The sequence below is a fragment of the Cajanus cajan genome, chromosome 4, assembly GCF_000230855.2.
Source record: "Cajanus cajan strain Asha chromosome 4, NIPB_CcT2T_4, whole genome shotgun sequence".
Taxonomy (NCBI): domain Eukaryota; kingdom Viridiplantae; phylum Streptophyta; class Magnoliopsida; order Fabales; family Fabaceae; genus Cajanus; species Cajanus cajan.
Genome location: NC_138520.1, coordinates 21,619,343 through 21,691,431, shown reverse-complemented (window position 1 = coordinate 21,691,431; position 72,089 = coordinate 21,619,343). Strand labels below are relative to the sequence as shown.

Below are 72,089 nucleotides of genomic sequence, written 5' to 3'. Positions count from 1 at the left end.
ATGTGGAAAATGCCAAAACTCCTCAATCTCATGGCTATTTTCTAGAGATGGATTTCTGATTAAGTCATAATTTTCTATCTATCATCCAGTTCTTCGTTTTTGAAACAAATAATTTTTCTTGTATTGTATTGACAATAGGGAGAATGCCTTAATTGTAAAAGTGTCATAGAACTGGATTGCAATTTAGGCATTTCACTATACTCTTATTGAGTAGGATGATCATGTAATTGAAGTAAATTAAGAAAAATCTGGCAGAGCTAAGTAGTAATTATCTTTCAAGCTTCTACTTGCAAGTATATGAAGTAGAAACCGTAGGTTAAAGCTTGCATCTAGGTGTTAGTTCTAATGTGTATTAAAGATTGAAATCATAATAGTTGGAAAGGAATTTATTCATCAACTTGACTTGGTATTGCTATAGACATAAATTTAAGCTGATTTTGGGAGTAGTAGGAGACAAACCCAATCCTTAAGACACTTCTAATTTGTTGTGTCTAGAATAAAGAGTCACAAAAAAATACTATTAAAAAACAACTTAAAATTTATGAATTCAGTTACGAGGATGATTTGGCACAAATTGTGCAATTAAAGAAGTCAAGAGATGCATATTTAATTAGACTTCTATCCATCCAAGGATTCAAAGACATTGTAGATGGCAAGATTGAGAGCTAAATATTGTGATAAGCATCCATCTAATAAAGAGATACACTTATGGTACAGTGCAAGTGCCAAAGTGTGCTAATAAAAATAAGGGTAATCGGTGCATCGATCCAAAACAAGAACAAGCAATTTCATGGAAACATAATTAACCAAAAAATATTAGTTGTACGTAACATATAACTAAGGCAAGAGGCGTCCACTTTAACCCCATCCCCCCAAATGAGTCTAAGATATGAACTTAAATAGAAATCAGTTTAGGTAATTACTGTTCTAAATGAATAGGAATCATTGAATTGACATACAAGTGTCTATGAAGATAAATATTAATTACTAAGGATTCAACTTTGATATTACTAATTTTACACTATGGGTAATGCGCCATATAGAAACTATTGATATGATTTTGTGCTAGATTGCTAGTGTAAAAGTTTGGTTACTTACTACAAACCATACGTGGCACTCTCTTGTATGATGTCTGCACATAATGTAAAAATACTAATAATGGTTCAAAATTTAAATTTAAATTTAAACACAATGTTCATTAGCAAAGGAGTTAGGTGACAGTAACATGTGTCATCCCCTTTTGTGCCTTTATATATTTATGAAATGCACACTTGATACAGAAATATAAAGAAACATTTTCAAGTCACACTCTGTTATTCGACATATGAAAATGTTAACATTAAGCATATTGATTATGGGAAGTGTACGGTGTACAACTTAAAATGACATTTTTTTACTGTATCATGGTTTGTTGGTCTTTCTCCATGGAATTCCTCAGTAAGGATATTACTTGAGCTGGCTTAGGAGCTCCAAACACTGAACTTCCAGCAACAATGCAATTTGCCCCAACTAATGCGACCATGTCTACGGTTGAAGGCCCTAAACCACCATCAACTTGAAATTGAGCTTGTTTTAGTTGTTGCAAAAATAATATAAGCACGCTAACAAAAACATTTAGGAACGGTTTGGATTAATTTATTTATTGCACATGAGCTTATGAAAATAATTAAGGACTTATTGAATAACAAGGTTGTCAAAAAGGTTATACGGCGAACGGCGGCAAGGACCTTAAAGTGTCATATTGCCATAACAGTCTATGGCGGACACAATATATATATATATATATATATATATATATATATATATATATATGTATATAATATGATGCAAAAATAGAAAAATAACAAACACATATTAAAACCAACAATATAACAATTTAAAATTCATGACATTCATAATCTAGTGATAGTCATCATAAAAAGACATAAATTCCTAGCCAAAAAAAGGATTAAATGGTAATCAAAATAAAGAAACAATGTTAAAAAATAGCAAAAGACGGAGGGAGAAGGTGAAGAATTGCGCGCGGAGGGAGAAAGAGAGAATAGCATGCGGAGGGAGAAGGAGCGAAGCAGAATCTCACGGAGGGAGAAGAAGCGGACTAGATTCGCACACGAGGTGGTGGTCGCGTTAGAGGCAAATACAGCGGCAGAACTCATCGAAGGAGACACGCCGTTGAAGTTGCACGGAGGAGATGATGTCTAAGAACTATAGGGTTAGGGTTTTGCTACGAACCTATTCGGGAAAATGAAAAAAATGGAATGCTCAAACCTGGAAAAAAAAAATAGGCCCAAACCCAGAAAAATGGGGGAAAGAAGCCCAAAATGGGCGTCATGACCATTGTAAATTGCCACGTCGTTACCGCTGTAACGGTCGCCATATGCAAAATGGTGAACCCGTGCCATACAAAAGCCAAATAGCCATATCGAAACGCGACGACTGCTGCCATAACCACCATTTAACAACATTGTTGAATAAATGCTTATTATATAAGAACTTATGTATAGGTTATTTTATAATCAAGGAAGAAATAGAGTTAAACATATTCTATATAACCTATAAGCTATTTTCATCTGAAGAACCTTGTTGAGATAAGCTGAAAATAATTTACGAACATATCGTAACTTTATTTCATAAGTTCTCCCAAACACTTACACAGATGCTTTTGTTATAAAATAAGTCTAAATAAACTATGAATAAGCTTTTCCAATAAGAACCTTAATCACCTCTTATCTCCGTGAATACAAAAATTGAGCACTTAGAAATAATATTGAATAGGAAGTTTCGGTCATAAACCATTATATAAAAGAAGTTAAAAGTGCAAAGGAAAAAAATAAATAAAAGATCATTTGTTCTTTTTTTTTTTAAATAAATGAAGAGAACATAAATAAGTAAAACATGAAAGATTTAGCAAGTTCAAGAATCAAGCAAGCAGAAAATATCAATACTCTACTATGTCTATAACCAGGAAGAAAATATGCATCTAACTTGAAAGGAAAGAAGTTAGAAACAAAAGAATGTGTTGAGGTACCTCTATGTCAAGTGATGGATACTTCTTCCTAAGTATACATACCTGGTTTGAAATTTCAAAATGGAAGACAAAAATTAACAAAAGGATATATACAACTTGCATAATTGACAAGAAATTTCAGTCACAAAGCATAATACAAGAAAGAGTGACAATACTTTATCCATCCTCTCGGGCATGAATTTTTGTTCTCCAAATCCAGGCTCTATAGTCATCACAAGAACCATTTCCACAGGATTTTCAGCTTCCACCTGTCAGTGAAAAGAATAAAAATGATGACACATAAGAAAAAGAATTGAAAAAAAAACACACATGCACATAAGACTAAGGGCTTCCTGTCATTGATATTGTATCTATTCTCAAGTTTATGCACAAGGACTCACGACACTCACAGATGATAAAGGCAGATAATAAAATTCAAATATATGGTACATTTTGTGTGGTTGGCCAATATCAAGGACTCACAATTTAATGACTAAAGTGCACCATATAGCTGGATTTTATTATCTGCCTTTATCATCTATGAGGGTCGTGAGTCCTTATGCATAAACTTGAGAATAGATACAATATCAATGTCTGGAAGCCCTTAGTCTCATGTGCATGTGTGTATTTTTTCCTTTTCTTTTTCTTATGTCTCATAATCTTTATTCTTTTCACTGACAGGTGGAGGCTGAAAATCCTGTGGAAATGGTTCTTGTGATGACTGTAGAGGCTGGATTTGGAGGACAAAAATTTATGCCCGAGATGATGGAAAAAGTATCGTCACTCTTTCTTTTATTATGCTTTGTGACTGAAATTTCTTGTCAATTATGCAAGTTGTATATATCTTTTTGTTAATTTTTTTTCTTCCATTTTGAAATTTCAAACCAGGTACGTATACTTAGGAAGAAGAATCCATCACTTGACATAGAGGTACCTCAGCACATTCTTTTTTGTTTCTAACTTCTTTCCTTTCAAGTTAGATGCATATTTTCTTCCTGGTTTTAGACATAGTAGAGTATTGATATTTTTTGCTTGCTTGATTCTTGAACTTGTTAAATCTTTTATGTTTTACTTATTTATGTTCTCTTCATTTATTTTTTTATAAAGAAGAATAAATGATCTTTAATTTATTTTTTGCCATTGCACTTTTAACATCTTTTATATAATGGTTTCTCACCAAAACTTCCAATTCAATATTATTTCTAAGTGCTCAATTATTGTATTCAGGAATATTGGAGGTGATTAAGGTTCTTATTGGAAGAGCTTATTCATAGCTTATTTAGAATTATCTTATAACAAAGGCATCGGTGTAAGTGTTTGGGAGAACTTATGAAATAAATTTATAATATGTTTGTAAATTATTTTCAGCTTATCTCAACAAGGTTCTTCAAATGAAAATAGCTTATAGCTTATATAGAATCAGTTTAACCCTATTTCCTCCTTGATTATAAAATAACCTATACATAAGGGTTTATATAATAAGCACTTATTCAACAGTGTTGTTAAATGGCGGTTATGGCAGCGGTCGCTGCGCTCTGTTATGGCTGTTTGGCCTTTGTATGGCATGGGTCTGCCATTTTGCATATGGCAACCGTTACAGCGATAATGGCATGGCAGTTTACGGCGGTGATGGTGCCCATTTTGCGCTTTCATTTTTCTAGGTTTGGGCCTAGGTTGTTTTTCCAAGTTTGGGCATTCCACTTTTTTCATTTACCTGAATAGGTTCGCAACAAAACCCTAACCCTATAGTTATGCAACATTATCTTCTCCGTGCAACGTCAACGACGTGCCTCCTCCAATGAGTTTTGTCGTTGCAGCTGCCTTTAACGCGACCACCACCTCGTGTGCTATTTTACTCCACTTCTTCTCCCTCTGCAGGAAATTATCTTCTTCTCCCTTTGTGCGATTCCGCTCCACTCCTTCTCCCTCCGCATGCAATTCTCTCTTTCTCCCTCTGTGCACAATTTTGCACCTTCTCCCTCTGTGTTTTGCTATTTTTTAACATTTTTTTCTTTGTTTTGATGGCCATTTAATCCTTTTGTTGGCTAGGAATTTGTCTTTTTATGATGACTATCACTAGACTATGAATGTCATGAATTTTAGTTTGTTATATTTTTTGTTTTAATATATGTGTTTGTTATTTTTCTATTGTTGCATCATATTATATTTATATATATATATATATATATATATATATATTGTGTCCTCCATAGACTGCTATGGAAATATGGCACTTAAAGGTCTTTGCCCCCATCTGCCGTATAATCTTATTGACAACCTTGTTATTCAATAAGTCCTTAATTATTTTCATAAGCTCATGTACACTAAATAAATTAATCCAAACCATCCCTAAATGCTTGTGTTAGCATGCTCATATTATTTTTGCAACAATTGAAACAAGCTCAATTTCAGGTTGATGGTGGTTTAGGGCCTTCAATCATAGATATGGCCGCATCATCTGGGGCCAATTGCATTGTTGCTGGAAGTTCAGTGTTTGGAGCCCCTAAGCCAGCTCAAGCAATATCCTTACTGAGAAATTCCATGGAGAAAGCCCAACAAACCTTGATACAGTAAAAAATGTCATTTTAAGTTGTACATCGTACACTTCCCATTAATCAATATGCTTAATGTTAACATTTTCATAAGTCGAATAAAAGAATGTGACTTGAAAATGTCTCTTTATATTTCTGTATCAAGTGTGCATTTCATAAATATATAAAGGCACAAAAGCGGATGACACATGCTGTTGTCACCTAACTCCTTTGCTAAAGAACATTGTGTTTAAGTTTAAATTTAAATTTTGAACCATTGTTAGTATTTTGACATTATATGTAGACATCAGACAACATCGTGCCACGTATGGTTTATAGTAAGTAACCAAGCTTTTACACTAGTAGTCTAGCACAAAATCATATCAATAGTTTCCTATTTAAATGGCACTATATGATATTACCCATAGTTTAAAATTAGTAATATCAAAGTTGAATCCTTAGTAATTAATATTTATCTTCATAGACACTTGTATGTCAATTCAATGATTCCTATTCATTTAGAACAATAATTACCTAATCTGATTTCTATTTAAGTTCATATCTTAGACTCATTTGGGGGGATGAGGTTAAAGTGGACGACTCTTGCCTTAGTTATATGTTACGTACCGCTAATAGGTTTGGTTAATTATGTTTCTATGAAAGTGCTTGTTCTTGTTTCGAATTGATGCACCGACTACCCTTATTTTTAACAGCACACTTTGGCACATGCACTGTACCATAAGTGTATCTCTTGATTAGGTGGATGCTTATCACAACATTCAGCTCTCAATCTTCCCACCTACAATGTCTTTGAATCCTTGGATGGATAGAAGTCTAATTAAATCTACATCTCTTGACTTCTTTAATTGCACAATTTGTGCCAAATCATCCTCGTAACTGAATTCATAAATTTTAAGTTGTTCTTTAATAGTATATTTTTTGTGACTCTTTATTCTGGACACAACAAATTAGAAATGTCTTAAGGATTGGGTTTATCTCCTACTACTCCCAAAATCAGCTTAAATTTATGTCTACAGAAATACCAAGTCAAGTTGATGAATAAATTCATTTCCAACTATTATGATTTGAATCTTGAATGCATAATAGAACTAGCACCCAGATGCAAGCTTTAACCTACAGTTTTTACTTTATATATTTGCAAGAAGAAGCTTGAAAGATAATTACTGCTAAGCTCTCCCAGATTTTTCTTAATTTACTTCATTTACATGATCATCCTACTCAATAAGAGTATAGTGAAATGCCTAAATTGCAGTCCAGTTCTATGACAATTTTACAATTAAGGCATTCTCCCTAATGTCAATACAATACAAGAGAAATTATTTGTTTCAAAAACAAAGAACTGGATGATAGGTAGAAAAGTATAACTTAATCAGAAATCCATCACCAGAAAATAGCCATGAGATTGAGGAGTTTTGGCGTTTGCCACATGTTTATATGATTAATGGCCAAAACTGATTATTGGGTTACAAGCAAATATGCAACATAGGAATGTAGAATATATCAAAATACTTGGCTAAAAACATTAAATTAAGATACTATAAACAACAAGGTAAGGTGAAAAAAAATCCAGTAATTGCATCTGTCATGCTAATCAATGTTGTCAAAAAATTGTTATAACAACATTATAACAGAATGGCAGGGCAGTTTTGGGGCTCTCTGCAATTCGCCATCTGCCATATGGCATTTTGTGGCGCTGTCTGCCATTTCCACCGTGGCGAGCGCCATGGTCGTTTTGACCTGTTAAGATATGAAGGATATGGCAGATGTAACGGGTCTAGGGTTTCTGGGCTAGTTTTGGGCTGCGACCCAGACCCAATTTGAGTGTCTTAATGGCTTTGGGGTTAGAGTGTGAACAGAGCCGTTGCAATAGCCTAATGGAGGACCACCCTTTGAACTTCATGTGGGACCCATTACTTGGTCCATGGTTAGGAGAATGGAGGAAGATGAAGGAGACACCATGCTTAGAGTCATACTCATCATGAGTGTGAAGCATTGATCCATCTCCTAGGCCCATTTTGAGTAGTATAGGATTTTATTGCTTTATTTTCTTTTTGACCCTTGTATTTTGGGGTACTTTAGATGATAAGATTTTATTATGTATTTTTATTTAGCCTTTGTATTATGGGTCAAATTAGCTTAGCATTTAATTTAGGACTTAAATCTTGACTTGTGAGGTCAAAGTCCACTTTTTTCTATTATTTTGTCAAAGGCTATTTTAGTCTTTTAGGAGAAAGGAACCCACACATCATCTAAGGTTCATTTAGGTTGCATTTGGGCTTGCATTACACAGCCATGCAACCCTAAATGCAACCCTAGATGTCTTCCTACTCCTATATATACCCTTAGCCTAACACCTTGTACACACTTTGGAATATATGACTTTGAGTGAACATTTTGGCCTCAAATCCTCGCCTTAGTCACCTAGGTCTAAAGGGCCTAACCCTCCCTTCTCCTCCTTGAATGAGTTTAGGGTTTATTTGAGTGGCCTTCACCCTTGCCTACTGAAGTGAGCCAACTTTGAACCTTCCAAACACCTTCCTCCTTCATTTTTCCCTATTTGCCCACCTTTCACCCCTCACGCATATACTCTCTTTTGCTCCACCCTTGAAGGAAAGTCCACCCCTTAAGGTCATCATCTTGGTTGTGGAAAGGAGTCCATCACAGCCAAACATCCAAATGCACTCCTGTGACCTTCAACCTATCTCCGGTGACATTCCTCTACTTTCGCCAACCACTTGCCAGTCACCCTTCCTACCTATCTTTTTTTTTCTCCTAAAGATATTTTCTCATGTTAGTTTATTAATTTCTCCATAAAGATACTCGTGCATGAGCTAGTTTTATCTAAACTTTTGTCCATTTTTCCTACTTACTTTTTTCTCCTAGAGAGGTATTTCCAGACTAACCAAACAAAACAAGAAATGGGAATAAACATAAATGCAACATAAAAACCCATTAAATTTGGAAGTAATGGCAACAATCTGAGTTCAATTACAGTAGAAGCAAAGCAAGAGGCGAGGTCGTTACCCATCCTGCAAATGAAAGAAAAATGAAAAATATGAGCAAGTATGCATGGATATGGAAAAAAAATGGTGAATTGGAGACATTGGTTACCATGATGTCCATGTGGAGCCAATCGGCGCGGCGGTTGAGCATGCGATGGGCCTTGGAAGCTAAATGATGGGCCTTGGAAGCCAAATTGGCGAAGTCGGAAGAGAGCATCGAAGAAGCAATTTTTTTGGGTGCCACTCCCATCGTTAGCAAAAAGTTCGTCGATGGTGGTTGGTGACGGAGCAGAAAATGAAAGGTGCTTCTCTTCTCTTATTCCGAATTGGGGTTCCGGTGGGTTGGTACTACTTACCAGTAATGATACTGTTGATGCCACCTTTGACTTCAACTATTTTTAGGGTGCAATTTTTGACACCGCATTGCAACTTGGATTCGATTCCATCCATACACAAGGTTCACTCGAAAGACTTGAGTTATGCTTAAAAGATCAATTCGGCAAAAAAAAAACCAACAACAACAACTTTTTCTTATACATCAAAACTATAATGATTACACTTTGAACATAAGAATATGTGTATACTTCTTTAAATGTGTGATTACGTGTATTTCATCTTCACCATTACTACGTTGATCGTACATAAGAATAAGACAACATTTTATTTTGTATTTATAATCGTAGTTTTTAAATTTAAATATATTTTTTCTCTTTAATTTTAAGGTATTTTTATTCATTCATGCGTATTTAATGATAGAGATAAAATAAAGGATTCATAATTTTACTAATAATATTTTAAAAAATTAGTGGTTGACTTTGACCATAGATCAATCGTTCTAATTTAAATCTTTGTTAAAAAAAACCATAAAGGGATCTTTTTGTCTCTAAAATTAAAATTTTTATTTTTAATTTAAATAATAAAAAGGTAACTAACTAAGTTAAGTGATGGAGGGGTTGTGTGATGGAGGAGGGGAGAAAAAATAAACTACACTGCCACGCAAACCACCTGATGGTGGTGGTTCCTTTACAACCTCGAAGATCTAGTTTCATGATAAGATGATGGGGTTCAAAAACCTGCCACAACGAGCGAAGAAGGACTTCATTGGTCTTAATGTGTTTAGGGTTGAATTGGAGGAGAGCGATTGACTTCGTCCCAAGTGTTTTATTGATGATACAATTTTGCATGAGTTGTAGGTACCATGGAAGGATGTAAAGATTATTAAACTCTTGGGAAAAATAGTTGGTTACCCAATAATGAAGGATCGTCTTCAGACTACTTGGAAGCCCTCTTGTGGATTTGATATGGTGGACATGAGACATGGATTCTTGATGGTCAACTTTAACTCTGCTATGATAGAGATAAAGTGATGGATGGTGGTCAATGAATGATTTTTTTATCATCACTTGACAGTTTGATAGGCTCTGAACTTCGTGGCTTCTAAGGAAAAGATTGATTGTACTCTTGTGTGGATTAGGTTCCCCTATTTGGGACTGGAATTCTATGATGAAAGTGTCTTGATGGCCTTGGCAACTGTGGTAGGTAAGCCTATTCGTATGGACTTGACAACTTTGATGGCGTCTCAAGGTAAATTTGTCAGGATTTGTGTTGAGATTCATCTTACGTAGCTAGTGGTAGATCAAGTTTGGTTCCAAAACCACTGGTTTCATGTTGAGTATGAGGATTTGCATTTAATTTGCAAGCATTGTGGGTTGTATGGTCATACAATAGGGTCTTGTCAGGTCAAAGGGCCAAAGGCTAGTTCGATGCCAAGAGGAGAATTGGAGATGACAAAATCTGTTATACCAATGAATCCCACTAACCCTCAATTAGTTGTGTAAGATGACAGAGGTCTTGGTAGAAATCAAGGTGAAAAGAATATGTATGGGGATTGGTTGGTTTTGAAAAAAAGGAAACATAACACGAAAAAAGGTTATAATCGTTTGGTAGATTCTCAATTTGATAAACGTAACCCTAAGACTATGAGGTTTCAAGAGGCCAAATTACAACCTAAAATAAAAGAAACAAGGCCCAAATACAAGTGGCCTAAAAGAAATTGAACAAGAAATAAGCAAAAATAAGGTTAAGTCTTCAACTCCTCCAATTCGGCTACACTTCACAAGGAACAAACTAGGTTAGTCCTCTCCTTTGGTGTTTTTACTCTTTTTATGGTATACTTTTCCAAAGCACTTGGGATCTCCATGGATTTAATATCCATTCAATCCCCCAAAGAAATTGGCTAAGGGGTTTTGGAGGTAGAATTTCACCTACACCCAAAGATAACAAACCAATCAAGAACAAGAAGGAGACCAAAGGAAATAAAAATTAAAAATACTCAATTAAAAAGGCTAAACTCAATGAGAGATTAATGAGACAAACATAAGAGTTCCAAAAAAGACAAGCAAAAATTAAGACACATTAAAAGGGCTAGCACTCAAAGGGAAAGTCCTATCAAAGGGAAATTCCTAGAATGACACTAGAATGGAGTCAAAACTTAATGGTTTTGCACTTGTAATTTTTTTAAGTCCTTTTTGTAAGGTCCAACCACAGTTTTGAGTCTCAAATAAGGTCCAAAAATTTAGTCTAAGTCCAACACCAATGTGCAAGGGGTAATTAGGTCAAATGTCTACAAGTCTAGCAACAAGTCCTTTTGTTTTCCTTTTCTTTTCTTTTGTATTTTTGGATTTCTTTTCCCAATTTTTCTGTCTAGATTTTGTGTCTATTTTCTTTTAAAATGTTGCTTGGTTTTTACACTTGTGGGTGATTAAAAATTCAGCACATATAAGGAGTCAAAAAGAGAGAGACAAGTGGCAACACATGAGTGGGTGAGGAGGCATATTGTCAGTGGAGTATGTCTTGTACTATTTTTTCTTTTTGTGCATATTTTTGTCAAAGATTCCATCACTCATACACAATATTTTATCACACACACATTTGCACAAAGGACAAAGGAATAATCATGCAATGATGATCATGAAAAGATGGCCAATCATGTATGTGTAAGAAGCAAATCACACACAGAATTTAACACAAATTTGGAGCATGCCAAGGACTAGTTAACATGCATGAATGACCTCTAAATGGTGCAGGGATCTTCGGCCAGCTCATGGAAAAAATGCATACATCATATATTTTTCAGTTTTCATACATCAAATGGGTGCATCATACATGTAGATATTTTTCTTTTTAAGGTGAGTGAGAGAAACACAACTTTTGACAAAAACTTGAAAGGTAAATGATCAAAAAGAGATGCAAGAGATGTTCTTCATGTTCTTGATGTATTTTTCCAGCACTCAAGAATAAAAGCAAAAATGGCACACAAGAACCTAAGACTCAAGAAAAATCCTAAAGCACCAAAGGAGGCTCATGAACAAGTAATGAACCATAGAACAACATAAGAAGACACTTATTGATGGAAATCTAATCCCCAAGGATCCATTTGGAAGAGGTAAGACCAAGAAAGGTGAAGGTTGATCCAAGGAGGCTCACCCATAAAGACCATTGGGCCTTTAATTAGGTCCATGGTTAGGAAGCTAGAGGAGACTTCTAAAGAGGAGGTGCTTCAAAGACCTTTCTCATCATGAGCATTGATTATAGTTCCTCTTATTAGTCTCTTAAGTTTCCATTGTACATACTTGTATAGTTGTTTTCTTGTACCTTGTATATAGTAGATACTTGTATAGGTGTATTTTTGCCTTTGTATTTGTGAGGCACTTTATTTCCTTTTTAGTAGCTATTGTATATTGTTTCTAGGGTAGGTTATTTGGACACTTTGACTCCATTTAACCTAACCTAGAAATACATTCTTTTCTTAGTTTTTCTAGTAGGAGTGGCATTAGCAAAATAGAGAGTGTCCTTAGTAAGCTAGAGAGTGCTCCTAGCAATTTAGCCAAAGGTGGTCCTAGGCTAAAATTTACATATTGGACTCATTTTACTCCTAATTTTTCATAGATTTGATTTAGCTAGGTTCCATTCACATTGAATGAACCTAACTAAACCAAATTAACCATTTTCAAACGTGATTGGAGTAAAATAAGTCCAAAAGGCCGCCCACCTAGATGTGTTCACACTTGTGTTCACACTTGGCCAAATTGCTTGGTTCTTCTCAAGCTTGGAAGCTTGAAGCACAAGCTTCTCCTTAGCTTGCTTACCAAGCAAGCTAAGTGAGTAGCTTGCACTCCAAGCCTCTAGACCATGGGTGGTTAGCTAGACCTTACCATGGTTCTTAGTGAACCATGGTTAAGACTAGCTTACTCTCCAAGCTTCCTACTCCTATATTTTCATTTTTCCCTCTTTGTAAAACACTTTTGATGTAATTGAGATTGTATATTCTGAATACAGTTCAGATTTCTCTCTTCCAAAAGTCCCTAAACCTCTTTGAGTTCATCCAATTCTCTTATCCCTTCATAGAAGAGTGTGGTGAGAATTGAAGGGGCTTATCTCTTCAACAAGGAGTGGCGCCTCTTGGGAGAGTTTCTCCACCAACCGTGGTGGTCTTAAGGCCTCCTCCTCCATAGGAGACCTTAACCAAGCATAGGAAGAATCAAGGAGCCAAAGATCTAGGGAGAAGCTTGAAGGGGAATCAACATCAATCTGGTTTCTCAACGAGTCTTCCATCACTTATAACAAGGTTTTCATGGATGACAATAAGACACAAAGGAAGACGCAAATAATGACCAAAAATATAGGGACTCAAAGAAATGAAAAGAAGACTAGTTACCCTTGAAGACAACCAAAGCTTTGATACCAAATGATGAACTCCTTCCACCATGGGAGAAACAAAGACGTCCAAGGTGAGGAGGAGCTCCTTGCCACAACCAAGACGATGACCTTAAAGGGTGGACTTTCCTTCAAGGGTGGAGCAAAAGAGAGTATCGGCGTGAGGGGTGAAAGGTGGGCGAATAGGGAAAAATGAAGGAGGAAGGTGTTTGGAAAGTTCAAGGTTGGCTCACTTCATTAGGCAAGGGTGAAGGCCACTCAAATAAACCGTAAACTCACTCAAGGAGGAGAAGGGAGGGTTAGGTCGTGTAGACCTAGGTGACTAAGGAGAGGATTTGAGGTAAAAATGCTCACTCAAATTCATGTATTTCAAAGTGTGTACAAGGTGCTAGGCTACGGGTATATATAGGAGTAAGAAGGCATCTAGGGTTCCATTTAGGTTTGCATGGCCGTGTAATGCAAACCAAAATGCAACCTAAATGATTCCTAGATGATGTGTAGGTTCCTTCCTCCTAAAAGACTAAAATACCCTTTGACCTAAAAATTGAAAAAAGTGGACTTTGACCTCACAAGTCAAGGTTTAAGTCTTAAAATAAATCCTAAGCTAATTTGCCCCATAATAAAAAGACTAAATGAAAATACATAATAAAATCCTATCATCTAAAGTACCCCAAAATACAAGAGTAAAAAAGGAAATAAAGCAATAAAGTCCTATACTACTCAAAATGGGCCTAGGAGATGCATCAATACTCCACACTCATGATGAGTATAGCTCTAGGCATGATGTATCCTTCATCTTCCTCCATTCTTCTAATCATGGACCTAGTAATGGGTCCCACATGAAGCTCCAAGGGTGGTCCTCCATCAGGCTGTCGCGGCGGCTCTATTCACACTCTAACCCCAAAGCAATTAGGGCACTCTAATTGGGCCTGGATCGCAACCAAAAACTGGCCCTGAAACCCTAGCTCTATTACGTCCGCCATATCGTTTATATTATAACAGGTCAAAATGGCCATGGCGCCCGCCACGGCAGAAATGGTGGACGACGTCACAAATTGCCATACGGCGGATGGCGAATTGCGGAGAGCCCCAAAACTGCCTTGCCATTCCGTTGTAACGCCATTATAAGAATTTTTTCACATTGATTAGCATGACAGATGCAATGACTGGATTTTTTTTTTCACCTTACCATGTTGTTTATAGTATTTTAATTTAATGCTTTTAGCCAAGTATTTTGATCTATGCTACATTCCTATGTTGCATATTTGCTTGTAACCCATTAATCATTTTTGGCCATTAATCATATAAACATGTGCCAAATGCCAAAACTCCTCAATCTCATGGCTATTTTCTGGTGATGGATTTCTGATTAAGTCATAATTCTCTACCTATCATCCAGTTCTTTGTTTTTGAAACAAATAATTTCTCTTGTATTGTATTGACATTAGGGAGAATGCTTTAATTGTAAAAGTGTCATACAACTGGATTGCAATTTAGGCATTTCACTATACTCTTATTGAGTAGGATGATCATGTAATTGAAGTAAATTAAGAAAAATCTGGCAGAGCTTAGCAGTAATTATCTTTCAAGCTTCTGCTTGCAAGTATATGAAGTAGAAACCGTAGGTTAAAGCTTGCATCTGGGTGTTAGTTCTATTCTGCATATTAGCTGTACGTAACATAGAACTAAGGTAAGAGGCATCCACTTTAATCCCATCCCCCCAAATGAGTCTAAGATATGAACTTAAATAGAAATCAGTTTAGGTAATTATTGTTCTAAATGAATAGGAACCATTGAATTGACATTCAAGTGTCTATGAAGATAAATATTAATTACTAAGGATTCAACTTTGATATTACTAATTTTACACTATGGGTAATGCGCCATATTGAAACTATTGATATGATTTTGTGCTAGCAGTTTATGGCGGACACAATATATATATATATATATATATATATATATATATATATATATATATATATATATGTATGTATGTATGTATGTATGTATGTATGTATATAATATGATGCAAAAATAGAAAAATAACAAACACATTAAAACCAATAATATAACAATCTAAAATTCATGACATTCATAATCCAGTGATAGTCATCAAAAAAGACATAAATTCCTAGCCAACAAAAGGATTAAATGGTCATCAAAATAAAGAAACAATGTTAAAAAATAGCAAAAGACGGAGGGAGAAGGTGTAGAATTTCGCGCGGAGGGAGAAAGAGAGAATCACATGCAGAGGGAGAAGGAGCAAAGCAGAATCTCACGGAGGGAGAAGGAGAGAATCGCGTGCAGAGGGAGAAGAAGCGGAGTAGAATCGCACACGAGGTGGTGGTCGTGTTAGAGTCAAATACAGCAACAGAACTCATCGGAGGAGACATGCCGTTGACGATGCACGGAGGATATAATGTTTCAAAACTATAGGGTTAGGGTTTTGCTACGAACCTATTCGGGAAAATGAAAAAAATGGAATGCCCAAACCTGAAAAAAAAAATAAAAAAAAGGCCCAAACCCAGAAAAATGGGGGAAAAAAAAGCCCCAAATGGGTGCCATGACCGCTATAAATTTCCACGCCGTTACCGCAGTAATGGTCGCCAGATGGAAAATGGCGGAGCCGTGCCATACAAAAGCCAAACAGCCATATCGAAACGCGGTGACCGCCGCCATAACCACCATTTAACAACATTGTTGAATAAGTGCTTCTTATATAAGAACTTATGTATATGTTATTTTATAATCAAGGAGGAAAAACGTTTAAACAAATTCTATATAAGCTATAAGTTATTTTCATCTGAAGAACCTTGTTGAGATAAGCTGAAAATAATTTACGAACATATCATAACTTTATTTCATAAGTTCTCCCAAACACTTACACACATGCTTTTTTTATAAAATAAGTCTAAATAAGCTATGAATAAGCTTTTCCATTAAGAACCTTAATCACCTCCTATCTCCGTGAATAGAATAATTGAGCACTTAGAAATAATATTCAATAGGATGTTTTGGTGAGAAACAATTATATAAAAGAAGTTAAAAATGCAAAGGCAAAAAATAAATAAAATACCATTTGTTCTTTTTTGTAAAAAAAATAAATGAAGAGAACATAAATAAGTAAACATGAAAGATTTAACAAGTTCAAGAATCAAGCAAGTAGAAAATATCAATACTCTACTGTGTTTACAACCAGGAAGAAAATATGCATCTAACTTGAAAGGAAAGAAGTTAGAAAGAAAATAATGTGCTAAGGTACCTCTACGTCAAGTGATGGATACTTTTTCCTAAGTATATGTACCTGGTTTGAAATTTCAAAATAGAAGAAAAAAATTAACAAAAAGATTTATACAACTTGCATAATTGATAAGAAATTTCAGTCACAAAGCATAACACAAGAAAGAGTGACAATACTTTATCCATCATCTCGGGCATAAATTTTTTTCTTCCAAATCCAGGCTTTATAGTCATCACAAGAACCATTTCCACAGGATTTTCAGCTTCCACATGTTAGTGAAAAGAATAAAAATTATGACACATAAGAAAAAGAAAAGAAAAAAAAACACACATGCACAGGAGACTAAGGGCTTCCTGTCATTGATATTGTATCTATTCTCAAGTTTATGCACAAGGACTCACAACACTAGCAGATGATAATGGCAGATAATAAAATCCAGCTATATGGTGCATTTTGTGTGGTTGGCCAATATCAAGGACTCACAATATAATGACTAAAATTCATGACACTCATAATTTAGTGATAGTCATCATAAAAGGACATAAATTCCTAGCCAACAAAAGGACTAAATGGTCATCAAAACAAAGAAACAATGTTAAAAAATAGCAAAACACAGAGGGAGAAGTTGCAGAATCGTGCGGGGAGGGAGAAAGAAAGAATCACATGCGAAGGGAGAAGGAGAGAATCGCGTGCGGAGGGAGAAGAAGTGGAGTAGAATCGCAAAAGAGGTGGTGGTCGCGTTACAGGCAACTGCAGCGGCAGAACTCATCGGAGGAGGCACACCATTGACGTTGCACATAGGAGACAATGTTTCAAAATTATAGGGTTAGGGTCTTATTGCTAACCTATTCAGGAAAATGAAAAAAATGAATGCCCAAACCTAGAAAAAAACCTAGGCACAAACCCGGAAAAATGGAAATAAAAAGCCGAAAATGGGAGTCATGAATGTCGTAAATTGCCACGTCGTTACCGCTATAATGGCCTATGGCGAACCCGTGCCATACAGAGGCCAAACAACCATAACGGAACGCGACGGCCACCGCCATAACTGCCATTTAGCAACACTGTTGAATAAGTGCTTATTATATAAGCAGTTATGCATAGATTATTTTATAATCAAGGAGGAAATAGGGTTAAACTTATTCTATATAAGCTATAAGCTATTTTCATCTGAAGAACCTTGTTTAGATAAACTGAAAATAATTTACGAACATATCATAACTTTATTTCATAAGTTCTCCCAAACACTTACACAGATGCCTTTGTGATAAGATAGGCCTAAATAAGCTATGAATAAGCTCTTCCAATAAGAACCTTAATCACCTCCAATATCCATGAATACAATAATTGGGCACTTAAAAATAATATTGAATGGGAAGTTTTGATGAGAAACCATTATATAAAAGAAGTGAAAAGTGCAAAGGCAAAAATTAAATAAAAGACCATTTGTTCTTTTCTCTAAAAAAAATAAATAAATAAAGAGAACATAAATAAGTGAAACATGAAAGATTTAACAAGTTCATGAATCAAGCAAGCAAAAAATATCAATACTCTACTGTGTCTACAACCAGGAAGAAAATATGCATCTAACTTGAAAGGAAAGAAGTTAGAAACAAAAGAATGTGTTGAGGTACCTCTATGTCAACTGATGGATACTTTTTCCTAAGTATACGTACATGGTTTGAAATTTCAAAATGGAAAAAAAAATTAACAGAAAGATATCTACAACTTGCATAATTGACAAGAAATTTCAGTCACAAAGCATAACACAAGAAAGAGTGACAATACTTTACCCATCATCTCGGGCATAAATTTTTGTCTTCCAAATCCAGGCTCTATACTCATCACAAGAACCATTTTCACAGGATTTTCAGCTTCCACCTGTCAGTGAAAAGAATAAAAATTATGACACATAAGAAAAAGAAAAGGAAAAAAAAACACATGCACATGAGGCTAAGGACTTCCTGTTATTGATATTGTATCTATTCTTATGTTTATGCATAAGGACTCACGACACTCACAGATGATAAAGGCAGATAATAAAATCCAGCTAAATGGTGCATTTTGTGTGGTTGGCCAATATCAAGGACTCACAATTTAATGACTAAAGTGCACCATATAGCTAGATTTTATTATCTGCCTTTATCATCTATGAGTGTCGTGAGTCCTAGTGCATAAACTTGAGAATAGATACAATATCAATGACTGGAAGCCCTTAGTCTCATGTGCATGTGTATATTTTTTCCTTTTCTTTTTCTTGTTTCATAATCTTTATTCTTTTCACTGATAGGTGGAAGCTGAAAATCCTGTGGAAATGGTTCTTGTGATGACTGTAGAGCCTGGATTTGGAGGATAAAAATTTATGCCCGAGATGATGGATAAAGTATCGTCACTCTTTCTTGTGTTATGCTTTGTGACTGAAATTTCTTGTCAATTATGCAAGTTGTATATATCTTTTTGTTAGTTTCTTTTTCTTCCATTTTGAAATTTCAAACCAGGTACGTATACTTAGGAAAAAGTATCTATCACTTGACATAGAGGTACCTCAACGCAATTTTTTTGTTTCTAATTTCTTTTTTTTCAAGTTAGATGCATATTTTCTTCCTGGTTTTAGACCCAGTAGAGTATTGATATTTTTTGCTTGCTTGATTCTTAAACTTGTTAAATCTTTCATGTTTTACTTATTTATGTTCTCTTCATTTATTTTTTTTAAAAGAAGAACAAATGATCTTTTATTTATTTTTTGTTGTTGTACTTTTAACTTCTTTTATATAATGGTTTCTCACCAAAACTTTCAATTCATTATTATTTCTAAGTGTTCATTGTAAATTATTTTCAGCTTATCTCAACAAGGTTCTTCAAATGAAAATAGCTTATAGCTTATATAGAATCAGTTTAACCCTATTTCCTCCTTGATTATAAAATAACCTATACATAAGGGTTTATATAATAAGCACTTATTCAACAGTGTTGTTAAATGGCGGCTATGGCGGCGGTCGCCACATTCTATTATGATTGTTTGGCCTTTGTATGGCATGGGTCGGCCATTTTGCATATGGCGACCATTATAGCGGTAACGGCTTGGCAGTTTACGGCGGTGATGGCGCCCATTTTGGGCTTCTTTTTTTTTTCCATTTTTCTAGGTTTGGGCCTAGGTTTTTTTCCAGGTTTGGGCACTCCATTCTTTTCATTTACCTGAATAGGTTCGCGGCAAAACCCTAACCCTATAGTTATGAAACATTGTCTCCTTTTTGCAACATCAACGGCGTGCCTCCTCTGATGAGTTCTGTCGTTGCAGCCGCCTCTAACACGACCACCACCTCGTGTGCGATTCTACTCCACTTCTTCTCCCTTTGCAGGCAATTCTCTCCTTCTCCCTTTGTGCGATTCTGCTCCGCTCCTTCTCCCTCCACATGAGATTGTTTCTTTGATGGAAATTTAATCCCCAAGGATCCCTTTAGAAGAGGTAAGACCAAGAAGGGTGAAGGTTGATCCAAGGAGGCTCACCTATGAAGGCCATTGAACCTTTGACTAGGTCCATGGTTAGGAAGCTAGAGCAGGCTTCTACAGAGGAGGTGCTTCTTAGACCTTTGCTCTTTATGAGCATTGAGTATGATTCCTCTTATTAGCCTCTTGAGCTTCCATTGTACATACATTGTATAGTTTGTTTTTCTTGTACCTTGTATATAGTAGATACTTGTATAGGTGTATTTTTGTCTTTGTATTTGAGAGGCACTTTATTTCCTTTTAGTAGCTATTGTATATTGTTTCTAGGTTAGGTTACTTGAACACTTTGACTCCATTTAACCTAATCTATAAATACACTCTTTTCTAAGTTTTCTAGTAGTAGGATTGGGAGTGGCATTAGCAAGCTAGAGAGTGTCACTAGCAAGCTAGAGAGTGTAACTAGCAATTGGGCCTAGAGGTGGGCCTAGGCAAAATTTTACATATTGGACTCATTTACTCCTAATTTTTTATATATTTGATTTAGCTACGTTCCATTCACATTGGATGAACCTAACTAAACCAAATCAACATTTTCAAAACCAGTTGGAGTAAAATAAAGTCCAAAGAGCCGCCCACCTTGGCTTGTGTTCAGTTTGGCCAAATTGCTTGTCTCCTCCAAGCTTAGAAGCTTCAAGCACAAGCTTCTCCTTAGCTTGCTTACCAAGCAAGCTAAGTGAGTAGCTTGCTCTCCAAGCCACTAGACCATGGACGGTTAGCTAGACCTTACCATGGTTCCTAGTGAACCATGGTTAAGGCTAGCTTGCTCTCCAAGCTTCCTACTCCTATATATTTGTTTTTCCTTCTTTGTAAAACACTTTTGGCATATATTTAAGAGATAATTCAGAGATTGTTCAGATTTCTCTCTTCTAAAAGTCCCTAAACCTCTTTGATATTCATCCAATTCTCTTATCCCTTCCCTAGAAGAGTGTGGTGAGAATTAAAGAGACTTATCTCTTCATCAAGGAGTGGCATCTCTTGGGAGAGTTCTCCACCAAAACGTGGTGGTTCTAAGGTCTCTACCTCCATTAGAGACCTTAGGAAAGCTTAAGAAGAATCAAGTAGCAAAAGATCTAGGAGGGGCTTGAAGAGGAATCAACATCAATCCGATTTCTCAACAAGTTTTCCATCATTTGGTATCAAGAGCTAGGCCTTCTTGGTAAATTTGTTCTTGAGCTTTGTCTTCCATTTTTGTTCGGTCAAAAACATATAAAAATGTATCTAAATTGTTCCTCCATGTATTTCCTTTTATTGTCTTGTGTTTGTGTGCCTTGAGTTGTTCTTGTGTCACATATATAAATCTATACAACACATTCACTTTGTCTTGCTTGTTCTTGATTCATGTTCTAAATTCTTGTGAATCAATCTTTTTGTGTGCCTTAGGTATTCTTTATATGTCTTTTTAAATGTTTTAGGATTGCTTTTATCTTTCGTTGGACTCCTTAATATTCGGTCTAAAAAGAAATTCCAAAAAAGAAACAAGAATACAAGCATTTTACATTTCTTAATCTACTAGTTTTGTCTTAGAGTCATGTGTAGTTGTTTTGCTTGTCATTAAATCCTTGTTGTGCCTTTTTATTTTTGAATCTATATGAATTGATATCTGTTCTTGTATGGTGTCACTGCTGGCTGAACATTAAAAAATCTTAGAGTGCTCATAAAATGTTTCCAATGCATGTTATTAGTCCTAACATGTTCTAGAGTCAATTTTTTTGTGAACTTCATTTGCTATTAGTTTCTTAGCAATTTGTGGCCAGCAATTCCTTGTGTGTCTTGTGCTTGTTTTGAAAAAAGAAAACAGAGTTAGAAGTGTATTAAAAACGAAAATCAAAGTGTACAAAAGATAAGAACAAACTAGTATCAAAACTAGTAACATTTTGTGGTTGAAATTTTTGACTAGTACACTTACACTTCTTACTCTTCTTACTTCTCTTTTCTCCACCACTTGGAAACCTCTTTATTAATTGTTTGGCCTCTGTTTTAAGTGCTTACTCTCTGTATTCAAAGAAAAGAAAGAAAAGAAAGAGACAAAAATACAAGAAAAAGAAAAGAAAACAAAAGAGAAAAACCTAGAAAAAGAAAAGTGAAAACAAAACTCTAATAGTAGCACTTGGCCTTGAATTTTTGTGTGATTTTTCTTGAGGTTTGTTTTCTGTCCGGTGGTTGGAAAAATACTTTTAAACCATCAAAACATTAGCACAAATTTTTTTTTTGTTTTTTGTAATCAATTCTAGAGTCATTCCTAGGATTATTCTTTTGTGTGCTAGCTTTTGAAATTAGCCTTTAATTGTTGTTTTGTGTCTTCTTGGCTCTCTTTGTTTTGTCACATTAATTCCTATAAGAGTGTAGCCTATTCTAATTGTGCATTTTCAGTTTTAATTTCTTGGCCTCTACTCTCTCTTGTTGATTGTTAAGCCTTGGTGGGATATAACTCTTTTTCAAGCCATTACACTTGGAAGGAAGAGTTAATTGAGACACATTGGATTAATCTCAAAGGGGTCAACACTTGAAGAAGATTGAGGTACAGATTACTTGAGTGAAACACCTTGGGAAAGCTCACTTGTTTGTTCCTTTTTGCAGCCAAGACTTGTTTTAATTTTTAGGTCAAAGTTAGAGACGGATTTTGGAAGCAATTTAGAGACGGATTTGAAGAACTTAGTGATGGATTTGGACACTTAGAGACGGATTGGTGGAGACAAATTTGGGACGTTTCACTTGACTCCAAGGCTGTCCAAGCTTGCTTCCAAGCACCCTTGGTGGAAGTTCTTCAAGTATTCTTGAATTGATTGTTTCCTTGTTTGTAACTTTCTAACCCTACCTTGGGTTAACTATTAGTTTCCTTTTGTTAAACTCACATTTAGGAGTGGTTGTTTGGGAAAACTTTTGATTAAATCCCACCACTTCCTAAATAGTTCCAAATAAAGATTCCTAGATACGTTTAGTACTTGTGGAAGGGTCCCCAAAGGCTTCAAGTGTCATTTGGGCTGTCACTAGGAGACGCCTAGTTTACTTGCTTTCATAATACGTTTAGGACTTGTGGAAGTGTCCCAAAAGGCTTCAAGTGCCACTTGGACTTCCACCCTAGGACCATACGACTAGTGTATGTTTTACTTGCTTTCCTTTAACTTGTTTTAATTCTAAGCTCGTTTAGAAGGCTTCCTTTGCCTAATAGGGGTTGTGTGCACACACACACAACTACTTGACTTGTTTGTGTGAAAAATTATTTTGTGAGAAAAGTATAAGGGGGTTTAGTAATTTCCACTTGAAAAGGCTTGGTTATTAAGTGGCTCCTTGTAGCTCACCTCCCTTGATAGTGCAACTTGTATACTTAGACCTCCAAGTACTTAGTCTCACACCTAAAAGAGAAAACCTTTTGTGAAAATATTTATCACTCAATTTGCAAAATTCTTTAAGATTTGTGAAAACCTTTCCCTTGCAAAAATGAGTGATCATTATCATCAAAGTAGTGTGCATGGTCATCATGCTCCTAAGAGTCATAGAAGTACTAAAAATGAGCTTAGAGAACTTAGGGAATATATTAGAAGAAAAGGCAGAGAAAATGAAAAAAATAATGAGACAATAAGAGAGTTATTGAGTAAGCTTGTGGTGGGGGGTGAGACTAGCAAACCCCATTCCAATGAGGGTCACGGGCCTACTAGGCCCAAAAGACATGATGGTGAAGGGCCTTCTAAGCCTCATAGAGGCAAACATGATGAAGAGCAATCACGACCTAAAAGCCACCATTCACACACTCACTCATCTTCAAGTGAAGGGTTTTATAGTAGTCACCATGATGATGGCTACTATCAAAGACCCCCTAGGCAACATAGGCCTAGGCATGAAACAACTTCTCTTAGAGAACCTAGAGTTGACCTTCCTCCCTTTCATGGAAAGGATAATGTTGATGATTACTTGGATTGGGAGATGAATGTTGAACAACACTTCACTTGCCACAATGTGAGTGAAGAGAAAAGAGTTCCTATAGTCACCCTTAGTTTTCAAGGGAGTGTCATGCATTGGTGGACTTCCCTAATGAAAGAAAAACAAATTATGAGAGAGCCCTCCACTAAATATTGGAATGAACTTAGGAGTGCCTTAAGGAGAAGGCACATTCCTCCTTATTTTGAGAGGGAGTTAATGGACAAGCTCCAAAGACTCCAACAAAGGAACCTTAGTGTAGAGGAATATAGACAACAAATGGAGTTGCTTATGCTAAGGGCTGGAATTAGGGAAGAAGAGAGAACCACCATTGCTAGGTTCCAAAGTGGTCTTAACCTAGAAATTAGGGACAAGGTTGAACTACTATCCTATAGAGACCTTAATGAATTAGTTCAACTTTGTGTGAGGGTAGAACAACAACTTAGGAGAAATCCTAGCCTTAGGAAGGAATCTACCTCATACCCTAGGAAGAACTTCAAGAAGGAGGGTCAACCCTCCTATTCAAAAGAAAGGCCACTAAAAGAAAAAGAAAAAGAAAAACCTTCCAATGAAACTAGGACTAGTTCTATAAAGTTCTTTAAATGCTTAGGGAGGGGACACACAACTTCCCAATGCCCCACAAAAAAGATCATGATCATTAAGGGCAATAAGATCCTAAGTGAGGAAAGCACTTCATCTTCTTCATCCTCCTCAAATGAAGAAGATTAAAGCCTTAGTTCTAGTGAGGAAGCACCATGTGAAGGTGACCTATTCATTACTCAAAGGTTACTTACCAACCAACCCAATGATCAAGACCAATCACAAAGAGAGAACCTTTTCCATTCTAGATGCAAAATTTTTAAGAAAACTTGTTCTCTCATTGTTGATAGTGGTTCTTGTAATAACTTTGTAAGTCAAACGTTGGTTCTTTAAATGCTTAGGGAGGGGACACACAACTTCCCAATGCCCCACAAAAAAGATCATGATCATTAAGGGCAATAAGATCCTAAGTGAGGAAAGCACTTCATCTTCTTCATCCTCCTCAAATGAAGAAGATTAAAGCCTTAGTTCTAGTGAGGAAGCACCATGTGAAGGTGACCTATTCATTACTCAAAGGTTACTTACCAACCAACCCAATGATCAAGACCAATCACAAAGAGAGAACCTTTTCCATTCTAGATGCAAAATTTTTAAGAAAACTTGTTCTCTCATTGTTGATAGTGGTTCTTGTAATAACTTTGTAAGTCAAACGTTGGTTGATAAGCTTAATCTAACTACTATAGCCCATCCTAAATCTTATAAACTTCAAAGGCTTAATGAGGATGGACCTATAGAAGTTAAGGATCAAGTAAATGTTCTTTTCTCCATTGGAAAATATAAAGATGAAATTTTATGTGATATAATTCTAATGGATGCAAGCCACATTTACTTGGAAGACCTTGGCAACATGATAGGAAGGTCATTCATGATGGTGTTACAAACAAAATTCGCCTAGTCCACCTAGCCAAGAAAAACACCTTGACTCCTCTTTCACCTTCACAAGTTTTGGAGGATCAAGTATTTATGAAATCAAAAAAAAGAAAAGAGGAGAAAAAGAAGGTTCTAGAGTTGAAGGGTAGTGTCTCCTCCAAGAAAGTTTTTCCTAGAAGTCAATTTTTAATAGGACATTCTATTAAAAAATGTCTTCTAGTTGAACAACCTCTTTACCTTCTCAATGCTAAAAAGACACTACTCTTGGAAAATAGTAAGGAGGATAGTGTCTCCTCCAAAAATCTTGTGATAAAGAAAAGTCACTTTTCTATTAAAAATGATTGCAAGAAGACTTTTTTTCTTCACAAAGATTTTAGCTCTTTTTCTATTGCTGCCACGGACTTAGAGCTTAAGATCCACAACCTAAATAATTTTGAAAAGAAAGGATCTCAAGTTCTTAGTCTAGTGAAGAAGAAATGGACTTCACCTAGTTCTACTTCTTATGCTACTTCTTTGGTGGTGCCCAAAGTAGAAAGCCATTGTCTATTTAGGACTTCTCTTACTGTAGTTGTTCTAATAAAGCACCCAACCTTTGGTTTATATTGTTTATTAGATACATCTCATAGTATCTTATTTTCTATTTTTGATCTTAAGGGAAGTTTAATCTTCTTTGAACTTAACTTGACTACTTCCCTTCAAGACCAAATTAGATTCTATGACTTTTCTAAACTCTTTACACCCTCTTCCATGATGTATCTAACATATAATATGATCAAGGGTTGTCTAGGTAGTTTCCTTATTATATTCACTTTGTTTTCTTATAGAAGCCTAGGTTACTACATAGGGTACTTTAGGCAACATATCTTAGTATGTAGGACTACTTCATTAGTTTCTTATAGTTTTAGCACTTTCACATTTTTAGGATTTAGTTTTACAATTAGAATAAACTATAGTGAGGATTCTATTCTTATGCTTAGAGAACCCATCTTTCCTAGTCTAAGGACCCTTGCTAGGACTATAGAAGGAATTCCTCATAGGGTGCACTTTCCACATATGTTATATGAATATGTCATCCCTAATGCTTTGTTTCTTGTTTTCATTGTAGGTGATGCTATCTTTGTGGAAGGACCACTGGATTTGAGGACAAATCCTTTCGAAAGGGGAGGGTATGATGGAAATCTAATCCCCAAGGATCCCTTTGGAAGAGGTAAGACCAAGAAGGGTGAAGGTTGATCCAAGGAGGCTCACTCATGAAGGCCATTGGACCTTTGACTAGGTCCATGGTTAGGAAGCTAGAGGAGGCTTCTACAGAGGAGGTGCTTATTAGACCTTTGCTCTTCATGAGCATTGAGTATGATTCCTCTTATTAGCCTCTTGAGCTTCCATTGTACATACATTGTATAGTTTGTTTTTCTTGTACCTTGTATATAGTAGATACTTGTATAGGTATATTTTTGCTTTTGTATTTGAGAGGCACTTTATTTCCTTTTAGTAGCTGTTGTATATTATTTCTAGGGTAGGTTACTTGGACACTTTGACTCCATTTAACTTAATCTAGAAATACACTCTTTTCATAGTTTTCTATTAGTAGGATTGGGAGTGGCATTAGCAAGCTAGAGAGTGTCACTAGCAAGTTAGAGAGTGTTACTAGCAATTGGGCCTAGAGGTGGGCCTAGGCAAAATTTTACATATTTTACTCATTTTACTCCTAATTTTTCATATATTTGATTTAGCTAGGACCATTCACATTGGATGAACCTAACTAAACCAAATCAACATTTTCAAAACCGGTTGGAGTAAAATAAAGTCCAAAGAGCCGCCCACCTTGGCTTGTGTTCACATTGGCCGAATTGCTTGTCTCCTCTCAAGCTTAGAAGCTTGAAGCACAAGCTTCTCCTTAGCTTGCTTACCAAGCAAGCTAAGTTAGTAGCTTGCTCTCCAAGCCTCTAGACCATGGACGGTTAGCTAGACCTTACCATGGTTCCGTGTGAACCATGGTTAAGGCTAGCTTGCTCTCCAAGCTTCCTACTCCTATATATTTGTTTTTCCTTCTTTGTAAAACACTTTTCGCATATATTTGAGAGATAATTCAGAGATTGTTCTGATTTCTCTCTTCTAAAAGTGCCTAAACCTATTTGATATTCATCCAATTCTCTTATCCCTTCCCTAGAAGAGTGTGGTGAGAATTGAAGAGACTTATCTCTTCATCAAGGAGTGGCGTCTCTTAGGAGAGTTCTCCACCAAACCGTGGTGGTTCTAAGGTCTCTACCTTCATTAGAGACCTTAGGAAAGCTTAAGAAGAATCAAGGAGCAAAAGATCTAGGAGGAGCTTGAAGAGGAATCAACATCAATTCGATTTCTCAACAAGTTTTTCATCACTCTTTCTCCCTCTATGCACGATTCTGCACCTTCTCCCTCCATGTTTTGCTATTTTTTAACATTGTTTCTTTGTTTTGATGACCATTTAATCCTTTTGTTGTCTAGGAATTTGTCTTTTTATGATGACTATCACTAGATTATGAATGTCATGAATTTTAGATTGTTATATTTTTTGTTTTAATATATGTGTTTGTTATTTTTCTATTGTTGCATCATATTATATATATATAATATATATATATATATATTATACATATATATGTGTTTGTTATATATATATATATATATATATATATATATATATATATATATATATATATATATATATATTGTGTCCGCCATAGATCGCTATGGCAATATGACACTTAAAGGTCTTTGCCGCCATCTGCCATATAATCTTATTGACAACCTTATTATTCAATAAGTCCTTAATTATTTTCATAAGCTCATGTACACTAAATAAATTAATCCAAACCGTCCCTAAATGCTTGTGTTAACATGCTCATATTATTTTTGCAACAATTGAAACAAGCTCAATTTCAAGTTGATGGTGGTTTAGGGCCTTCAACCATAGACATGGTCGCATAGGCATGAGGGGTGAAAGGTGGGTGAATAGGGAAAATGAAGGAGGCAGGTGTTTGGAAGGTTCAAGGTTGGCTAACTTTACTAGGCAAGGGTGAAGGCCACTCAAATAAACCCTAAACTCACTCAAGAAGGACAAAGGAGGGTTAGTCCGTGTAGACCTAGGGGACTAAGGAGAGGATTTGAGAAAAAAATGTCCACCCAAATTCATATATTCCAAAGTGTGTAGAAGGTGCTAGGCTAAGGGTATATACAGGAGTACGAAGGCATCTAGGGTTGCATGGTCGTGTAATGCAAGCCCAAATGCAAGCTAAATGCAACCTAAATGAACCCTAGATGATGTGTAGGTTCCTTCCTCCTAAAAGACTAAAATATCCCTTGACCTAAAAATAGAAAAAAGTGGACTTTAACCTCACAAGTCAAGGTTTAAGTCCTAAAATAAATCCTAAGCTAATTTGCCCCATAATACAAAGACTAAATGAAAATACACAATAAAATCCTATCATCAAAGTACCCCAAAATACAAGAGTAAAAAAGGAAATAAAGTAATAAAATCTTATACTACTCAAAATGAGCCTAGGAGATGGATCAATACTCCAGACTCATGATGAGTATGGCTCTAAGCAGGATGTATCTTTCATCTTCCTCCATTCTCCTAGTCATGGACCTAGTAATGGGTCCCACATAAAGCTCTAAGGGTGGTCCTCCATTAGGTTGTCGCGACGGCTCTATTCACACTCTAACCCCAAAGACATTAGGGCACTCAAATTGGGCCTGGATTGCAGCCCAAAACTAGCCCAGAAACCCTAGCCTCGTTACATCCTCCATATCCTTCATATCATAACAGGACAAAACGGCCATGGCGCCTGCCACGGCAAAAATGGCGAACGACGTCACAAAATGCCATATGGCAGATGGCGAATTGCGGAGAGCCCCAAAACTGCCCCGCCATTCCGTTGTAACGCCATTATAACAATTTTTTGACAACATTGATTAGCATGACAGATGCAATGACTGGATTTTTTTCACAATACCATGTTGTTTATAGTATTTTAATTTAATGCTTTTAGCCAAGTATTTTGATTTATGCTACATTCCTATGTTGCATATTTGCTTGTAACCTAATAATCGATTTTGGCCATTAATCATATAGACATGTAGCAAATGCCAAAACTCCTCAATCTCATGGCTATATTTTGGTGATGGATTTCTGATTAAGTCATAATTTTCTACCTATCATCCAGTTCTTTGTTTTTGAAACAAATAATTTCTCTAGTATTGTATCATAAAACTGGACTGCAATTTAGGCATTCCACTATACTCTTATTTAGTAGGATGATCATGCAATTGAAGAAAATTAAGAAAAATCTGGGAGAGCTTAGCAGTAATTATCTTTCAAGCTTCTGCTTACAAGTATATGAAGTAGAAATCGTAGGTTAAAGCTTGCATTTGGGTGCTAGTTCTATTATGCATTAAAGATTCAAATCATAATAGTTGGAAAGGAATTTATTCATTAACTTGACTTGGTATTGCTATAGACATAAATTTAAGTTGATTTTGGGAGTAGTAAGAGACAAACTCAATCCTTAAGAAACTTCTAATTTGTTGTGTCCAGAATAAAGAGTCACAAAAAATATACTATTAAAAAAACCTTAAAATTTATGAATTCAGTTACGAGGATGATTTGGCACAAATTCTGCAATTAAAGAAGTCAATAGATGCAGATTTAATTAGACTTCTATCCATCCAAGGATTCAAAGACATTGTAGGTGGGAAGATTGAGATAAGCATCCATCTAATCAAGAGATACACTTATGGTACAGTGCATCTACCAAAGTGTGCTGATAAAAATAAGGGTAATCGGTGCATTGATCCGAAACAAGAACAAGCACTTTCATGGAAACATAATTAACCAAACATATTAACTGTACATAACATATAACTAAGGAAAGAGTCGTCCACTTTAATCCCATCCCCCCAAATGAGTCTAAGATATGAACTAAAATACAAATCAGATTAGGTAATTATTGTTCTAAATGAATATGAATCATTGAATTGACATACAAGTGTCAATGAAGATAAATATTAATTACTAAGGATTCAACTTTGATATTGCTATTTTTACACTATGGGTAATATAATATAGCGCCGGCTAAACAGGAAACTATTAATATGATTTTGTGCTAGAATGCTAGTGTAAAAGCTTGGTTACTTACTACTAACCATACGTGGCACTCTCTTTTTATGATGTCTACACATAATGTAAAAATACTAACAATGGTTCAAAATTTAAATTTAAACACAATGTTCTTTAGCAAAGGAGTTAGGTGACAATAACATGTGTCATCCCCTTTTGTGCCTTTATATATTTATGAAATGCACACTTGATACAGAAATATAAAGAAACATTTTCAAGTCACATTCTTTTATTCGACTTATGAAAATGTTAACATTAAGCATATTGATTATAGGAAGTGTACGGTATATAACTTAAAACAACATTTTTTACTATATCATGGTGTGTTGGGCTTTCTCCACGGAATTCCTCAGTAAGGATATTACTTGAGCTGGCTCAGGGGCTCCAAACACTGAACTTCCAGCAACAATGCAATTTGCCCCAGCTGATGCGGCCATGTCTATGGTTGAAGGCCCTAAACCACCATCAACCTGAAATTGAGCTTGTTTTAGTTGTTGCAAAATTAATATGAGCATGCTAACACAAGCATTTAGGGACAGTTTGGATTAATTTATTTAGTGTACATGAGCTTATGAAAATAATTAAGGACTTATTGAATAATAAGGTTGTCAGTAAAATTATACGGCCGATGGCAATAAGGACCTTTAAGTGCCATATTGTCATAGCAATCTATTGCGGACACAATGTGTATATATATATATATATATATATATATATATATATATATATATATATATATATATATATAATATGATGCAAAAACACAAAACTAACACATATATTAAAACCAATAATATAACAATCTAAAATTCATGGCATTCATAATTTAGTGAAAGTCATCATAAAAAGACATAAATTCCTAACCAACAAAAGGATTAAATGGTCATCAAAACAAAGAAACAATGTTAAAAAATAGCAAAACACGGAGGGAGAAGTTGCAGAATCGCGAGCGGAGGGAGAAAGAGAGATTCGCGTGCGGAGGGAGAAAGAGAGATTCGCGTGCGGAGGGAGAAAGAGAGATTCGCGTGCGGAGGGAGAAAGAGAGATTCGCATGTGGAAGGAGAAGTGGAGTAGAATCGCACACGAGGTGGTGGTCACGTTAGAGGCAACTGCAGCTGCAGAACTCATCGGAGGAGGCACACCGTTGACGTTGCACATAGGAGACAATGTTTCAGAACTATAGGGTTAGGGTCTTATTGCGAACCTATTAAGGAAAATGAAAAAAATGGAATGCCCAAACCTAGAAAAAAAAAACCTAGGCCCAAACCCGGAAAAATGGAAATCAAAAGCCCAAAATGGGAGCCATGAACGTCGTAAATTGCCACGTCGTTACTGCTATAATGGCCTATGACAAACCCGTGCCATACAGAGGCCAAACAACCATAACGGAACGCAGCAGTCGCCGCCATAATTGCCATTTAGCAACACTGTTGAATAAGTGCTTATGTATTATGTATAGGTTATTTTATAATCAAGGAGGAAATAGGGTTAAACTGATTCTATATAAGCTATAAGCTATTTTCATCTGAAGAACCTTGTTGAGATAAACTGAAAATAATTTACGAATATATCATAACTTTATTTCATAAGTTCTCCCAAACACTTACACAGATGCCTTTGTTATAAGATAAGTCTAAATAAGCTATGAATAAGCTCTTCCAATAAGAACCTTAATCACCTCCAATATTCGTGAATACAATAATTGGGCACTTAGAAATAATATTGAATGGGAAGTTTTGGTGAAAAACCATTATATAAAAGAAGTTAAAAGTGCAAAGGCAACAATTAAATAAAAGACCATTTGTTCTTTATTCAAAAAAATAAATAAATAAATGAAGAGAACATAAATAAGTAAAACATGAAAGATTTAACAAGTTCAAGAATCAAGCAAGCAAAAAATATCAATACTCTACTATGTATATAACCAGGAAGAAAATATGCATCTAACTTGAAAGGAAAGAAGTTAGAAACAAAAAATGTGCTGAGGTACCTCTATGTCAAGTGATGGATACTTCTTCCTAAGTATACGTACCTGATTTGAAATTTCAAAATGGAAGAAAAAAAATTAACAAAAAAATAGATACAACTTGCATAATTGACAAGAAATTTCAGTCACAAAGCATAACACAAGAAAGAGTGACGATACTTTATCCATCATCTCGGGCATAAATTTTTGTCCTCCAAATCCAGGCTCTACAGTCATCACAAGAACCATTTCTACAGGATTTTCAGCTTCCACCTGTTAGTGAAAAGAATAAAGATTATGACACATAAGAAAAAGAAAAGGAAAAAAAAAGCACACATGCATATGACATTAAGGGCTTCCAGTCATTGATATTATATCTATTCTCAAGTTTATGCACAAGGACTCATGCCACTCATAGATGATAAAGGCAGATAATAAAATCATGCTATACAGGTATGACCATATGAGAACCAGAGCTAGAAAACTACATACCAGAGGATAAACATCTCCAATGGGGGTCCTAGGCTTTAATGCTACACCAGGCCTCATGCCATGTGACTTGATTTTTTGGATAAGTTCTTTCCAGTTATCTATCCACAAAAATCACTTTTAAGAGGCTGAAGACAAAATATTATATAAAGGTGGGCATAAGAAAATGGTGTAAAAGGAAGACAAACCAAAAGAAGAAAGTATAGGGACCAACTTTTTGATGTCTCTACATGAAATGTAAAACCAGAAGCACCAGCTTTTGCCAAGGGTTCAACATAATCAAGAGGGTTTGTAACCATAAGGTGACAATCCAAATATCCCCTACAAGGGTTAATGGTTAATGACTAAAGTGCACCATATATCGTGCTAATAGGCAACAAAAAAAATCTGCATAAAATCATCTAGACCAGTGAAAAATGAAGATCGTTACATTGTGTGCTTTCTCAGACTTTCAATAACTGGAGCACCAATAGTTAAATTGGGGACAAAATGCCTGTACAAAATAGAGGCAAAGGGGAGAAAGGAAAGGAAACATGTTCAGTAATTTATTGGCCAACCACACAAAAAAATAGTAAAGTATAATAATAAACAAAATTAAGCACCCATGAGGTGACTACAAATAATCTATAGCAATACCAAGTCAGGTTGATGAATAAAATCCTTTCCAACTATTATGATTTCAATCTTTCATGTAGAATAGAACTAGCACCTAGATGCAAGCTTTAACCTACGGTTTTTACTTCATATACTCCAAGAGTAAGACTACCTGGACTTACTTCGTTCAATAACTCATGTTTTACATCAAATTTCAATGATTCAACCGTTCAATTTAAAGTTCTTAATGCATAGATTAAATCTGTAAATTTTTTAAAATTTGAAAATTATTTGATACTTCAATTCATTAATTTAAATTGACGAATAATCATAAAATTATTTTATACATTGATTCAAATTAATGAAACGAAGTATCAAATGAGTTTCAAAATGTTTTAAAAATTTACAAATTTGATCTATACATTAAAAACTTTAAATTAAACGGCTAGATCGTTGAAATTTGATATAGAACATGAGTTATTGAATGGAATCTAGACTTACTTTTGGAGTAAAAGGATCATTCCTTTATATATATATATATATATATATATATATATATATATATATATATTATCCTCCATGACATCTGCCATAAGTTATAAAGGATTTTTAGCCTCACCGCCATATACCGTTATCCACTATTAGTAACCTTAATGCTAATGTTCTAGTCAGGAAAGTTGTGAATATAAAATTTGGGGCAACTAAAAAAATAATAATAGCAAAAAAGGTTATTAAATCAAGATTCAAATCGTGAAGCGCCAAGCTAATTTTTGAATCATAAATCATAATTTGCATCAAATATAAGATTCAAAGACATGAGAAATTATTTCTAATATATCATATAGATGATATATATAGAGTTCATTGTAATAATTTTAAATTATGAATAGATAAAAGAAATTAACAATAAGTCTTATGAAATGAAATAAATGAAATAGCCAAATGGAAACAATGCAATGAAATAGACAAATGGAATGCAGCACTGAATGAGTGAGTGAAAAATAAAGTATTGGAATAATCAAATAGCATAAATGCTTCTCCAATTCATTTTTTAAAAAAAAATTAAGCTCATGCAACTTTTCAATTTTTTCATGAAAATTGATGAAAAAAAAAAGTAAACAAATAATTAATGAATCTTTGAATCATCTAATTTATATGTATGATACAAAATTGCAAAGATTCGTTTATGTATCATAAGATACAAAACTATTTAGATCATCTTATGATACAAATTCAAAGATAGTTGAATCATATTGACTTGCAAGGTTCTAATAACCATGTACAACACAATACAGACAATTTATATTAGAGAAATTTATAGAAGAGAATGAAGCACCGACTAGAAATGAATACTATAGCAGAACCTACACTTAAGGTATGAGATTACCAAATTCTTGCAATTGTTATTATTGAACATGAGTACATGATAGAAGATTGGCATCCTCCATCTGCTAACAAATCAATCCTATTGATAAGCTTGATTCAGAATGTAGTATTCACTAATATTCATGAATAACTATACCCCAATACATTCAACAAATGATTCACCATTGAACATTCTTATCCCTACTACATGAGAATACATATTCAAATAAACTAAAGAGTATATTATTCAATGTTAACCCAACCCAAAGCACCAAACAAACTTGTTACACCTCACTCAAATTCATTGTTACAAGCATAGAAGCAAAATAGACACTAAAGTCTGCCACAAAAATATTCTTACAGGTAAAAGAACTATCCCCGTTATCCTTGTAGAAAGATAATATTAAGAGTCATTTTGGTTAAACTTTAGAAACACTTTTAGAAAAAGGAAATGAAATAAGTTTTTCAGAAGTTAAAATTAACTTTAACATTTTGGAAAGTCTCACATCACATGTCTCAATTCTCCAGGTGCGGTTTATATATCTATTGAGCAGTTTCACTTAATTTCAATTAGCTTTAAGCTAAAATCTAATATGGAATCAGAGCCTAAAGTCTATCTTCTTGGTTTGCCTATTATGATAGGCATTGCCTAGTTCTAGAGAGGGGAAGGGCAATTTATATATCAATTGGACAACTTCACTTAATTTTAATTGATTGTAAGATGAAATCTATCAAATGAGCTACTTTATAGAAGCTCTCTCATATTAGTTTCTCCAAAAAGATATTTTTAACTCACGTATGAACTAGTAGTTTTAACTTGAAGTGAAACTTTTTTCCATTTTTCCTAAATATCTTTTTTTTTCTCCTAAAGATATTTTCTCATGTTAGTTTATTAACTTCTCCATAAAGATACTCATGCATGAGCTAGTTTTACCTAAACTTTTGTCCATTTTTCCTACTTACTTTTTTTTTTCTCCTAAAGAGATATTTCTAGATTAACCAAACAAAACAAGAAAAGGGAATACACAGAAATGCAACATAACCCATTAAATTTGGAGGTAATGGCAAAAATTTGAGGACAATTACAGCAGAAGCAAAGCAAGAGGCAAGGTCGTTACCCATCCTACAAATGAAGGAAAAAAGAAAAATATGAGCAAGTATGCATGAATATGAAAAAAAAAATGGTGAATCGGAGACATTGGTTACCATGATGTCCATGTGGAGCCAATCGGCGCCGAGGTTAAGCATGCGATGGGCCTCGGAAGCCAAATTGGCAAAGTCAGAAGAGAGCATCGAAGGAGCGATTTTGGGTGCCACTTCCATCTTTAACGAAAAGTTCGTCGACAGTAGTTGGTGACAGAGCAGAAAACGAAAGGAGCTTCTCTTCTCTTACCGGTAACAATACTATTGATGTCATCCATACACAAGTTTCACACCAAAAACTTGCATTATGCTTAAAAGATCAATTAGCCAAAAAAAAAAAACCAACAACTTTTTCTTATACATCAAAACTATAATGATTACACTTTGAACATAAGAATATGTGTATACTTTTTTAAATATGTGATTAGGTATATTTTATCTTCACCATTACTATGTTGATCATACATAAGAATAATACAACATTTTATTTTTTATTTATAATCATAATTTTTAAATTTAAATATATTTTTCTCTTTAATTTTAAGGTATTTTTATTCATTCATGCATATTTAATGATAGAGATAAAATAAAGGATTCATAATTTTACTAATAATATTTTAAAAAATTAGTGGTTGACTTTGATCTTATATCAATTGTCCTAATTTAAATCTTTGTTACAAAAAAAAATATTAAGGGATCTTTTAGTCTTTAAAATTAAAATTTGTATTTTTCAATTTAAATAATAAAAAGGCAAGTAACTAAGTTAAGTGATGGAAGGGTTACATGATGGAGGAGGGGAGAAAAACTAAACTACGCTGCCACGCAAACCACCTGATGGTGGTGGTTCCTTTACAACCTCGAAGATCTAGTTTCATGATAAGATGATGGGGTTCAAAAACCTGCCACAACGAGCGAAGAAGGACTTCATTGGTCTTAATGTGTTTAGGGTTGAATTGGAGGAGAGCGATTGACTTCGTCCCAAGTGTTTTATTGATGATACAATTTTGCATGAGTTGTAGGCACCATGAAAGGATGTAATGATAATTAAACTCTTGGGAAAAACAGTTGGTTACCCAATTATGAAGGATCGTCTTCAGACTACTTGGAAGCCTTCTCGTGGATTTGATATGGTGGACATGAGACATGGATTCTTGATGGTCAAGTTTAACTCTGCTATGATAGAGGTAAAGTGATGGATGGTGGTCAATGAATGATTTTTTATCATCACTTGACAGTTCGATAGGCTCCGGACTTCGTGGCTTCTAAAGAAATGATTGATCATACTCTTATGTGAATTAGGTTCCCTTATTTGGGACTGGAATTCTATGATGAAAGTGTCTTAATGGCCTTGGCAACTGTGGTAGGTAAGCCTATTCGTATGGACTTGACTACTTTGATGGCGTCTCGAGTAGGGATGGCAAAAATACCCGCACCCGCGAGTATCTGTGGGTGAAATTCGCTACGAATAATAAATGAATAGACTAATTGGATATTCATGGATAATGGGGACGGATAATTTTTTACCAATTTATAAATGGGACAGGGGCAGGTATGATAATATCCATACCCGCAGGTATTCATTTAATAATATTTATTAAATATCCTAATTATCCTTGTATCACATAACCCTAAAACTACACTCTCATTATTTTCTTTCCATAGAATTATGTTGAATGTAATTTGATTAATTTTTTAACTTTGATTGGACCAATAAGATTTATGTATTTTAAGTTGTTTACTTTCGTTTGGAATTATGAGATTGAATTATTGTAGCTTTGTGATATGAGACTTTCACTTAATTGTGTGAGATTGATGTATTTTAAGTTATTGATTATCTTGAATTTTTATTATTATTTCGACAAAATTAATGTTAAATAGAAGTTCAAAATTAACATTGAATTTTTATTTTTAACATTTCAATGATATTAAATATAAACTTAAAATTATTTGTAATATAATTTTTTTAATTTCTTAAAAAATTTATAAATATCCATGGATATCCGTGAATATTCAAGAAATTCATGGATACTCGTTTAATGGATACCCGCGCGGATATGGGATGGGTATGGGACCAATTTTCATCCAGCAGGGTGAGGGTGGGTTTACTATTACCCGCCCCCAAGGGGCTCCATTGCCATCCCTAGTCTCGAGGTAAATTTGCCAAGGTTTGTGTTGAGATTGATCTTACGTAGCTAGTGATAGGTCCATTTTGGTTTCAAAACCACTGGTTTCATGTTGAGTATGAGGATTTGCATTCAATTTGCAAGCATTGTGGGTTATATGGCCATACAATAGGGTCTTGTCAGGTCAAGGGGCCAAAGGCTAGTTCGATGCCAAGAGGAAAATCGGAGATGACAAAGTCTGTTACACCAATGAATCCTACTAACCCTTAGTTAGTTGTGCAAGATGAGAGGGTTCTTGGAGAAATCAAGGTGAAAAGAATATGTATGGGGATTGGTTGGTTTTGAAAAAAACGAATCATAACACAAATAAAGGTTATAATCCTTTGGTATATTCTCAATTTGATAATGTTGAAGGTAAAAGCCCATGTGGAATCAAATTGAGCCATAATAAATTTTTTGTATTAGGCAAAATGGCACCTAATTCTTCGAAGGTGCTATAATTCTAATAGAATTCATGTGGGCAAGAGGGAGCAAATGCCACACACATTAATGCTCATGCTAATAAAAATAAAAGACCACATGGTGGTAAAGGCTCAAGAACTTTTCATGTTGCAAAGTGCACCTAATAAGATCAAAATGGTGAGACCCTCAACGTCTAATAATATTATTTATGAGTCACATCGACAAATTGATTCAAATCAAAATCAAAAACTTGGCCCATTCTTTAAGGAGTTGGTCTTAGTACATAGCAAGGAACAAAGCTTGTTGCACAACTAGGGGCATGGCTTCCGCGCCATGCATATGGAAGCCTTAGCCCTGAACAAGTTGCACTTTTTGGAAGAGCCAGATCCACCAGACTTAATGTTGAATATGGGTAACCTTGATACTATCCAAAAGGAACAAGAAAAGCTACCAATTGAATTAGCCCACTGTCACAACCTATAAAATTTCGATCTTGTGATTAAATGATTTAAGTTTCTTTTAAAAATCTCATCAATTAAGAAATGTTCAGAGATCAAACTAATTCTTAATTAATAATTATGAAAATAAGATTTTGGAGTCGTCACTAATATTTTCTTCAAAACATTAAAAAAAGAAAAGGTTTTGAAAATTCAATGATGGCCTTAATAACCAAAAATTGGGTTCAGAGATCAGTTACGTGTGAGAAAGATATTAAGCACCCTTATAACGCCTTCAATAATATTCTATGATGAAGTTAAAGTGATAAGAATTAAAAAATTAAATATTGGAACCCTTTTATTAATATTTATTTACATGCTTAAAACAAGGAAATAAAAGAAAGAGTAAAGAGTTGACTGAAATACCTCTTTAACGAGCTTTATCAAATCTTCAACTAAGAAACTCTTAGGTGCTTTTTGACAACTCAGCACACTACATAAACATCACAAAATCTCAAAATATACAATAGGAAGAAGAGAGAAAAATTTTGAGCTATAAGGGATTCTGAAGTAATTTTTTCGACCTCCAAAACAATGCATGAGACTCCTATTCATAGACACCAGATACGGCCAGAACGGCCCATTTCGGTTACGGAATGGTCCGTTCTGGTACACGTTGCTATATGTTAAATTTTAAACTGCAACAGGCTATTCCGGATTCAAAACGGCCCGTTTTGGATATGCGTTTTACTCATAATAAACTACATCGGAACTGCCTGTTCTAGACCAATCTGTAATGAGTTATATTTCAACCTGAAACGGGCCGTTCCGGATTCAGAACGACCCGTTCTGGATATGCATTTTACTCATAATAAACTACATCAAAACTGCCTGTTCTAGACCAATCTGTAATGAGTTAGATTTCAATTTGAAACGGGACGCTCCAGACTGGGAACGGCCCGTTCCAATGTTGAAATTTAGTCATAACAAATTTAATTGGAATTGTCCGTTCCAGACTAGGATTAAAGGGCCTTTTTAGTAGTTTGGAACGGCCCGTTCTAGACTACTAAACCAGCGTTGTTGGACTTTGGGCCTTCTAATATCATATCATGTTTTTTCTAGTCCTTTGGGAGCTCCTTTTCTTCATGCTGCACTAAAACCCTTGCTAATTTTTATCTTGATTGATTTCTGAATAGTTGGTAATATAAAATATCTAATTAAGATTCTATTTTTATTTTGTACTCAAAAATAATCTTTTATTATTTATGATTTTTAGACAGAATAATGTGTAAACAAAAATTATTAAAGACTAATGCGAGTTTCCTAAATTACGAGGTTTCACTTTACATAGTTCAAGTTTTATTTAGGAATTAGAGCGGATACACTTTGTTATAGTATTAGAAAATTAATATTTAATTTTTACCATATATATGAATTATGTTAAGTCAAGTTTTGTCAGTGGTCAATTTTCTTTTTTTGGGTTTTACTATCAATATTCTTTGGTCTAGCGATTCAAAAACAAATTTTATTTGTAATAGTGTAATTGTCATGAATTTGAAAGATCGTTGCATCAAACTAAAAAAAATATTTACAAAATATTTAAACCATTGTACTTTTTTATTATCAAACCTAATTTGACTTCGTGATTTTCTTTCTCAAATTTGATTGTTGATTTATTATAAAAAACTAATTCAACTTTTATACACTACAAGAAAAATGACAATTTCCGACGGAAATTTCTGACAGAAACAAATAAATTTCCGACGGAATTTGGTATTTACTATGCAATTACAATGAAGAGAATGATTCAGAAGATTGATCAATACTATTAGGTTCATTAGGAGTGTGGATCGATTCTAAATATGAAAAATAGATTTTAAGGGGTGAGTAGTGTAGAGGTTCTATAAATGGGTTATAAACAATGTTAACTACAGATAAATATTATACAAATATTTAATTTTGTATATTTTATTTTTATTAGGACAAATTACATCCCATGTGATTTGTTGAAATTTCACACCATATCCTATGTTTTTAATGCCTACAATGTAATGTGTGTCGTGTGTCGTGTGTAATAGAGATATACCATGTATATGTAACGTGTTTCAAATAATGAAGGGGACTACCGTAAATATTAAAAAGACAAGAAGGGTACGTGTCAAGTCACAAGGAATATCAGTGTAATTTGCATTTTTTTTTTAATTAGGGTGTGTTTAGAAGAACTTATTCAAGTCTTTGAAAGTAACTTGAGATTAAAGTCTTTAAGAGTTGCGTGGCATCCACAAGCCCAAAACTTCACATTTGTCTACAAGCAAGAAATCTCACATATCAATATCCAAATTTGACTATTGCCTGGTATAAAAAACATCGATGATTTAATTTCACAACTTCACGTGGTCCTGGGCACATGGTATCCACGCAGCAGTTTCAAACTTACTAAAGCCATGAGGCTCGTCCCAGCATTAGCCAATTGCATTGAAATGACAATGAGCTGATTTGATATTTCACAAGAAAGAAGAACTACATACGAAAGAAATAGATACCAAATTTTAACGTCACTAATCATGTAGATAGATTGACCCATTTGCACGTGATTGGTTTAATTAAGCAAGCAGTGTACGATACTATAACTTCTTCATCTCAAGTTCTCAAGTTCCATGACTAACCAAACAGTTTACAAGGGAATGCTACAGAGGTAACTAACTAACTAAACCCAATTACAAACAACAAAATTGCATTGCCTTTTATGCAGATTTAACTTTCCAAAAATATTAATAACACACTTATCTCATAAATGAACACATTACAAAATGCATCAAAAGATTTATCACAGAAATGAACACACTTAGTTCATTCAAGAATTAACAAGTCTAAAATAGAAATGCTACCCCCTCTATAATATGTTACTTGACATTCAAAGTTTGTTCTTGTTGAGACTCACAAAACAGAACAAGTTTCTGTAACCTTATTTGGCTGGAAACAAAATGTGAAGGGGGAATTTCCATGAGCAAATTGCACAATGTTTATCTCTTAGCTCACATGAAAATTTCACCCTTGGGTTTTGGGCCCCCGTCATAGGCCCAGATCAAGGTTTTCCATTTAATCTCATATAACATTTGATTTTCCTTTATATTTAGTAATTTTGAGAATTGGTTCCAATTCCAATTCAATATACCCTATAAGAGTGGATAACCAAATCATTATTTAATTATTACTGGCATACATACTAAACTATAATAGCAATTGACAATAAAACAAATGAAAAACAATCAACGCAACATAAGCAAGTGTTGTTTCGAAAAAACAATCACGGCAAGAAATATTAGTGTATGCCCCATTCTCCTAGCATATCTTTCAGCTGATCTAGTTCATCCCTTGGCAAAGAAACCGTAAAATCCTCTTTCCCTTCATCACCCTCCACAAACGTCAATTTCGCCCCATAAACTATAAAATCCTCTTTCCCTTCATCACCCTCCACCAATTTTTCCACCACATGATTCTCAACCATCTTGTTCTCATCAATCAGTTTCACCAATTCCGATATTTCACACTTCCCAATTGAGAATTCGGCTTCAATTTCGCTAAGCACTATCAAGCCATTGGTGGGGGATTCATTTTCTGGGCGATTAGGTTTACTGGTGCACATTGTCACAGCTTTTGGTCCAAAATTTTGGTCCCTTAACAAATGCGCGAGTAACCTAAAAGACTTATTTCGAACTCAAGGCACCAAAAACAGCTTCAAAAGAGGCATAACCTAAAAGCTTTACACATTCAATTATTCATGCACCAAAACCTAGCCGTTCGCTAATTTCAATTCCTAGTAAACAACAACACCAACAATCCTCGTGTAAAACGAAATAAATAGAATTTCCAAATTCATAAGCGAAACGCATAACTAGGAGGTGTCATGGCCGGCGAAGAATGAAAGTAAAATACCTAACAGAGCGAGAAAGTGGGGAAGAATGAAATACCTAACAGGGAAGGAGGTGTCCTGGCCGGCGAGGGAGTCTGGAATGTGTGCTAGGGCAAGAGCCGGAAGGAGTGGAAAGCTGTGTTGTTAAATTTCAGAGGAAAGAATAAATGAAACTTAATTGTTAAATTTGAGAGGAAAGTAAATGGGTTGGCTTGGTTTCTAATAATGGGTTTAGGAGCCCATAAGTCCAATTCATGACAACTTTATTCAGTCAATATTAAATTAAAATATTATAAAATAAAAAATAAAAATAAAAAGCTATTTTAGTGAGTTGGTTTTTCATGATATGTATCTTGTTTAATCCTCTTAAGTCCTAACGTATGGACACTCTTCGTCATTATTTAGTAACGAATATAAATTAATTGTTTATATCATTGCACTATTTTAAAAGTTTAATTATTACAACAAATATTTTAACCAATGCAATGCTAGGACAAAGATTTATTTTATATCGTTACAATTTATAATAAAAAAAGAATTTTTTTTAAAGTGAATAAATAAATTACTACTTTTAAATATAATATTATAATAAAAAATTTTAATAAATAAATATTTTTAAATATATAAATTATATTTTAAATTTATAAAAAATTATATTATAATATAAGATTATTTCAATTATTAATAATTTTTTTAAATATTGAAATTTAATATAAAATTAAAAATTTATAACAGATAAGAGCTTGAGAAATATACTTAAAAAATCTCTAAGTGAAACAAACCAATTAAAAATACCATTGTCAAAAAAAAAAGTTTTCAAAAAGGAATAGTTCTATGTATTAAACGCGAATAATTATTTTATAAAAGAATATTTTTAAGAGTTATTCTTTCATATAAATATTTTGAAATATTTTTTTAACTTACCATTTAATTAAATTTTTTATTTATCATATTTATTTATAAATTAAATTTAATATTTTAAAATAAGTAATTAATAATTAAAATAATTATTTTTGGTAAATATAAAAAATTACTAAAAAAATGTTTATTTATCTTAAATTTAAAATATAATTCATATATTTAAAAATATCTATTTATACTAATTTTAAATATGATTTATATATTTAAATATTATATTTATATATATATATAATTTATTATAAATTTTAATATATATTATAAATATTCATAGATCCTAATTAAAATACTAGTTATGTGCCTAAAATATTATTATAAGAAAAAATTAATAGAATCATTTGATTTCCCTCTTGTTAAATATTTTGATAACGTGCAATTGCAGGGGCAGAAGGGTATAAATAGGTTTAGGTTTTAACTTGGATTTAGGGTTTAGTGTGCTACTTACATTTGTTTTAAAAGAAATATTTTTTTTTTATTCACTTCCCAAAATTGTTTAAAAATCTGTTATTTGTTAAAAACAATCATGGAGTTGTATAATAGGTAATAGTGTGCAAGTTGTAACTGAGAAGTGACACACTCAGATATTTTTGAAGACATCGAATGGATTGAACACGTGTTTTATCACGAAAGAACTAAAAACTAGTGGCTGATTTGCATGCCGACGACTCTCCTTGGCAAACAAGTGATAGTTACACATTATCACTTATTTCTTAAAAAAGGACTAGAGATAGTATATAACATAATATTCAAAATATGAATTGCATTACTAACTTGTACTATATTAAATCATGATAAACTTTGAACTAATACTTTTATCACTTTAATAATCAATTCGATTTTCAAAACATTGGATTACACCTGCATAATAATATAGTATATAAATTATTATAGTATTATGATTTTATTATGTTAGGAGCCTTATTGTGCTAGTAGGCTGTAGATAAGTTTGAACTAATTATCCTAAGCTAGTACTTGACCTAAATTGATAGTAGAAATATATACATGCATGTCTGTATCTAATGTTATTCAATTTTTCCCCTCTTTTCCTTCTTTTTCATTAGCCAAATTAAGCATGTAAAATATGTTAATCTAAGTGGGATGCAGAAGTAAGCAAAATTTTAGAATATTATTGAGTGACTAAGCACGGGCTTTTGAGTATTCTCTTATGATAATCAAAAGAGTGTTTTTATAATTTTTTTTAAAGTATTCTATAATTTTTCTTTAAAACAATGCAAATTTAAGTATTCTAGATTTTAAAGCTATTTTTTTTTAGAATGAGGAACTATATGAGAATAATAAAGAATCTGATATTTTATTTGAAAATAGTAAAAATAAAGATGATTATTGTAATAAAATTGATCATTTTAATGATAAAAATTAATATATTCACATTAGACAATCAAGTTAGTATTGTTCGTTAGACATTTACAATCTAATAACATGAAATAATCTTAGAAATGATTTACAAAATGAATTACTAAAAATTGTACTAAATGAAATATGTCTATTATCAATTGTTTTAAGAATATTTTTGATATTCTAATAATTTTACAATAAAAAAATAGGAGGACAACACTTAAATAATTTAGGGAATCATGCTTTTGGTTCGTCTAGGGCATTAAAAAACTCAGGTTACCATTTTAATTAAATTTTCTTCATATATGATATATAATTATAAATCAAAATTTAATAATTCAAAATTCCTCTATCTACAAATTATGTTGAACTTTATTATAAAGTTTCATGATTTTACAAAATACTCAAGTTTAAATGATGATAAATATATTTTATTTGTTTCCCACTTATATGCAAGATGTTGGAGAGAATGTACTTGTGACACCCTCTACCACAGATGTAACAATGTTCAATATAAATTACTTATTAACTTAATTAAAATTAGATTCATGCATAAAAGTTAATTAAGTAAAGTCAAGGTTTGTAGAAGATACCACATAACAAACTCCCATCAATACAAAAATAAGACTTCAAAATAAAAGTTGACCAAATAATCTAACATTATGTCCTAGACAATAAATAACAATAAAATGAACAAATTCTAAACTGTCTCAATGTCACATTCACATATTCTAGCAGAGCACTTCCTAAACAAAGACTAAGCCTCGTCATCAGTATCATCAATGCCCTAATGAGTCTCACCTGCAACAACATACATAATATAGACAACATAGAAATAAGGAGAGTGAGAAATATCTCACTCTAGCTCATGGCGTGAAATAAAGTTGAATAAGCAACTCATAAAACATAATAGATATATCATTAACAACATATGCAACCACATTACTAAACACCAAGTACAAGATACCAATAAGTCAATCACAATTTATCACATCATTAATCTCAAACACTCCATACACAAATGCATTCACACATGATATGCAATAGACATGGACTATGATTTATATGCATGTGGCACTAGTCAAAATATAAGTACAAACATATGTATTGATTTGTCGATTTGCCAATTTGCATGACCCTCACAAGATTCACACACAATGATTTTTAAATATACACATGATGTATCTCACACATAATACAATATCATATTATTAATATACATACTCAACGATTTTCCAATCACATTACACTTACATCATTCATGTCTTGCCAACACCAATACCAATTCATAAAGTTTACATCAATCATGTATCACATTAACATAAATACATACTTGATATATAATGCTCAGTTATCCACATCAATAAGAGTCACATATATTCGTAATTCAAACACAATAATTACACAACATCATTTAATACACCTCAAGATAGAATCATTATGAAGTATTCTAATCATATGTTAATATATCAACCATAGTCACTAAGAGAACAACATTACTAAGCATTTAAATCAATAACTTAACTAGTATAACAAGGTTATCAATATCACACATTAAGACCTCAGACTTCGCTATACTCAAAAAACCTCAAATCATTAACAATCAACTTACATCTTAACTTATTCACAATTGTTTTCTCCCATGATTTATCTTTCCTAGACATTAATATAGGTACATCAAACCATTCATATGATCAAGCACTTAAAGGGTAAAATTATTCATCATCATTATTGACAAACTACATTTTCATTACTTAATCTTCTAAGAAATCATGTAGTCCAAACAAACACCTTAGCTAAAGCTATATATATGCTATCAAGTTGATCTTAATTTTATTAGAAAGTTAAAATAATTATCTACAATTCTATATTGACCTCAAAAGTTAATTCTTCCATCCACTATTTTTTAAAAATACAAAATCGCAATATTTCAACCTAAACCTAATGACTTGGCTTTTGCTTACTAATGTAATCATAACCTCCTTTTTAAGTGATTCCAATGACATTTGAAAACTAACATCTAAGGTTACAATTCTTATGAAGACATTGAAAGCAAATTCGGTCATTTAGGACACTTTCACATGTGTGTAAGTGTGTGTAAGCACATGCTAGTTGTTGTTCAGTATAGACACTTTCAACTCCAGTTGCACAAACATGCTTGTTTCTACCTTGGGTAGAAATTCACTACAACGAAGTGCGAAAATTACACAACTCACATGCCTGTTTATGTAATTAATATTAATCTTCACTTTACTCTATCCAAGGGTTTCTTATAGTAATTATAGACACTCAAATTCTCAAATAATTCAAATTACATAAAATTAACTATACATATAATTCAAATATCACATATAGTGCACATAAGAGGAGTATGGAACACAAATTCACATATTACAAGTCTCAATTATCCAAATTACGATTACAAACAATATAAACATTCTAAGGGCAATAATACACTCCAAAAGGTACAATTTACATGTACAATTATCAATTCTTCATACAACCACCAAGGCATTCCCTTGGGATTTCCACAAGAACCTAGGGTACACCAAAATTCACAATTATAGGCCCAATTTGTGACACCTTCTACTTTGTATGCCATAATACATAATATAATATAAAATTGAAATACCTTGTATAAATAGAAGGACTTAAAATCCATATAGGCAGAAAGGGTTACATTTTAACATAAACTAAACTTAGTGAAATAACAAATTACAAAGGAAATAAAATCAACTATTCAATTTAAAATAACATGAATAAAATATTAACTAATCATCGGTGTCACATGACCTATCAGAGCAAAACCCAACATTGAGAATTAGGCTTCATCACAATATCCTCAACACCATATTGATAATTACCCGCAAAAGCCACAAGAAAACAATACAAAGGAAAAGGAAGCGAGAAACACCTTACTTTTTCTCACGGTGCATGAATGCAAATCGATTAATCAAACACAAACAACACATATAATAAGATATAACATACACAATTATACATTATCATCATACTTAATTCATTCATAACATAACAAACAACAAGTAGATTATAATGATATGCAATGGACACTGACTATATTTTATCATGCATGTGGCACTAATAAAAACATCACACTTGTGCATTACTGCTAGCAACACACTACAGTAGTCTAAGAGTACATGTCTGGTCACACTCCCTGTTCATTCTCACTAGAAGGACATACTACCAGGATCTAGTCGGGATAGTTAAGCTATGCAATATGCATCTCATGCTCATAAAGGTAAGATTGAGATTTCCAAATTAAGTTATCCCTAAGGTTGGTTCCCAAGCTTTTACATAAGGGACCTTCCCTGGTGGTGTATTTCATATCTTACTCTTAAAAAAATCATCTTTATGCATATGATGCATGCCAATCAAACTCAATGCATTACATTCACATGAAGGTCATCCCATGCTTGGTGTGAGAGACCCTTAGAGCTTCCACACACGACGAAGGTCATCCCACGCTTGGTGTGAGAGACCCTGAGAGAAAACCTTAATCTCATCCTCGACGACGCCCGACACGTCCCAAGTGGTGCCCGATGATGTATCAAATATGACACGCAATAGAAAATATAGAAGTTAGAGTCACACTCCAATTCACTAAAACACAAAATTTAATATGTAAAAGGGTTCTATATCATGTAATTAACATTCAATATCCCTCAATTTACACATAGAACTACTATCCCTTCACTATCATCACAACAAGTTCCCTTAGGATTTACCACGGGAATTCACAGGGACCTCAAACCATACAATTACCATCCAAAACATAAAATTAATCATACATTTAAACAATTCATATCATTAATCATGCACAAGAAGAACAAGAAGTAAAACAAACACATTTTGGAAGAAATCCGTTATACATGAACACACAACATACACAAGATTGGAAGTTAATCCCACTACCCGACATACAAACCCACGTCCAGCGATGTTTCTCAACCTCCCCTTACGTAGATAAACTCTAAATGATGAGTGCACAACTCTCGAGTGAATTTAAAATAATCTCTAAATAAGCTCTCATTAAAAAAAAAAAGTCTCCTAAAAACACTCTAATTAAAAAGAAATTCCTAAAAACACTCACTCTAGATAACTATTTTTATTTATAATTTATATAGTGAGTGATATGAGATTAAGCTTGCCCCAAACTCTTTATGAGATAATGAGTCACTTGAAGCAATCGTGAGCAGAAATCATACGGAAGCAAAAAGAATAGCAGTATCCCAAATCATTAATTATAAAATGTATTTTCTTAGTTTAATAAAATATATTAATAATTTTTTTTTAAGAACGTATACTTTAATTAATTTCGAAAAATAATATTAATTATAAAAAAATAGTACAAGATATATATTCTAATTCATTAAAGAATATATGAGTATTAATTAAAAAATATTATTAAGTTAATTTTGGAAAAAATATATAAATAAAATAAATTTATTATTATTAACTAAATTAACTATTTTTCTTAATTTTAATAAATTAAATAATTGAATCTTATATATAAGAAGGGAATAAATATTATATTATCTCTTTTTTATTTTTGATTTTAAATACATATGAATTACATAATAATAATAATTATTTAAATACTAATATATAATAAAAAATAATATTATCACTGGCATATGCATCTCTAAAACGTGCTCACACGTATATTGTCATGTGTCAATATCATCTTCAAAACAGAAAAGCACCACTCACACTTCATGATCGTGCTCACACAAATCTTGGGCGTCAATATCAACTTCAAAACAGATAAACACCACACACATTCCCTGATCTCGTAACTACCTCTCCTTCGGGAAGCTATATCAGTGTAATATAATGCAGTTTGTGTTTGCAAAAGTGGCAGGTGTGTAAGAAGAAAGCAAGGGAACAGGGTAAAATATAAGGAGAGGCTGGGAACAGGAAATGAGAAAAAAAATTTTGGTATAGGATTGAAGGTAGCTAGCCTAGTTACTGTTCTTTTGTGTCGGTAATTTCTTGGATACATTCTCATTTCTCTGTAAATGAAAAGGAGTTTCCAAATTCCAATTGCAAAGATAAACTCTACTTTTTGAGAAAGAAAAAAAAAGTATTAGAAGATGCATTTCATTTCAATTAGGAAGAGAATAAGAAATTGTCTGAAAATTACTCAGACTAAATGTTTGATACCTAAATTTTATTATATACAAATAATACTATATTTTGCTATATAAATTATATTTTATTTAAGATTCATATAAATAAATATTTTTAAATATGTAAATTATAATTTACATTTATATTAAATAATTGATATGATAACTTAAGATTATTTTTAATTATTAATAAATTATTTTAAAAATATCAAATTTTAATTTAAAAATAAATATGATAAATACAATGTAAGAAGTTAAAATAATTCAATAAGTTCTTATTAAAGAGAAATTTTTGAAACAATCATAACTTAGAATCTGAGTTATGAGTCTAACTTAATTTTATAAAATTAACTTGTTCTAAACTCTTTATGACATAGCAAATCACTTACAAAATTGACTTTTAAGGGTTATTTTCCACTTATAATGTGAGAGTTAAATTTCTCTCTAATTGATCTAGATAGCTTTAATATAAACTTAGAATGTAAATTATGAGTTTAACTCAACCGTCCAGTCAAGCCTTACTTAATAACATTCCAAACAAAATAACACCTTAATATAATGGTGCAATATCGATCTTAGATAGGTGCAAAGTGGCTAACTCCAAGAAAATAGATAGAATGCAAATAATTTATACTTCACAAATACAGATTCTCAAAAAATAAAAAACATACTTCCGTCAAATTACGGAGCATCACTAATTTGGATAATTACATCCTACAACAATGTCAATGAACAAAAAAGAAACAGCAAAGGACAGAACTGACCTGCAAAGTGAGAAAACAGATGCAAGTTCTGACAGAGGAAGGATAGAATAGGGACTGTGAATTGAAGTGCTGGCCTTGGCCAGACAATGCATGGATAGTCAGAACAACGACAGAAAAATTGTCTAAATATTGAGGGAGACAATTCTGAAGTATAGGAAATAAAAAAGGAAAATCATAAAAGTAACTGCAAAAAGAGAGTTTACTAATCAAAGAAAGTAGTTCTATTTGGTTACTATTTACATGAAGTTGAGTTACCGTCAAGTCAGTCACCAATTTATTTGGGTTATTGTTGACTTTAATAAAAAAAAGGTCAAAATGCTAATTATATTAATATTAAGTGTAGTAACTCTTGGTATGTAAGATCAACCTTTCAAAAGGAAGAGAAATCAGAGAGAAGTGTGTCCATTGTGTCTTTTTGTGAAATAGAGAGAAGAAATGAGAAAGAATGGAGTAACCAACTTTGGAGAAGAAGTGTTTGGTACCAATTTTTGTATATTTTGATTATCTCTGTTGTTTGGTCAGATTCACATTTGAGAGTTTTCTTGTATTGTTATCCACCATATTAGTCATGAACTACTTCTAGTGATTTTTTATGGTTTTACAAGGACTTGTGGTATACCCAATGATTATTATTAGTGAAATTTTTATTAGACTAGGTCTCATGGGTTTCACCTTATATTGAGGGTTTTCTTACAATTAAATTTGGTGTCTATTGATTTCTGTTTTTCTGTTTTATACATCCTGCTGAAATAACTTATTGTTTCCAGAATCTATTATTATTTATACAGGAAAAAAGGAGATTTGTTTTTGCTTCAACTTAATTGTTAATATTTGTTATCTTTCCCAACAGTTGTCTCTAGCATCCTGCAACTGCATGCTCCACCAAAGGGAGACGGTATATGCTGTTATTGGTAATTTTGAATTAGACTTTTAAAACAATAATAGTCCTAAAATTTTAAGAGAAAATGAATTTAAACTGCTCCACACACCATATAGCCTAAAACAGTAGAAGTAGAATACATATTTAGGATTTAGGGTTTAGGGTTTAGGAAATTATGTGCGTGGCTGAAATGAAGATGTATGGTTTGAGAATTCTTAATGAAATTATTACTAATTTAAAAAAGAATTAAATAGTAACTTATTAGTTCTTTGCTTAGCTGGAGATCTGTTTCCCAAATTTCTAATTTATTTTTTTTAAGATGTCATGATCGACCAGTATTAGTGTCCCAGATTATAGAAATGAAAAGCTTCCCAAATTATAGAAATGAAAAGCTTGATAGAGAAGCTACTATGATCACAAGATAAAATATTCTTTTAAAATCATACTTGGATCATAATTAACTATCTTATATGATTAATTAATCTAAAAAAATCAAATTTAATAGGACAAAATATGAAATATTTTAGAAATAAACTAAATTCTGGGAATTAACTTACAGAAAGAGATTCGGGATCCGCTGCACTAGTACCTCCAACAAAAGGATCAATCAGATAATTCACAACCTTCAAATAGTTTTGTTAGAATAAGGCATAAAACACTCCGATCTAAATAATAAATATTATGCTTGAAGATGTATGTACTGTACACTGCAAGCATATAACATGATAGTCACAGGCAGAAAAACATCCAACAAGTGACTACGGTGACATATATCTCTTTCCCAAAATGACATTCAAAGAACCTGCCAACAATGCAAGAAAGAAAGTCGATCAAAGGCTAAGGATATTACTTTTTATGATATAGTAAAATATAAAATAGACAAAGAGCAATGAAAATTGGATGCTATCAATTAAGGTTTATTGAACCTTTCCTCAGAATTTTCATCACACACAAGTGTGGTCACTTCTTTTCCACATAAATGGTTCAAAAATGACCTGTATCAGCAAATTTAGGAAGTTAAGTGGGCAAGTTATTCTATTAAAGCTGGATGAATGAAGATTTAATTAACTACATTTAGAAGAGGTAATAAATACTACCAACAGAACTTATAAAAAAGGGAAAAAAAAAAAGAAAAAAAGAAACAGACAGCATGAAAAGGAGAAAAAAGAAAACTCTGATTTGCCTTCCATGTAAATCGTACATTAGTCCAAATTATATCAAGAACCTATTTTTGTTCCCATGTTGGATATTCTTACTAGAAGATCTATTTCATGGGCAAGTAATTTTTACAAGTATAAACCTTGACATTAAAAAAAAAAAAAAAAAGACATACAAATTTGTGCAAAGCAGAGTGATCAACCTCTTAATAAATTTAATAGGACATGCAAAACAATAAGGTAACAAGTATCTCAAAGGGTTAATTGTTCATAATTTTAGAAAAAACTTGTACGAGTTAACTTGCACAAAAATAGGCCATGGCTCTTTAGAGGGTTTTTTCCCCACAGCAAATAAATGTGAACAGAAAATAATTCACAAGATGGGATGAGCTCATAATAGCACATGCTGATTAGCAAGAGCTTAGAGTTAGAGCAATATATAAAAGTGAGCCAGAAGTAGAAAAAGATCGGTTATGAATGGGAAAATATGATAGAGGGAGAACAAAAGAAAAAGAATGGTTCCCCTTCTTTATGATGAAAGAATGTTTCAGTAATGTACAAAGGAGCACTCTTCTTGCACACAGGGAAAATAGCCCTTTCAATACTATCAAAACTATACATTAATGCCTATCACACTCTAAAGGTTTTATTTATAGACTTTTCTCTAACTGACTGCTAACTACCTCTTACAACCTGTTAACAGAAATTCTAATTACAGTCAATGGGTTTTTTTCCTTTTGTAGTAGACTCCTGTGGTTCTGGTTGTGGTTGACTTTCTTGCCTATCAAGAACACAGCCAATAATCATATTCAAATAGACAAAACAAGTCATATTTCTTAGCTTATTGTTATATCAAAAGCAACGAGATTGGACCATTGCTAATAATGTCAGTAAATAGTCATAGACTCCATAGGTCATTCATACATCATGGAATATTCAGCATTTGATAATTGAAAATATACTTCATTTTAGCAAATGCATGAATCTGAGATTGTGTTCAGACTTCAAATTTATTATTTACCCAAACTATCATCATAATTCATAACCTACATTTTGCAGACAAGGGAGTTTCTGACTATAGGATTTACATAAAAAGAGTGTGCGATAATCCCAAACACATGCTGATTTATTTCTAATCAGAGAATGAATAATTAAGGAATAAGGATACAATCAAATAAGAAATCCCTAAAAATCAGTTATACAAGAGTTTTCAAGTTTCCCCTATATACAATAAATCAAATAAGATCTTTAACACTGTCAATCACAAAAAAATAATTCAAAGAAAAAAAAAAATTTACACATGCTGTGGGAGGTATTTCAGAATCTCATACCTTCAGAAAAGTTATAGTGAGGCCTAAAATATTATGCAATGATTTGCAGTGAAGTACTTGAAAAGTGTTTTGAGTGTACATTTATAGTAACATTAACCAAATAGAAAACATTGAATGATAATGAAAATATTTGAAAGCTCAAGAAGCTGGAAGATCCTTAGACATGTCGTGAGAATAAAACCTTCGATTGTGCAGAAAGTAGTTTGCTCTTCAGTAGTGCAGCAGGATTTGTGGGTAACTGATTTAAACAGTTACCACATTTTATATTTATTATGAGACAAATATAGCAGAAAAACATGAAAAACTCATTTTAAAAAAGTTCAAATAATTTGAAATAGAAAATTAGGAATTAACATTTTAGAAAAAGACAAAAGTTATAAGCAAGATATGCCAGAAGTGGTGCCCCATTTTTCACAATATAGCGCTTATGCTGTGATATTGGCTGTAACAGTAAACAAAATCTCAATCTTAATCATTACTAACACAAATATTTAAACACTAAATAGATCAATTGCCGATACTCTAAAACTTCCAATTACCACAATAAAATCCAAATTATAATTCAAAGAACTAAGGCTCTGGCAGTTCAAATATATTAGAAAGAGGTCAACAGTGGAAGCTAAATAACAGAATTGCTTTATATTATCAGGAAAACATAGCCTCAGATACTCTGTTTTCTAAGCTAAAAATCCTTACAAATTGTTGCTTTTCTTGAAGTCCAAGAGCATCAATCAAACCTTTAACCTCGATTTCCCTTTCAGTCTGTGCAAGGTGAACAAAAGGCAACATCAATAGTAAGAACTTCTGTTATAAGTATGTATTGAATAAAGGGTAAATTACAAATAACCCTCATGATATGTAAGTTATTTTCAATTTTTATATATGAAGTTTATTCTGAGACTGTAACCCGTACCCGCAACCCCCCGACATTTGTGTTAGATTGAAAACATTAATTTTTGTTAGTCCAAATGAGGAGTATGTGCCTTCAAAAACATAAGGATGAGTAGCTTGCAAGCTAGGTCTGTAACGACCCGCCATGGTCTCTACACTTAGTGGAATCGCACTACTACTAGTGAACTAAGGAAAATATTAAATTGGATAACTCATACATACAGGTATAGATAAGAATAAAAATAACCAAATTCTTTAAATACAAAATAAAATGCCATATATGTACAGTCATCCCAAAAATAATATTTCCTAGTGCCGGTCAAACAGACAAAAATCGCTACCCAAAATGGTAACCCTAACACGAGGATCAAACTCCCCGTCTCGCAGCGGTCACCTCGACTCCAAGCTAGCCCTGATCTGCTCCCATACCAAGTATGATCATCGCAGTTCCACCACATGGAAACAGAAGGGTAAGCTAGAATTCACAAATGAATCATAATAATCTATATTACACAATCGTATTCATAGAGTCACACCATACACTCTATCCAATACTACTCATGCATAAAATACAATCCATCAATCATGAAGTCAAACACCACACTTCATCATATTAATAATCATACAATAAATGCATCTCATGACAGATATCAATGCATATCAATCATCTAATGCGTCGTCACGCATACACCTAGGAGATCTCCACAACAATAGAGCTGTATAAGTGACATTCCATCCTACCGAAACCACCCCAACCGTTTTCACGCCCAATGCGCCCGCTCGGTCACAGCTAAACAGGATATATAATCCTCCCTCGGGTTTACTCGGATGATGTCACTTACACAATTGGAAGTCCAGATCCACCGTCAGGTATAGCACAGCTGGGTACGGGCTTACCACGACCTTGGCATGCATTAACCAAGTCAATTGTGGAGTTCGCCCACCGACTATCCGCAAGGATCCACGCACCTTCCCGAGTACTTGGTTAAGGGAATAACCCTCGACCTCATACCCCGCTCCAACACTAGCTAAGGACTTAGAGGAGACTCACCCAACCCAGTGGCCTATCTGAGCACCACTCTCCCAAATCCAGTGGCCTCCCAGAGCACCACTCTCATATATCAGTGGTCTATCCAAGCACCACTCTCAAGAGACTCTATGTGAGCTCTTCCAGTTCGAAAATATTTTTCCTCTCCTCAAGTCCTAGGCTAGACTCATGCCATAGGCATCACATGCAATCATGCATCATACATCATAATGGTCTGCCCACCATCATGATCAACAATCATACACATGTCATAAGACATCACATGCAATAATGCATCATACATCATAATGGTCTGCCCACCATCATGATCAACAATCATACACATGTCATAAGACATCACATGCAATAATGCATCATACATCATAATGGTCTGCCCACCATTATGATCAACAATCATACTCATATGAACATATACGCATGTCATATCATATTCAAACATTCATACGTATCATCACAAAGCATACATATGAATCACACCTCACCATACATCATATATCATACATACATGATCTAAAACTTTAACTTTAAACATGCATAAGCATCAATTCATTCATAAACTTATTCACGCTCGGCGTAGCCTGAGCTCGCCCAGCCTAATCCCAGCCTGAGAGTCCCAAGACTCATCCACGCCTAGCGCATTCAACCTGCGCCCGGCCTAAATTCCAATAACAGAGTTCACAAACTCTCATCCACACCAACAAATCCAGCCACATGCAAACACAAAATACAATGCATAGACTCCATACAACTTAAATAAACCTAGAATCAACATGCACCCATCTGATGCATCAAATTCACTAGAACCCCCATTTTTCCAAGACTTTGAACAATTAGCGAATTCTCCGATCCAGCCATGGATCCTCAACTTTCATGCATCAATTGAGTTTCTAAACTCACATGCAACTTAAATAACAAACATTCTAGCTTCCCTTACCTGAAGATTGGCTCAGATAGCCAAAGACTGAACAAAAGTATAATTTCCCCTCGAGGCTCAACTCGGAACTTCAGTCCTTCCAAAACAAGCTTTCTAATCTGAATTTCAAGAAAAGTCAGAAGGAGTTAGTGATCTAGAGGAGAAAAGGAGTCAAACAGAGAAATTTGGGAGAGAAAGGAGCTCACTGACCCAGAGACCTTCTCTCTAAAACTTCTCTCTAAAAACTCCAAAACTCCTGAAGGCCCCCAACCCCCTATTTATAGACTTTCGGATTGGCCCAGAACGGCCCGTACCGAATTCGAAACGGCCCGTTCCGAACTCCCAAATCACGCACAAAATTAACGCCCAGAACGGCCGGTTCTGAAATCAGAACGGCCCGTTCCGGAACTCATCCGGAACGGCCCGTTCTCCCTCCGGAACGGCCCGTTCTCCCTCCGGAACGGCCCGTTCTCCCTCCAGAACGTCCCGTTCTCCCTCCAGAACGGCCCGTTCTCCCTCCAGAACGGTCCGTTCTCCTTCCCAGAACGGCCCGTTCTCAACTACAATATGTAGTTCAATTCAGTAGCTTGGAACGGCCCGTTCCAATTTGGGAACGGCCCGTTCTGGGCTACTGAATCAGCCTCTTCTTCTTTTTTTTTTTTTTCTTTTTTTTTTTTAACAATGTTACAAGGTCAACTCACAGTTTTTTTTCGTCCTTACCCAAACCTCAGGTGGGTTATGTATTACAAAATGAACTTATGTATTAAAATTAAAACTAGCTAAAACATCTCAAGTGTTATTTGAAATTTTCCCAAGACTAGATTCAACTTGTTACAAATCCTCCTCCTTTAATGTGAATATCTCTTTAAAATGAAGTGCACAAGAATAATTTATTGATGAAAAAAAAACCATTGGTTTAGACTTCGGAATTTGATTGAATACGTATCAACTATATTCTTACCATTGTATTAGCTCCCTCATCCCAAATTAGACTATCCTGATTCCTGAGAAACACTTCTCAACCTCCCTACAGCTCTTCCTTCAGCTTCAAATACAGTGACATCCAGACCATTTGATTTCAATTTGTAAGCTGCAGCAAGCCCACTTGACACCACCATACAAAGTTAGCCAGAGTTAATGGTCAAGAATATTTAAAATCTCAGATACACCAATGGTTGAGAAAATTTATCATGGAGGATGCAGGCACCCAATAATACCCTTCGTAAAATCAATCATCATATATCACCCAAATAGCAACAATGAAACTACCTCAAATGACATCATTTCATTATTCCTTTTAAATTCATTTCCTTACTCATACTTCTGTTCAACATAAAACCAATGCCGATAGTATTATAAAATTTCCCAGCACATGAAGGGCAAGGTTTCATGCTACCAACGACAACAGGTCTAAATCCATCCAAGCCAACAATAACAATCCAAACTGTCAATAAGACTAAATTAAAAGCGAATAAACTCAAGAATCAGCAGCAACTACATAATATATAGAGAAAAACTTTAGACAGAGACAAATGCTAGCAAAACCCTTTCAAACACATTCTTTTTCAACACACTTTCAGACACTATTTTTAACACACTTTCAGACACTCTCTTTTTAACCCAATCTTTATGTTTGGGAACAACGAATACATGGAAAAAGAACTGTCACTAGCATTTCTAAAATTCATATAGGAAGAACTAAATTGATAACATCAAGCAGTGACCTCACCTTACCCCGGCACCAACAACGGCTACTCTTTTCACGGATCCTGGAGACTCAGAAAAACCAAGTCAAGGTTTTGATCATTTAAGGAATTTTAGTAGACATGCATCCTAGTAAGCAACAATTTTGCAGGAAAATTATGACACATTCTCTAAGTTGTGCCTAGTTTGAGAATTGACATACTACTCAACTGAATATGAACCTAAAGACAATTATTGTTGATTTATACTTGATTATTATGATTATAACAATTGAGAGGATAAATTAGGGAAATATGGGTGTTTTAGAGAAAGGAATGAGCTTACTCGGGTTATGTTACTTGTTGGGTCAGTGAGAACTCAGTAAAATGTCATCTCTTTTTCGTTTTATTTATTTATATTAATGAAAGAGCATAAGTTGACAAGTTCAAATTTGGTTAAACTATTTTTCTTTTTCTTATACATTGTATTTGTTTTTCATTTTGAAAAATAATTAATTCAACCCCTAATGGAGTATTTGGATTTTCGAAATTTAAATAATTTTATTTAGATAAATCAATTCAAATTACTTTGTTTGAATTTCAATTTTTGTGTTTCTTTAAATATTTTGTTTAGATAACTCAATTTAGATTTTTTAAATTTAAAATTCTTAGTTTAGATATGGTAATTTGAAATTCTTAGTTTAAACATTTACATCAAATTTTATACCTTTGATAATTTTTTTGTATAATACAAATTTAATTAATTCAACTGTTAAATTAGGTGATATTATACTCAAGATTATTTATATCAAATTTCACATGATTCAAAAATTATTTAGTAATTTATCATATTATTTTATTTTTAACGTATAATATGATATTTAAAATGTGTAAATATCCATTTTTGAAAAACATATCTAAAAAATTTTAAATCATGTGAAATTTGATATACATGATCTTAAATATAATATCACGTGATTCAACAGTTAGATCGATTAAATTTGCATTATACAAAAAAATTATTAAAGATATAAGATTTGGTATAAGTATTTGGATTTACACCTGGTGACAATAGATCCTAATTCATAATAATAATAATAATAATAATAATAATAATAATAATAATAATAATAATAATAATAATAATAATAATAATAATAATAATAATAATAAAAGGATGAACATTTCATAATCTCATGATTATTGATTAGGTTTTCTATTATTTTATGTAAGGTAAATTAGTTTTTATTTATATAAATTTTGACCGTAATTATACCTTGAAATCATATCTTGTAACCTTATAAAGTTAATTGAATAAGTTATGTTTTATCTTTAAAAAAAATCAAATAATTATTTTATCCAAAATCTATAATTAAATTAAAAATTTGAAATGTATAAGTTTAAAAAAATAGTTATTAGTTGATGTGAATTGAGTTACTAATGAGTTGAACTGAGTTACTAATGAGTTTGAACCAAGTTGAGTTCAAGTTGAAAAAAAAAAATATTTATGTTAAACTCAAATTATGTTGTAAAGTTTAGTCAAATATTATCAAGTTGAGCTAAGTTAAATAGAATTTGACTCATGTCTACTTGTTTCTAATCCTAAAATATGGTAATTTTCACATTGAAAGATAATAGCGATTGATATACGAGTATAATGCATTACTCATTCTAGCATAATGCATTACCCATATGCATTACTCATACTACCAGGTCATGGGTGCATAAAGAAAAGGAAATAGAGTTAGAAGGTTATTTTTGTCTTTGTTAGAGATATCTGCGGTAATCCCTTCATCCTAAAGGGTAGTTTTTTAATTCGTGGGACACACATTTCCACAAAAATACCAAAAAAGAAAATCCACCAAACAAGCACAAATGTTTTTCCTAAATACCCTTTGATTCATTCACCCTCCCCCTCCTCACCTCAAATACCTTTTAAATTTATAACACCCTAAATTTTTTCTAATATAATAGTTTAATTATTATTTATTTTTATATTTATTAGGGTTATTTTATTATAATTATTTTAATCAATTAAATGAGTTTTATAAAATATTTTAGAGAATTTTAACAATTATGAATATTTTGGTTAAATAATAAATATTTTTGAAAATTATTTTGTATAATATTTATTAAAGAAATATGTATTTTTACGATATTTTATTAATAATAAGTATTTGGAGAAAAATATGTGTTTTTATTGTGATTGTTTATATATTTTATTTTAATTATAATTGTGTTGGAAGAAATTCATTTATTTTATATATGATATATTTGTTAATTATTAGTTATTGTATTTTGTTATAATTATTTGGGTTGGAAGAAATGTGTTTATTTGATATATTATTTATTTATAAATCTTAATATTTGAGAGAAAGGAAAAGAGAACTATGGTTAAAGTATTTTTTCTAAAGAGTTAAGTGTGGGTTAAGTTTTTTAAAAGGAGGGGTTACGACAATTGTTTTATTTTTACACTTCCACTCTAAGGAACGAGAAGGAGTACCAAAGTGGAAAATACCCAAAGATCCATGTCCTTCATTAAGCATTCATCGAGGTTAGGGGGAATGAGTAGTCTTGCTCTTAGCATGGGATGTATGTTGGGTAGTGAGATTGATCCTCAATCCCTTTTGTTGCTTGTATTGTATGAAGGGGTTTTTTCAATTAATTGTATTATGTGTTTTTGGTCTTCTATATGATTCTTTATTGTTCTGTTTGATGTTGTGTAGATGTATATATCTTCAATTTCGTGATTGAACCTATACTTGTGAAGTTTAGATTGCCTGTGGATTTCCCTGGGCACCCTAAATGGTTATTGTTTGAGTACTTAATAGGGATATGTGATTAGAAGGTGAAATTGATGTTAGATTTGAGTAATTGATGATACAATAGAGTAGTATTAAGCTTTAATCATGATTTTTACCGATTGGATTGTAGTTTTAGAGTTTAAGGTTCATAATGTGCGATTTTTGCATATCTTGTAAGTCTTTCACAAACTGATATCATGTTGGGCATCAAATAAGCCGCATCAGGTTCCATTTGACGTCTGCAAGTTTTCAAGCCAAGTGTGGCCTCAGTCACGTCGGACACAAGTACTCCCAAGAGGATAATGTCTTTTCAACACTAGGCACAATAAACATTGCTTCAAGCATGATACTATTAGGATCAAGTTTTGTGATCTTCATAAGGATTGTAGCCTTAGATGTTAGCTTTCAAATGTCATTGTAATTACTTAAAAATGAGGTCTAGAACTCAAGTTATAATTAAATTAGTGAACAAAGGTTAGATTGTTAGATTTAGGCTGAAACATTGCAGTTTTGTATTTTTTAAAAATAGTATATGGCATAATTAGTTCTTGAAGTATGCATAGAAGTTGGAGATAATTCTCTTAGCTTTCTAAGAAAATTAAGATCAATTTGATAACATGTATATAACTTTAAATAAGGTGTCCAGATCTCCCGATGTCTTAGAAGATTAAGTTATGAAAATGTAATTTGTAAATGGTGATGATGAATAATTTTACTCTTTAAGTGTTTAATCTTACGAATGGTTTGAGATACCTATATCAATATCTAGGAAAGATAAATCAATGGAGAAACCAATCTTTAATAAGTTATGATGTAAGTTGATTGTTAACGACTTAAAGTGTTTTAATGATAGCGATGTCTAAGGACTTAATGTGTGATATTGATAAGGCTACTAGAGTAGTTAAGCTAATGATTAAAATTCTTAGTGATGTTGATCTCTTAGTGACTATGATCAAGGTGTTAACATGTGATTAGATAATCTCTTAATGATTTTGATGGAGGATCATCCTTGAAGACCATAGGAAGTTTGACAAGGTCCATGGTTAGGTGGTTAGAGGAAGCTACTAGAGAGGATGTGCTTCATGAGCATAAAATATGTGTTCTTCTAGATGCTTAGTCTTCTATTTTATATATTGTCTAGGTTTATTTTTGACCTTTTATTGGTCAAGTAGTATAAAATTTTTTGTTTTTGTATAATTTTTCTTTAAGGTGTAATTAATAGTTTAGGGGAAGTTATTAAGTCAAAAGATGATTTTAGACCCCTCATTTTTTCTGTTTTAATGATAACAAACACTCTATTTTTTAGTAAGGAAATGCATTGTAAAAGTCGTTGTTTCAAACTGTGTAAGACGAAGTAACATTTGTAAGATGAAACATACAAATTGTACCTAACGATCATTATTTATTATGACTAATGATTTTAAATATTTTCAAATGAATGTTTTATACCTTAACAGATCGAAAGTTGTTGTCTTGAAACTCACATTCTGTTAAAAGTGTACAAAAGCATGAAGAGTAGTTGAAAAAAGGACAAATATTTCATATTTTATGGAAAAAGCATTGAAGAAGGATTGCACTCTTGCCTACACGTTGACTTTGCTTCCTATTGTTCTCACTTTACTATTTTGCTTTGATAAGTAGCTTGATCTATCAAAGATAAGGAGTAAATTTAAGTGAAAGGCATTAAATAAAGCATTTAATGCACCAACGAATACCTCCTCTCTCTAAAGATCAAATGAAGGAGTAAGACAAAGCAATTCTATAAATCAAACTTAAGAAGTTACAACAATTATCTTTTTCAAATCTACAGTATAAGAAGCCCTAGAACTCAAGTAAAGAAGAAACATAATAAAGAATAGCAGTGTAAATATAGAAAAACTCTAAGATACAATACACATCTCTTAGAATATCTTCTTCAAGAGCTTTCTTATATACTAAAATGATTTTTTTAATCACATATAAAAGAGACGACAATTGCAACCTTGTATTACCTTTACAACCATTGTTATAAGGTAGAGCCTATAAAGGTTTGACTGTAAAAGAATATTTGGATTTGAGTTTAGAAAGACTTCATTGTAAAAGAATACTTGGGTTTGAGTTGGGAGAGGGTCGACTATAAATAAATACTTAGGTTAAGCCTAGAGAGACTTGTCTATAAAAGAATACTTGGATGGGGACTTGAAGACTCAATCTAGTTGGATTGAGAACTGAACAAAGCATCGATGGTTGAGGTGAACCAATATAAAAATATTATGTGTTCATTGATTACTTTTAATGACCCTTTGTTTATTGTAGATACTACTTCACACACTTGAAAATGTGAGTTTTTGATTCATACTATTCAACCCCTCTTTCTAGTGTTTATCTTTTCTCCACAAAGGTGTAACTAACTAAAGTCATAAACTTATTTGGGCTTGGATGGCCCAAACTTTTTCATGGTCCATAGGTTTGGATTTCTACTAGATTATGCAAGTGGTTTGGACGTCCAAAACTAGCCAATTAAGCCATTCAAGTTGTTAAATAAGTCGCATGACTTTGATAGTGACATCTTAAGAAACTTGTTAAAAGTAATCATTAGTTTGTTAGTTATAATGATTAAATTAGGTAGTTAGAGTTAACTTAAGCTAACCTAGGTTATTTCTAAACTAGGATTAACTTATCTTACACTATAAGTTTCTAAATACTTAACTACGATTGGTTAGCTTGGTTAGCTTAAGTATAATATATGTAATCATAATTATACTTAACCATGGTTAGTCTAGCTTGCACCATAAGCCAACCAAATCCTATATATTATTTTTCTTTTGTAATGGCCGAATAGTTTTGAGTCTTTAACGAATTGGATGATTTTTTTTTCTAATTATATTTCTCAAATTGTGTTTCTCTCTTTGAAACTTCTTACATTTCTCTAATCCTCTATTAAGTGTGGTGAGAATTTAAAGAAACTTATCACTCTTCAAGAGTGTGGCGTCACGTAAAGTAGATCCTACCTTTCCTTGTGTGTTAGAAATGACTTCTAGCATCTTGGAAGCCATTGAAGGAGTTTGAAGGAGTCCAAGAAGTTAAAGATCCATCCAAGAAGTTTGAAGGAGAAACTACATCAATAAGTCTCTCCTAAGGTTTCCATCAGATTCTTTCTTGAGGTGTATTAGATGATGTTGTGTAATCATTGTATTACTTAATAACTGGTTGTGGCGTGTGAGTATGCCATTGGTATGACATATTGTGAGCTATGTATGAATTAATTAATGTGCTTTGATGTTGATACATTTGATGTATATGGATCCTACGAAGGTCATATGATGAGAAGTCTAAGTGAGACTTAGCCATAATATGATATGATAAGATGTGTGATGTGTTATGGTATAAGATCATGTGAAACATTACGTATAGAGTCTATTTAACGTGTATCATATGCATAAAAGTATTTTTAAGGGTACGATATCAAATACACCGCCAAGAAAGACCCCTTATGTAAAAGCTTAGGATTAGTTCTTGGGGGTAGCTCGGTTTCGAAATCTTAGTCTTGCCCTCGTGAGCATGAAGTGTATCTTATGCAAAAACTTTCTTCCCTCCAAAAGTCCCAACACTTTTTCCTCCAAAACTTTCTTAAAAACATTTTATATAAAAATGTTAATTATAAAATAAAATAAAGTAATATAAAACATATTATATGAAAAAATATACCAAAAGAAAAGAAAAAATTAATAATTAAACTGCTACTAAATATAAATTATAAAAAATAAATGTACAAAAAATATCAAAATGAAAGAAAAACAATCAATATATATTAAAATAAATAAAACTAATTGGATTAAAATATTTTAATAATTTCTAATGATTGCTATATTTTCACAATAGTATAAAATAAATTGCTACTAAATATAAATAAAAAACAAATTTATAAAATAAAATATGAACATAGAAGGAAATATATATATATATATATATATATATATATATATATGAGGAGAGTTCAAACGACACTAGTGTAACTTTTATTAAGTATTACATCCCTCAATAATTTTATATTAAATGTGAATTTTATAAATTCAACTGTTATATTGAAAGTTCTTTACTTTTAGATCATATATACAAAATTTTATATTAATCTAAGATGATTTGATACTTTATTCTTATAAAATAAAATTGACGTAATATATACCTTTCAAAATATAATAAAATATGAAAACTTTGATTACCTTCATGTTGTTATTGAATTTTAACAAAATTTGATATAAACATATAAAGTGATATGAAGTTATAATTCAACGGTTGAATTTACAAAATTCACATTTAATATAAAGTTATTGAGTGGTGTAATATATCAAATGTGAATTTTGTAAATCCAACCGTTAAATTATAACTTCATATCACTTTATATGTTTATATCAAATTTTGTTAAAATTGAACAACAACATCAAGGTAATCAAAATGTTCATATTTTATTATATTTTAATATATATATATATATATATATATATATATTACATCAATTTTATTTTAACCATCACCCACAAGATAAAATTCTAGGTGATCAGACTGAAGGAGTAAAACAAGATTTGTTCTTAGAGATAGTGTCTCATATGCTTTGGTGTCAGACATTGAACATATCAGTATAGTGGGGCATTTTTTCTCTAAGAATAATGTTTATCATGCTTCAACCCAAGTTTCTCTAAACTTTTTTCTTGTTTTATTTTAATCTTTGTTACTTTAATTTATCATTTATTAATATTGATCTTGATATAATTCATTGATAGATAATACATTATAAATTATTCATTATATTGTAGGAGATCTCCAAAATTAAAAATGAATGATAATGCATAGAGTTGTTGAGTTGTAAAGTTGTGTATACATTGCTTAAGTTGTTGAGTTGTATATGATGAGTTGTCTAGTTAGAAGTTGAGTTGTTTCTTGTGTTGAATTTGAGTTGTCTTGTGTTATGTTGATAATATAGTATTAAGTTGAAAGTTGTAAGATGATTCATGTTTTAAATTTTGATTGTTGGATAATTGTGTTTGCATTGAAGTTGTTCCATGTTGTAGAGTTGATGTAGTTAGCTTTTCAACTTTATATTATATGTTGTTTTTTGTTCTATAAGCTTACCCTTATTTTTCATGTGTTTGACTTCAATGGTCATACTTAGTAAGAGAACAGTAAAAATTAGGTGGAAGGTGAGCATGGAAGTTGTTGATGGTGGTTTATGTTGAAGTTCTTTTGATATAGTTTTTGTATGGTTTGTTGGACCATCAATTGAATTTTATGTTTACAAATCTTTTTGAGTTGTGCATATTGTATATATTTAGGATTAAGTTATACAAAAATTTTGTATTTTTAAAATTAGGGGAGTAAATGTCTCAATTATAAAATTGGGGAACCAAAATTGTTTATTAATAGAAATAAGAAACCAAAAATATAATTTAGTCAAGATATATTAAGTAAGTAAAAGAAAAACCAAACTATGTAGATAAAAGAAATAATAAATTTGTTAGATAAATTAATATTCAATTTGTTCTCTCTATTTTTTAAATGTTTAATTTGATCATTTAATTTTTATTCTCAATAAACATTTTTTATGGTTAGGGTATCCTTTAATTGAAAGCTAAGTATTACTTCCTCAAGGTACTCGAATTCATTTAAAGGACAAATATTTTCCTATAAACTATAGGTTAAACTTTGACTACATGCTTAAGGAAAAATGTTAGAGTAGGGTTTCTTTTCTTATCGTTCTTCTTGTAAGTAAGTTGGTTTTCTTGTAAGTGGAGTTCAAATTAAAAGGAAAGTTATACTATTACTTACAATTTGCACAAATGCTTTTTTTTTTCTTTAATGAAAAGTGAATGGTAATTATTTCCGAAATCTTATTCTGATTTTGAAAGTGAACTGTGTGAAAAATTTGCAAAAATTATACTTTTTCCCTTTTAATTTTTGTGGTTAAAGTCGGTATATAATGCATTTCATTGTCATTTCCTGGAATTCATAATAACTGATGAGCAGGAAGTTGTTGCTGTGACCACTGCAATACAGGAAGAGATATTTTTGGAGATGGGTGTTGGTATGTTTCTTTTGTTGTGATATATTAGTTGTTTGTACTTCGTAGCATTGATGCCTCATTTTTCATATCATTAACCTGTGCCATTATTAAAATCTCTGCTGTAGGCTGCAACAAAGCAATGTCATGGATGCTATTATTGGATATGTATGTGTGTTTGACAATGCATCCCTGATTGAAAGTTTAATTTTCCCTAGATACAAAAGCCATCTAAAGCATTATTTGGTATTTACACTTTAGCAATAAAAGAGAATCAAACACAATGGATTAAATTGTGTTGGACTCTTGATGGTCAAATATGATGTGATTCTTAGTCTTGGTCCATGAGATGAAAATGTGTTGACACTAGATAGCACGATGGGTGATACTTCTATGTGAACATGGTAGACATGTCGACTTGGAATAGTTTAGGAATTTATTTTTGCCAAAACTAGTGTTGGGAGTATGGCTTGGATGTTGGACTTTATTCTTGGTTTGTCCTTGATGAAACTTCAAGGTTGTATTTTGTTGTTCCTAGGCCCTTGGTTCACTTCTTTCTGGAAAATCAGTGTTTTCTTCTCCCAAATGAAGCCTTACAATATAGCAATTTTTACATTTGATAGGAATGAACTTTCTTTCAACTTTTATTTTTCTTTTACGTTTCTTTTCCTACCATTTTAGTTTAGGATAGTTGGGGTTGTGCATTTTGATACATGGAATAATTGTACATACAATCTGTTTTAATATATAACCAAACATGATAGTATTTTACTTTGAAGCATTGTTATTAATATAATGTAATTTATACAACTGACCCAAGATTTGGTATCTCATGCCTGGGAAAAGTCAGTACTGTATATGAGAATGACCGAGAGTTGGTGTTTCAGTTTTATAAATTCCTTTTCGTAGTAAGTTCTTTGTTTCTTCTTGGTTTCTCTTGTATGTAACTTACTTTTACCTATTATTATTTTCTATTCAATTGTTAGAACAATTCGTTTAGAAAATGACCATTCCATGCCTATGTCTTTCTTAGCTTTGAGTTGTAATGACTTTCTAACAACTGAAATAATTGAAAATTTGAAACCCATCTATTAAGGTGTACACTAGGACTATGTTACAGAGATTCAGGGAATCAGCTCCCCAAGTTAGCACAAGTTGCAAGGGGAGTAAATATTAGGAGACATGGATCACATGATGGAGAATGAGAAAAACTGTGCAGAGAGGGAACATAATAGGCAGGAACTTTGTTAGGGAAGGAATTGGGCAGGAAGGTGCATGCCTCCCAAATAGCCTGGGTTATCTCTATTTTCTTTAGTTGTGAGGAAATGAGTTCTATGCCATTTTCTGCTGTTACTTGTCTAAGGCACTGATATCACGTTGATATCAGATACAGATACATAATTTTAGTGATAATACAAACTATACATTTATTACAGTACCATTCAGCCTTTTTTGATCCAATAGTAGTAGGAGGGTTTTCATAAATTGGCTTGTGTATGACTAATTTTATCTTATAGAAAAACTTATTTCATTTTTTCTTCATATTTTTCCCTCCTAAAAGTGTTTATAAAAAAGTTTATCCTGGTAGACCCTTAGTTCCCGATGATTGCAGTTACTTAATGTGACATGAGTTTGTTGGTGATGAATGTATTTTGCTATGGTTTAACATGTAAGATCATGTTAGCTGGTCCTTCTCAAGTGGATGCATCCTCTTTACAAATTATCACACCTGGTGTCAAATATAGCCTTGAAGTGATTATCTCCTCAAAAGTTACTTATTGGCGTGCTGTAATCACAATAGTCGAGAATACTTGCATTGACCAAGCTCGAAACCATTTCATTAGGACCAATGATTCTACTTTGAATATTCATTTTGGTGAGGTTATGGTTGCAATGCTCATATTTTGACTATTGAACTAAAAGGTAGTCTAAGGGCACTCATATATACATTCAAATGGTTTGTCTTAGATAGAAGACCGGTGAAGGTGGATTTTTGGACATCTGTTCCAACTTATGAGTTGAAGGTTAATGGTATCCCAAGAACAGTTGTTGCAACAAGCAAACCAGGGGACCTGGTAGTTTTCTTGGACTTTAGCATTCCTATAAGAAACTCAACTGAGCAAGTTATGAATGCACTACATGTTAACTCTGGCGTTTTAACTCCTCTTAATTGTAGAAGCAACGGGACCCGCAGATTTCGTTTTAATGTAAGAGAGAATTTGTTGTCTGATACACTTCTGCTGTTATCTTACTATAAACATTAGGAATCAATAAGTACTTATAGAAGAAGAAAATAAGAAAGTGAAATAAAATAAACTTGTGTTAAGTTAGTTTATACAGAAGTCAAAATCAATTTTTGAAGAAACTAAATGAAATAACTTCTAAAATTAGTTTATATATAAGTTAATTGTAATTTAATGAAAAAGTGTAATTTATTTGAGAAAATAAACAATACACTAATCGTGTAAAATAGTTTTACATTATTAAATTATTATGTATGTATGATTAGATTTGTTAACTTCTATGCTCAAAAGTCATGCTAATAGGTGATTTGTGATTCATCAATATTGTAGAAGTGTTTTATGTTATTGGTATATAATCATTAAACTCAATTTATTTTACTTTTTTATTTTCTTTTTCTATAAGTGTTGGTTAAGAAGTGTATTTAAACAAGACATACCAAAATTAGAATAAGAATTGAATTCTGACAACTACATTACTCTCTATTAATTGTTTCATTTTGTAGCTCAAGAACATCTCAAGACCTGATATTATCAGAATTGAATTACAAGCCAGGCACTCCTGTCTCTCCTGTTGCTCCTATCACATTCCTTTATGGTATGTTATCATCTGTGCTTATGATATTAAAATTCATTTCTCTTGGCAGTTATAATTTTAAACCAATTTCTGAAATTTTGTGTAGATCCCGTGAAATCCAAGGTAATACTGAAGACCAGCTCCCTCACCGAGACAAGGGATTTCAACATCAACATAATTGCTGAGTTCACAAAGCCAGTTTTTGGTACTGGCTTTGGGGCCTCTATGATAGATAAGCATAATATTCACTACAAATAGTCTTTACACAATGGCAGGTGTAGTAAACTAACAATAAGCATAATATTCACTACAAATAGTCTTTACACAATGGCTCAACACATAAAGTTGAGGTATTAGTATTATTTCATTATGATTTAAGTAATGTAAGAATTCCTAACTTGGTTCCTTGTAGGTTAAAGGAACTATCAAGAGCTTTAGACTCTCTAAGCAGTAACAAAGGAGGCCAGTTACCATTCCTGCAGGGAAGGTAACTGATACTTCAGAAAATGAAAATTTGGCATCTAACCAGCTTGATATCAAGTATTGTATGAATATCTCCTTTTTTCCTTCCTTCGTTTCTTATAATAACTGGTTATTATATAACAGTTTCTTTTTAATTATTCAAAATCAATGCTAATTGTTAATCTCAGCATCAACAGCATTTTTTGTTGACACTGTGCACTTATATATAAATAATGCCATCGATTATATAACTGGACGAAACTGATAAAATCACTATTATTTAATACTATCTTTGGTCTTTTTAATAGGAAACAAACATGGATTTTTTGGCCATTGTGAGACTCTTTTACAAACTTTTTATGTAAATAGGATTGTTTTGAAATATATCACTATAGAAATATATATATATATATATATATATATATATATATATATATATATATATATATATATATATATTGTGTCGTTATGGATCACAACTACATTAATAAAAAAAAAAAATTGTGTGTAGTTGTGAGCCATAGTTACACTATTTTTTTTTGTGTTTGTGTCATTGTAGACCACAATTACATTTTTTTTATTTTATTATCTTTTTTTTTAATGTTTGTTTGTTATTGTGGATTGCACATATACTATTTTTTTTTTATCGTTGTGGGTCATAACTCATAACTACACACTTTTTTATATTTTATATTTTAAATTTTTTTAGAATAGTTTTTAAAAGAGAAACCAACTACAGGGTGAAATGCTTTTTATAAAAGGGTAAACAATTATTTTTTTATTATTTGGAGTTGTGGCCCTGATTGACAAAATGTG

The 72,089-nt window shown here is 32.8% G+C and overlaps 3 protein-coding genes across 37 annotated transcripts; 1 reads left to right on the top strand and 2 right to left on the bottom strand.

Annotated features, from left to right (window-relative positions):
- Nucleotides 1-30,637: 30,637 nt before the first annotated feature.
- On the bottom strand, nt 30,638-43,283 carry LOC109817121 (ribulose-phosphate 3-epimerase, cytoplasmic isoform). 4 transcript variants are annotated; one of them, XM_020382316.2, is made up of 10 exons: nt 43,122-43,283; nt 39,577-39,643; nt 36,192-36,389; nt 36,104-36,108; nt 33,457-33,519; nt 33,241-33,347; nt 33,030-33,127; nt 32,718-32,810; nt 32,562-32,603; nt 30,638-31,041 (listed from the first exon to the last, which is right to left on the bottom strand). In XM_020382316.2, exons 3-10 carry the CDS (start codon nt 36,306-36,308, stop codon nt 30,883-30,885), a joined length of 684 nt encoding a protein of 227 aa, XP_020237905.1. In that variant the 5' UTR covers nt 36,309-36,389; nt 39,577-39,643; nt 43,122-43,283; the 3' UTR covers nt 30,638-30,882. The 4 variants fall into 4 exon arrangements, with proteins under 4 accessions (XP_020237905.1, XP_082928514.1, XP_082928515.1 ...); XM_083072388.1 differs by lacking the exons at nt 36,104-36,108; nt 36,192-36,389; XM_083072389.1 differs by lacking the exons at nt 36,104-36,108; nt 36,192-36,389; nt 39,577-39,643 and having other exon boundaries at nt 43,122-43,263.
- Nucleotides 43,284-45,934: 2,651 nt separating this feature from the next.
- Nucleotides 45,935-59,562, bottom strand: LOC109817120 (uncharacterized). Of its 15 annotated transcripts, none has more exons than XM_083072383.1 (10): nt 59,204-59,493; nt 58,436-58,578; nt 57,496-57,593; nt 55,855-55,930; nt 55,319-55,384; nt 53,975-54,072; nt 53,061-53,129; nt 52,692-52,936; nt 51,255-51,398; nt 45,935-46,138 (listed from the first exon to the last, which is right to left on the bottom strand). In XM_083072383.1, exons 2-6 carry the CDS (start codon nt 58,436-58,438, stop codon nt 54,010-54,012), a joined length of 306 nt encoding a protein of 101 aa, XP_082928509.1. In that variant the 5' UTR covers nt 58,439-58,578; nt 59,204-59,493; the 3' UTR covers nt 45,935-46,138; nt 51,255-51,398; nt 52,692-52,936; nt 53,061-53,129; nt 53,975-54,009. The 15 variants fall into 15 exon arrangements, 6 of the variants coding, with proteins under 6 accessions (XP_082928509.1, XP_082928511.1, XP_082928508.1 ...); XM_083072385.1 differs by having other exon boundaries at nt 51,255-51,328; XM_083072382.1 differs by having other exon boundaries at nt 51,255-51,323.
- Nucleotides 59,563-67,607: 8,045 nt separating this feature from the next.
- On the top strand, nt 67,608-71,481 carry LOC109817124 (uncharacterized). Of its 18 annotated transcripts, none has more exons than XM_020382321.3 (6): nt 67,648-67,698; nt 67,961-68,018; nt 69,669-69,870; nt 69,963-70,201; nt 70,741-70,832; nt 70,918-71,481. In XM_020382321.3, coding segments are annotated over exons 3-6 (531 nt in total). In that variant the 5' UTR covers nt 67,648-67,698; nt 67,961-68,018; nt 69,669-69,671; the 3' UTR covers nt 70,919-71,481. The 18 variants fall into 18 exon arrangements, 7 of the variants coding, with proteins under 7 accessions (XP_020237910.1, XP_082928502.1, XP_082928506.1 ...); XM_083072380.1 differs by lacking the exons at nt 67,648-67,698; nt 69,669-69,870; nt 69,963-70,201 and adding exons at nt 67,712-67,806; nt 68,123-68,162 and having other exon boundaries at nt 70,918-71,086; nt 71,224-71,481; XM_083072377.1 differs by lacking the exon at nt 67,648-67,698 and adding an exon at nt 67,714-67,806.
- Nucleotides 71,482-72,089: the final 608 nt, after the last annotated feature.

Coding starts and splice junctions, on each gene's coding strand:
- LOC109817124 (XM_020382320.3), top strand. CDS start 69,621: ATGAGTTTGTTGGTGATGAATGTATTTTGCTATGGTTTAACATGTAAG. Junction 69,871..69,962: donor TACTTTGAATATTCATTTTG/GTGAGGTTATGG, acceptor GGTTTGTCTTAG/ATAGAAGACCGGTGAAGGTG. Junction 70,202..70,740: donor CCCGCAGATTTCGTTTTAAT/GTAAGAGAGAAT, acceptor TTCATTTTGTAG/CTCAAGAACATCTCAAGACC.
- LOC109817120 (XM_083072381.1), bottom strand. Junction 55,385..55,854: donor TGTTAGGGTTACCATTTTGG/GTAGCGATTTTT, acceptor CACCTTGCACAG/ACTGAAAGGGAAATCGAGGT. Junction 54,073..55,318: donor TTCAAGAAAAGCAACAATTT/GTAAGGATTTTT, acceptor TGTTCTTGATAG/GCAAGAAAGTCAACCACAAC.
- LOC109817121 (XM_020382316.2), bottom strand. CDS start 36,308: ATGGAAGTGGCACCCAAAATCGCTCCTTCGATGCTCTCTTCTGACTTT. Junction 33,348..33,456: donor AGTCTGAGAAAGCACACAAT/GTAACGATCTTC, acceptor TAACCCTTGTAG/GGGATATTTGGATTGTCACC. Junction 31,042..32,561: donor ATCCATCACTTGACATAGAG/GTACCTCAGCAC, acceptor GCTCAATTTCAG/GTTGATGGTGGTTTAGGGCC.